The 53,621-nt window shown below is 42.2% G+C and overlaps 2 protein-coding genes across 2 annotated transcripts in view; both read left to right on the top strand.

Moving 5' to 3' along the window:
- LOC141148257 (serine protease 27-like) overlaps positions 1-3,717 on the top strand; it is a 65,858-nt gene extending 62,141 nt beyond the window's left edge. Inside the window, exon 5 of the mRNA XM_073635524.1 lies at positions 2,277-3,717. Within this exon, the coding sequence (XP_073491625.1) occupies positions 2,277-2,507 (231 nt within the window). The 3' untranslated portion in view covers positions 2,508-3,717. The remainder of the gene's footprint in view (positions 1-2,276) is intronic.
- A 20,200-nt stretch (positions 3,718-23,917) lies between these two features.
- On the top strand, positions 23,918-40,774 carry LOC141148250 (serine protease 27-like). Its single transcript, XM_073635516.1, has 5 exons — positions 23,918-24,065; positions 29,531-29,741; positions 34,618-34,889; positions 37,154-37,308; positions 38,482-40,774. The coding sequence occupies exons 1-5, from the start codon at positions 24,023-24,025 to the stop codon at positions 38,710-38,712; spliced, it is 912 nt and encodes a 303-aa protein (XP_073491617.1). The 5' UTR covers positions 23,918-24,022; the 3' UTR covers positions 38,713-40,774.
- The last annotated feature ends 12,847 nt before the right edge of the window (positions 40,775-53,621 follow it).

The raw sequence follows: 53,621 nt of genomic DNA, 5'->3' as shown, positions 1-53,621 counted from the left end.
TGGACTCCGCAAGATCCCAATTTTCTGGTACACCGACTTTTTCCAGCGTTGACTTCCTCTTTATTTTATTTTGACCATGAATAAATGGATCATTTTTTGAGTTTAGCAAAAGGACTTTTTATGTTTTTTCTTTGAAATCATTGATTTTACACACAATGTTAAATTAACAAGGGACAACAATCTCATTGAGTTAGAAAAAAAACACACCAAAAATACATTACTAATGTTAATAATGTTCAAGTGGTAAGTCTTGAAAATCCAAAAATTTACGTAACCAAAAACGGTGCTTTGGGTTAACTTTATCTAAAAACTAAAAAATAATCACTATAAAAAAAAAAAAAACAGAATAATGGGTTCTTTGTGGTAACTTTACAAACCTAAAAAAAAAAAAAAAAGGGGAAAAAGTATTATTAGTATGGAAACATTGTTTTTAAAATGCATACTATATCATTCATGAGATCAAAGAGAAAAAGAATCCAGAAATCAGTTTGGGAGAACTCTGATTATGAACAGCAAAACACCTTCGTTCTTTATAGAGCCTTCGTAAAGAAGAAATAAAATGCGCTGCATTCAACGATCACAGATTTTGCAGCGTGATGAATGTGCTACCTACAATACGAACACTAGTTTTACTAGACCGAGTGCTTCCGTTTAGTTTTTGCTTATGAGCATGCGTCGTTTTTTTGTCCGTCGGACTAGCATACAGACGAGCGGACTTCGGGGTCCGTCGTACTTACGACGTAAAGATTTGAAGCATGCTTCAAATCTAAAGTCCGTCGGATTTGAGGCTAAAAAAGTCCGTTGAAAGTCCGGAGAAGCCCACACACGATCGGATTACCAGCCAGCTTTAGTCCGTCAGCGTCCGTTGGACTTTTGTAGACGAAAAGTCCGACCGTGTGTACGCGGCATAAAGGTTTGTCTGACGGAATTCCTACTCAAGCTGTCTTGCACACACACGGTCACACCAAATTCCGTCCGCCAAGAATGCAGTGACGTACAACGCGTATGATGGCACTAGAAAAAGGAAGTTCAATTGCCAGTGCGCCACCCTTTGGGCTCCTTCTGCTAATCTCGTCAGAAAAGCATACAGACGAGCGTTTTTTTCCGATAGTAATTTGTTCCGTCGGTGCACCCACTGCACAAAATATTGTGTTTTTTTTCAAAATTGTCACTCTTTTTTTTGTTTATAGTGCAAAAAAAAAAAAAAAAACCTCAGAGGCGATCAAATGCCACCAAAAGAAAGCTCCATTTGTGGGAAAAAAAGGACGTCAATTTTGTTTGGGTACAGCGTCGTCCGCAATTGTCGACCATGCAATTGTCAGTTACCGCGATGCAGTGCCGAAACGCAAAAAATAGCCTGGTCATTCAGCAGCCAAATCTGAAGTAAAGTACACAAACTTTTCAAAGTACAGTCTTGTGAACATAGAATTACGTTTCTTACAGGTTCAGCATATCTTATGAATATATCACATTCAACCTCTCACCAACCCTTTCCACTCCGTTTCCTGCCATCAGTGCTTTTGCTATGGCTTCCCCCTCTCATGCCCCCCCCCCCATTCCACATTACTGTGCTGTTGCCTTTAACTGAGGAGTCTGTCTATTAAAAGGTCTACTGGGGCCAGGCCAGGTGTATTCAGCCAAGGGGGCCATACCAGATCAAATTTTCCCAGGTGTCCTCTGTGTTGGAAAATGTATTTTTCTAAACGTAGTGTTACCCCCATTTGGCTCACCCATTCTCTGTCGCCTTCCAGTGCCTGAGAATTAGTTTGCGGGCTTGGAATAGAGCCCTTGTAATAGACCTGTTTGGGGTTTTCTTCTGCGATGTGTTCATCCAATATGCCTGGAATGCATTGTTTGGGGTCTAAGGGGACCTTTACCTGAAATGCTCGGTTAATGGTCATTATAACGCCCTGATAGTAGAGGTGTAATTTTGGGCATCACCACAGTAGGTGGATCAAGTCCCCATGGTTCCCTGTGCAGCGAGGACAATCTGCGTTCTCCCATCGTCCCATTCTATACAGTCTAGCAGGTGTAAAATGCACTCGCATGACTATAAAGAGCTGGGATAAACGTTCCCCCGTGTTGAGAGAGCACAGCTGTATTGTGTTTAGTACCTCCTCCCATTAGTCCTCTCCAAACATGTTAATCAATAAATCTTGATGTTGAGTTGTCATTCAAGGAAAACCTAATACGAAGAAAACCCTCTCAATGGTCTAGCTCCAGTTGTGTTCATTTTAATATCAAACCAGCTGATGATTTTCATTTTTCTTTTGCAGGGAGACTCTGGAGGTCCTCTAGTCTGTCAAGTTGGTGGTCTCTGGTACCAAGCTGGAATCGTCAGCTGGGGAGAGGGATGTGCCACACCTAACCGGCCTGGAGTTTACACCTATGTCCCTCATTATTATGACTGGATCCAGACGAATGGAATCCCTCCTTCCGCTTCATCTATGTCTGTTTTGATTGCATCCCTGCTGCTGGTACTAACTTTATTTCTGATGCAAAGGTGAAGAACATTGGCTGTGTAATGGATGGTGAAAAAGCTGTGATTTTTTTTTTTTTTTTAATTATCACTGTTTGAATTAAAATTACAAACAAGCAGAAAAAAATGGGGAGATCCTAGATAGTCAACATCAACGTGGCACTCAACATCTATGTCCAAACGTTGGCTGTAGACATTTTTTGCTCTACCAGGGTGCATTGTGATAATCATTTTCAAGGAAATTAAGTCCAACACACCCAACCCACCGTAAGAGGCCCAACCTTCCCAACACATTTGGGCCATGGCCAGCTCAAGCACTAGTTGAACTTTGGATGGTGATAATGGTGTTTACAGAGTTTTATTATCTTTATTTTTTAAGATGCCAAATGTTGATGATTGGTTATATATTGAAAATGAAAAGGAATTAATTTAAATGAATGTTTAGTTATTCAAAATGCTTAAATATGCCCTGTTATTCTTTTGCATGTATACAAATATAGTTGCAGAGCTACCAATTTTATACACCAAAATATATTATCCTTATATGTTAAAAATTCCAAGTAGTCAATGATCAAAATACATATGAATATATGCAAAAACTGTCCAGTCTCAGAAGTGATATTGCTGATCAGCAAATATCTTAACAGCACACGTGATGATCCCAGATTAACAATAATTTTCCAGCACATGAGATAATAATTTTAAAAAAATAGTTTTGGTGTTATTAAGTGTTATCGTGGATCAATTATTATTTTCCAGCACATAGGATGAGTATTTAAAAACTTTGCATTGATATATATTTTTGGTTTACAGTAACTGGTGGTGGATTTGAAAGAAGCCCACAGAGACTGATGGACAATTTTGCATTTATCCATGTTTTTTTTAATTATTCACTACTAGGAATGTTTAACATATAAGGAAGATATGCTGTATGTTGGTGTATAGCTACTTGACCGCTGGAAGGTTTTACCCCTTCACGGCCAGGCCATTTTTTTTGCTATGTATCACTGCGTTACTTTAGCTGGCAATTGATCTGTCATGCAATGCTGTACATATATTTTATTTATATAATTTTTTTCACACACATAGAGGTTTCTTTTGGTGGTACTTGATCATCACTGGGTTTTTCTATTTTTTATTATATAAATGAAAAAAGAGCGAAAATTTAAAAAAATATATATAATTTTTACCGCTATAAAACATATATACAATAATAAAAAAAAATCTTCATAATATTACCTATGTGCAATGTGTGTATTATGTGCTGCTTTTTATTATTTTTTTATTTATTGTTTGTTCCCTCTCCCTGTACAGAGCCCTGTGTTATTTGTCAACACAGGGCTCTGGGGCTGTCATTGGTCAACAGGTCTCAGCAATGACTCATTGGCTGAAACTAGACATGTGCAATTCGTTTCGTTCCGAATAAATTTTTTTACGAATTTCGACAAATTCGTTTACCCAATTAACGAAAACCCATTTAACGAATTTTTCAGAATATTCATAAATTCGAATATTCGTAAATTCGTAAATTAGAAATTTGAAAATTTGAAAATCTGAAATAATAACTAACTTTAAAATTTGGCTGTTAGTGAACATAACGAATACAAATTTATCCAAAGTTACGAATGATCTGAAATAACGAATACCGTATCTAAATGAATGGAACATAATGAATTAATAATAATAAATAATAATAAAACCTTTTTATTACTATTTATTATTAATTTGTTACGTTCCATTTGTTTAGATGCGGCATTCGTTATTTCGGAAAAATCGTAACTTCGGATAAATTCGTATTCGTTACGTTCACTAACAGCCAAATTTTAAAAGGAAATTCCAATACCTAGAATTTAATAGTTAGTTATTGTTAGTTAGTTATTCTTTTAGAATTTTCGGATTTTCGTTCTTTCGAATTCTCAGATTTTCTTTCTTATTTTCGGATTTTTGAATTTACGAATTGCGATCATAACGAATGACCCAAAAAACGATTAAAAGCAAAAAAAAAAAAAAAAATGAATGAAACGAAAACAAATACGAACAAATTTTTCGGCACTGCACATGTCTAGCTGAAACCTGTTGACAAAATCCCGCTCTTTCCATTCACAGTGGGAATTGGCTGGGAAATCGGCCTTGGAAGACACTGCTGACTTACAGTAAGATGTGGGTGGGCGGTCAGCAAGTGGATAATAGTGGTAGACCTGCACTATTTGTATATATTTGAACTTGTTGGTGTGGGAACACATAGCAGTATGAGCTAGCTTAGCTAACATCCTTATCACAAGTGCACCACAACCTCCTACTGTGTCCCCATATCTTTTTTTTTTTTTAATATTAAATTTTTATTGACTAGTTTGCAAGGGTAACACCCAATGCACATAACCAGGGATTACATGCTCCCATATACCATTGTTTTCTTAGAACATAGATTATATCAATCATATAGAATAATTCATGTAACCTAAGGATGGAGTCAATATAAATGTGTAATTCTACCTGTTCTTTCATATCGTCTTATACTGTGCTATCAAGTATTACTCACGGGCAAAGAACTGCCCGAATAGTAAAAGAAAGAAAAAAAAAAAAAAAAAGAGAGAGAGACAACACACCACAACTCAGACATCTGGGGAGCCCCTTTCCGACCAAAGAAAGTCTCACCAAGCCACCAACCTTGATACACACCTCTCTCGAAAATATATTTTCTTAATGTATATGCAATAAAGTTATTGGTTTTATGAGTAACATCTGAAGTGGGTCTTGGTAATCCCCTATGATCCAGGTCTGATTAATTTAATTAAGAGTCAGCTTCTCTGTCACAAGTACCCCCCCCCCCCCCCCCTCCACCCGCTGTGCTGAAGGCCCTCTCTGACATGACACATGCAGTAGGATAGGCTAGTAGCTTGTACTGTATGCATATCAGGACACCTTCGGCTCGTGCTACATCTTTGCACCCAACAGTCCATCGAAATTTAGCATTTTAGTTACAATCTTTTTTTCTTTTCTTTTTTTTTTTTTTGGTAAACATTATTTACAGAATTACCGTATGTATCTGCGTATAAAACGCACAGGCGTATAACACGCACATTCATTTTAAGAGGGAAGTTTCAGGAAAAAAACTTACATTTTAAATAAGGAACTTTGAAGCAAAATAAGGGTCAGTGCCCATCTGCAGCCTCACCATTGCCATCAATGCAGCCTGATCAATGCCCATCCGCAGCCTCACAAGTGCCATCAATGCAGCCTCATTAGTCCACATCAATGCAGCAGCCTCACCATTTCCATCAATGCAGCAGCCTCACCATTGCCATCAATGCAGCAGCCTCACCATTGCCATCAATGCAGCAGCCTCACCATTGCCATCAATGCTGCAGCCGCACCATTGCCTTCAATCCAGCAGCCTCACTATTGCCATCAATGCAGCAGCCTCACCATTGCCATCAATGCAGCAGCCTCACCATTGCCTTCAATGCAGCAGCCTCACCATTGCCATCAATGCAGCAGTCTCACCATTACCATTAGTACAGCCTAAAAATGATGGCCATCTGCAGCCTAGAGGGGACAGGAAGGGGGGAGGGACAAGCGCCGACAGATTACATACAGTGAGAATCTCCTATGATAGACAGAACTGGTCAAATGGCGGCCCAGGAGACGGGACTTCCTATTACAGAGGCCACCAAGTAAACAGGAGATTCTCACTCTATGTAATCTGATGGCGCTCGTCCCCCCCCCCCCCTGTCCCCTCCAAGGCAGCTAAAATTGAAGTATTGGCATATAACACGCACACGCTATTTGCACCCGATTTTCAGGGTGAAAAGGTGCGTGTTATACGCCAATAAATACAGTAATTTTTTTCTTAATTTTTGTTCTTTTTTTTTTTGTATTTTCCCTTACAAAAAAAGGAAAACAATTCTTTTTGCATAGTTACAATGGTCCAGTTTAAAACCAATTCCTGTAGAAGATGGATATTACTGTGGCAGGCACCACTACTAGAGTAATCACCCCTAGCTTCTGATTTTGACCCCCCCCCAGCGTGGATCAGAAAAGCAAGTAAAAAATGATACTAACTAAAGTAATACTGCTTTTTATTTGGGCCAGCAAAGGAATACAATCACATTTACAGTTTAGAAGTGCATCACATCACTATACCAGGTGTAGCACCCTCCTAGTGTAGGGTAGATTTCTAGGCAAATTTTGTTAGCACCACTGTAATCAGAGGAGCGGTGGTTGATTATTTGGGGATGCTCAGTGTTTTACAGGTTTCTGCTCTGTTACTTCCCCCTGTATTCTACAGGATTCTAGAAGCATAGTGGGAGGAAGAACAGAGTGGGTAGCCTAATTATTTATGGGACTCCAACCAATCCCTGGGGAGGTGTGTCTAGTAAGGGGTGAAAGAGCCCATACATAGTCTGAGGCCTGAGCATCGGGGGAGTATTCCTGGGTCCAGTCCTGCAGGAGGAGACCCCTGTAGTCTGGAAGGAAGCCATTGACACTGAGGTCCCAGCTAAGCTTTGCTGTGGGCCTATTTGCAAGCTTAAGCCTGGGAATCAAGTTGGGTCTGGAGAAGCTCACTGGGGAGAGCTAGGAGGAAGTTGGTAGGAAAGAGTTCAGCTGTTCTATGGTGGTGTGAGTCTACATTTCCCTCAGTAGAAAGAGCTTGGTGGCAGAGGCGTAACAAGAACCTTCAGGGCCCCGGTGCAAGAAACCATCAAGGGCCCCCCTGGCCCCCAACCCAGGGCCTTTTACTCCCATTGTGGGACCCTTTATTATGGTCAAGCAGTGGTCCTCCTTTCTGCCGTCTTGGGTTCCCCCCCATGGTGGTGGAGAGCCAGATCCCAGTCGCAAGTGCGACCTTTTTCACCCTGGCAGTTCCGCCACTGGTGTCAGCAGTTTTTTATTTTTGTTGTTATATTTTATTTTATTTGTTTACAATTACATTTTTTATAATGTTTTACATATTTTTTAGGACCCCCATTGCGGGACTAAACAGACCCCTGATGTCTCACTTATGAGACATAGAAAAGGCCTGAAGACAGACTCATCAGTCCCTTTCTTTGCAGCCTTCATCTGCACAGAATGGATGAATAGGAATAGCTTTGTACAGAGCTTTCCATTCATTCATAAACTGAAGCATTGAAAAAAAAAGTTTACTATGCCCCAGCTAAAAAAAAAAAAAAAAAGATCATTGACTCTATTCATAAGACCCCTTTCACACCGAGGGCGTTTTGCAGACGCTATAGCGTTAAAAATAGCGCCTGCAATCCGCCCTCAAACAGCTGCTCCATTGTCTCCAGTGTGAAAGCCAGAGGGCTTTCACACTGGAGTCTTGCGCTGGCAGGACGTCAGGAAAAGTCCTGCCAGCAGCTTCTTTGGAGCGGTGAAGGAGCGGTGTGTTTACCGCTCCTCCACCGCTGCTCCCCATTGAAATCAATGGGGCAGCGCTGCAATACCACCGGCAAAACGCCACTCCGGCGGCATTTTGCGGCCAGATTTAACCCCTTTTCGGCCACTAACGGGGGTGTTTAAAACCGCCCCCCCGCTAGTGGTCGAATAGCGCCGCTAAAACGTCGGTAAGCGGCGCTAAAAAGCTAAGCTAAAAATAGCGCGGCTTTACCGCCGACGTCCCCCCGCGGCTCGGTGTGAAAGCTCTCTTAAAACAAGGAAGGGGCCAGCAAATGGCACATTTATAGGTTCCTTCCCCACTCTCCACCCTGACAGATCCCCCACAGCAGCTGGCAGGAGGTGGGAGGGGGAAACATGTCAGCACTGCGAGGGGGGGGGCAGGACACAGGAGCCCGGGACAGCAGGACAGCGATAGGGAGGTAGCAGATGTGGCATGTGGGGGAACCGATGCCCTCCGTTTCCCTCCTGCAGCCGCTGAATGTCTGTGGGAGGGAGAGAAGGAGAAGCGGGCATTCAGCAGCTACATGGAGGGATCAGTTGCTCTACATGGTGCCGCCCCCGCTGCCCTCCTTTCCAGGCGTACAGGGGGGGGGCTGCACGGGCCACGTTATGCCACCATTGCACATGGCTTCATCTGGAGGGGCTATATATTGTCACTTTTTAATTATCACTCTACCTTAGTATTGAGGCAACGTGATCACATCATATACTATTGATTTACTGAGGATGTGGGAACACATTTGGTGATTGCAGCAGCTGTGTATTTTCTATATATTGTTATCAGTAGATGGCAGCACTCTACTAGTTTTTTTACATTTATCTTCAGATGACATACACTCACCATGACATCTCATTCCTTACAACTTACAAAAACATGACAGAAATAGAAAAGAGACATAACTTCCCACATATACCTAACAAATGAACTTTACATTCTTCCATCAGCTCATCCCTCTTGTATTTTATTGTATTGTACTGTCTTCCTTTATATTGTAAAGCACTGTGCAAACTGTTGGTGCTATATAAATCCTGTATAATAATAATAATAATAGAACTATGATTTGTGCTGTCATATGAGTAAACCTCTTGTCAGGGGCGGACTGACCATTGAGCCACTTGGGCACTGCCCGAGGGCCCTGGGCTACTAGGGGGCCCCCTCAGGGTTGCCAGCCTCAGTAAAACCAGGGACAGTATGTATAAATCTGTGTTTTTTTTTTTTTTACATCTGTCTGTGTATACTGTGTGTACATGTATGTGTATACTGTGTAATTGTATACTATGTGTGTGTATACTGTGTGGCCCCATAATCTCTGATTGCCTGGGGGCCCCATAATCTCCTATTGCCCGGGGGCAATATGAGTTATCAGTCTGCCCCTGCCTCTTGTTGATAAACAGGTTTACTTAGCTTGGCGTTTATTGATGTCAGCCAGCAAAGGCTGCCTTTTCATCATCTGACAAGCTTTGTCTTAAAAGAGAAGTATGGGGATTTTTCTTTTTTTTAAATCATACTTACTTAGGTAGATGCTGCATCAGTCCCCCATCGCTCGGATCCCATGAGCTCCCCATCGCTCTCTGCTCTGCCCCCTCCCCCACACTCATTGGAGCGCCTGGCTGTGGAGGAGCGGCCAGCTCAGGCTCTCAGTGGCTCGCTGAGAGGCTGAGCCAGGTGCTGGTCCAGGCATGTGGGCGGATTCTGACCATATAGTCACATTCTTTCCCGAGCCTGTGACGTCAGCCAACAGTGGAATTCACCCCGCTGTCTGCGGAAAACGGGTCACAGGAGTGCAAAACCAACCGCACTCCCGTGATCCACAGGGGTAGTGCAGCCAAACAAACTTTGACTGTACTTCTCCTTTAAAGGCTGGTTCACACCAGATGTAGTAAATAAATGCATGCACGGTGTTTAACATGGATTCCAATAGCCCTAGATCACATCAGGGTGGTATGTTCCAGTGCAGTCAACAAATGTAGAACATGCTGCATTTTTTCTGTATGGAACACTTCTGGAACGTGGCGAAACGCATCAAAAATGCAATGGAATGCAAATGTGCTTAAAGTGATTGTAAAGGTTTTTTTTTTTGTTTTTATTTTAAATAACAAACATGTCATACTTACCTGCTCTGTGTAAGGGTTTTGCACAGAGTGGCCCCGATCCTCCTCTTCTGGCGTGCCCCAGCGGCGCTCCTGGCTCCTCCTCTTCGGCGAGTGCCCCCCACTGAGAGCCGATTTCCGCGGGGGCACTCATGCGAGGCGCGCTCCCGAGTCCTGCTGCTGCGTCCATTGACACAGACAGCGGGACTCGGTCCCGTCCACCTGGCTTCCGTGTCACTGGATTTGATTGACAGCAGCGGGAGTATAGACTCCAGAGAGAGAGATATCATTTTGCCCCCCTGTACAAATCATTAGTAAGACCTCATCTGGAATATGCAGTTCAGTTTTGGGCACCAGTTCTCAAAAAGCATATCGGGGAACTGGAGAAAGTGCAGAGAAGGGCAACCAAACTGATAAGAGGCATGGAGGAGCTCAGCTATGAGGAAAGATTAGAGGAAGGGGGGATATGATCACCATGTATAAATATATAAGGGGTCCATATAGTGAACTTGGTGTTGAGTTATTCACTTTACGGTCAACACAGAGGACACGGGGGGACTCTTTACGTCTAGAGGAAAAGAGATTTCATCTCCAAATACAGAAAGGTTTCTTCACAGTAAGAGCTGTGAAAATGTGGAATAGACTCCCACCAGAGGTCAGCTCAATAGATTGCTTTAAAAAATGGCTGGATTCTATCCTAAATGTACTTAATATAACTGGGTACTAACATTTATAGGTAAAGTTGATCCAGGGAAAATCAGATTGCCTCTTGGGGGATCAGGAAGGAATTTTTTTCCCCTGCTGTAGCATGGATCATGCTTTGCTGGGGTTTTTCGCCTTCCTCTGGATCAACTGCGGGGTATATGGGATTGTATGATATTTTTTATTTTATCTATTTTTATGGTTAAACTAGATGGACTTGTGTCTTTTTTCAACCTGACTAACTATGTAGCTATGTAACTTTACAACTCCTTTAAATGAGATGAAAAAAGAAAAGGAATGGAAAAAAATGCACTAGAACACATCAAAAATGCATTAAAAACACACCAGATTGCGTCAATATGCACAGGAGCACACATGTCTTTTATTGAGATGAAAAAAAAAAAAAAAGAATGGAAAAAATGCACCATCACGCAATAAAAACGCACATGCAGAAATGCATCCAGAACACAGAAATTGTGGTGTGAATCTGCCCTCAAAACTAGTAATTAGCTAATTTTATGCAGTGTTCCAATTTACTATACCTACAGATGAGGCAGTTAATTAGCAAGACACAAAGCTGTCCTGTTGTATCGTCGTGTCTCTACAACATCAACAGTGATGACTCAGGGTGGAATGATGGAGCATGTATCACGGCCGGGAGTTGTAACTTGTTCTAGGAATTTACATGGTAGTGTGCAAAAGACCCAATCAGGCATTGGGTGTACACTAGGAATCTTCTTCGCTGAAATACACTGGGAGGTACACTAGGAATCTTCTCCACTAGGAAACACTGGGGGACACCAGGAATGTTCTCAGGAAGCCAGGGACCCAAGGAGGCATTGGGTGTACACTAGGAATCTTCTTTGCTGGAATACACTGGGAGGTACACTAGGAATCTTCTTTGCTGGAATACACTGGGAGGTACACTAGGAATCTTCTCCACTAGGAAACACTGGGGGACACTAGGAATGTTCTCAGGAAGCCAGTGACACAAGGAAGCATTAGGGGGTACATTCGGGATCTTCTCCATTAAGAAACACTGGGTGTACACTAGGAATCTTCTTTGCTGGAATACACTGGGAGGTACACTAGGAATCTTCTCAGGAAACCAGGGACACAAGGAGGCATTAGGGGTACACTAGAAATCTTCTCCACTAGTAAACACCGGGGGGGGGGGGGGCACTAGGAATCTTTTCAGTAAGTCAGGAACACAAGGAAGCATTGTGGGTACACTAGGAATCTTCTTTGCTAGAAAAAAATGGCGGTACATTTGGAATCTTCTCCACTAGGAAACACTGGGGGACGCTAGAAATCTTCTCAGGAAGCCAGGTACACAAGGAGGCATTGAGTGTACACTAGGAATCTTCTTCGCTGGAATACACTGGGAGGTACACTAGGAATCTTCTCCACTAGGAAACACTGGGGGACACTGGGAATGTTCTCAGGAAGCCAGGGACACAAGGAGGCATTGGGGGTACACTAGGAAGCTTTTCCACTAAGAAACACTGGGGGACACTAGAAATACTCTCAGGAAACCAGGGACACAAGCAGGCATTAGGGGGTATGCTCAGGATCTTCTCCACTAAGAAACACTGGGGGTACACTCAGAATCTTCTCTATTAGGAATATTTTTAGGAAGCCAGGGACACAAGGAGGCATTGGGGGTGCACTAGGAATCTTCTCCACTAGTAAACACTGGGGGGCACTAGGAATCTTTTCAGGAAGTCAGGAATGCAAGGAAGCATTGGGGGTACACTAGGAAACTTTTTCAGTAGAAAAAATTAGTGGTACATTTGGAATCTTCTCCACTAGGAAACACTGGGGGGGACTAGAAATCTTCTCAGGAAGCCAGGGACACAAGGGGACATTGGGGGTACACTAGGAATCGTCTCCACTAAGAAACACTGGGGGGAACTAGGAATCCTTTCAGGAAGTCAGGGACACAAAATAAAAAGGCATTGAGGGTACACTAGGAATCTTCTTCAGTAGGAAACACTGAGGAATCTTTTTGAAAACATTAAATCATTAATGAAAATAAAAAAGGTGAAATAACTCCAAATATCCTGACCACCTCTCCACACCTCTTCACATGATGCCCTGTGCTGCCGATGTAGCAGTCCGTACACTGCAATACACAGCTGATGGAATACGCTGGGGATACACTAGGAATCTTCTCCACAAGGAAACACTGGGGACACTAGGATTGTTCTCAAGAAGCCAGGGACACAAGGAGGCATTGGGGGTACACTAGGAATCTTCTCCACTTAGAAACACTGGGGGACACTAGAAATATTCTTAGGAAGCCAGGGACACAAGGAGGCATTGGGGGTACACTAGGAATCATCACCACTAAGAAACACTGGTGGTACACCAGTAATCTTCTCTACTAGGAAACACTGGGGGAAAATAGAAATTTTCTCAGAAAGACAGGGACACATGGAGGCATTGGGGATACACTCGGAATCTTCTTTGCTAAAAAACACTGGGGGTACACTTAGAATCTTCTCCACTAGGAATCTTTTTAGGAAGCCAGGGACACAAGGAGGCATTGGGGTGCACTAGGAATCTTCTCCACTAAGAAACACTGCACTAGAAATCTTCTCAGGAAGCCAGAGACACAAGGAGGCATTGGTGGTACGCTCAGGATCTTCTCCACTAAGAAACACTGGGGTTACACTAATGCCGCGTACACACGGTCGGACTTTGCGTCTACAAAAGTCCGACAGCCTGTCCGACAGACTTCCGGCAGACTTGCGGCGGACTTGTGGCAGACTTTCTAATGAACGGACTTGCCTACACACGACCACACAAAAGTCCGACGGATTCGTACGTGATGACGTACACCGGACTAAAATAAGGAAGTTCATAGCCAGTAGCCAATAGCTGCCCTAGCGTGGGTTTTTGTCCGTCGGACTAGCACACAGACGAGCGGATTTCGGGGTCCGTCGTAGTTACGACGTAAAGATTTGAAGCATGTTTCAAATCTAAAGTCCGTCGGATTTGAGGCTAAAAAAGTCCGATGAAAGTCCGGAGAAGCCCACACACGATCGGATTACCAGCCAGCTTTAGTCCGTCAGCGTCCGTTGGACTTTTGTAGACGAAAAGTCCGACCGTGTGTACGCGGCATTAGAATCTTGTCTACTAGGAATCTTTTTAGGAAACCAGTGACATAAGGAGACATTTGGGTACACTAGGAATCTTCTTCAATAGGATACACTGGGGGGCAATAGGAATCTTTTCAGGAAGCCAGGGACACAAGGAGGCATTGGGGGGACACTAGGAATCTTCTCCACTAGGAAACACTGGGGGACACTAGAAATATTCTTAGGAAGACAGGGATAGAAGAGGGCATTGGGGGTACACTAGGAATCTTCTTCCCTAAGATACACTGGGAATACACTAGGAATCTTTTTAGGAAGCCATGGGCACAAGGGGGCATTTGGGGTACACTAGGAATCCTCTCCACTAGGAAACACTGGTGGGCACTAGGAATCTTTTCAGGAAGTCAGGGACACAAGGAGGCATTGAGGGTACACTAGGAATCTTCTTCAGCAGGAAACACTGAGGAATCTTCTTGGAAACACAGATCATTAATGAAAATTGGAAAGGTTATATAACTCCAAATATCCTGTCCACCTCTCCAGACCTCTCCGCACATGATGCCCTGTGCTGCCGATGTAGCAGGCTGTACACTGCTGGAAAGTGCTCAACGGTCAGCGTGACCAATGCGAATTGGTTCTTTCTTCTGGAACACCTTACCAAAAGAAGAAGCCTCAAATGCGTTTCTTTTTGGTCAGCGCGGTCATGTGAGTGCTTACCATTGCGAACATTTAGATAGACACTCATACCATAGACATCATAGCCACTATGGCCAGCAGGGTCTGAAGGTGTGTCCAGGAAATTTGGGGGTTCTTTCAGAAATGTTAAAGTTCTGACCACCCTCTGAAAAACTTTTGAAACACTTTTTAGAGGGTGGTAGAGCAGCAGTTAATACTGCCACCTCCTGACAGCTGCTTTTTTTTTTTACTTTAATTTTTAAATTACCAAATTGCCTAAGATGCGGGACCTTGCCACAATTGCTTTCCAGCCCTTCGACTGTTTGTTCTGGTGTGGCCCTATTTAACTCAATGGGCGAGTTATGCCGTATACACACGAGCGGACTTTCCGGCAGACTAGGTCCGACGGGATTAGTCCGGCGGACAATTCGATCGTGTGTGGGCTCCAGTGGACTTTTTTTTCCCCAAAAGTCAGACGGACCTAGAAATAAAACATGTTTCAAATCTGTCCGACGGACTCGAGTCCGGTCCAAAAGTCCGCTCGTCTGTATGCTAGTCCGACAGACTAAAACCGACGCTAGGGCAGCTATTGGCTACTGGCTATCAACTTCTTTATTTTAGTCCGGTTGTACGTTATCATGTACGAATCCATCGGACTTTGGTGTGATCGTGTGTAGGCAAGTCCGTTCATTTGAAAGTCCAGCGGACCTACGCTGCAAAGTCCGTCAGAAATACTGTCGGACCTAGTCCGCCGAAAAGTCCGCCCGTGTGTACGTGGCATTGGGGGCCCTTCTGCTAACTTCATGTTTGGTGAGCATTGATTCCGATCATGCGTGTTTGTACTTTCAACTTTTGTGTGACGAATTTGTGTACTGACTATACGAAAATCTGACAACGAACCGTTGTCTGCTGAAAATTTACTAGCATTCCATCCAACATTTGTTGGCCGAAAATTGGACAACGATTGTCAAAAGGAGCGTACTAACGGTAAGATTTTAGGACAACAGTCTGTCAACAGACAATCCCCTTCCAACAATCGTACCGTGTGTATGAAGCTTTAGAGTTAGCTAACCTTTTCATTTTTCCTGATAAGCGGACTTTACAGTTTAAGCAGGAAAGCTCATTGCCTGCAATGGAATACATAGCTCCCTCTACTGGAAAATTTACAAATATACATATTAACTACCGGTACTTAAACAAAAGGAAAAAAATAAATAAATAAATGCTCATTAAAAATACATTGTACCTTTAGACTCTTACATGAATCACAACGCAGCTAACCAGAAGAATGTAATACCTATCAATCATATAGTTTGCCATTTGCCCGAAGCCAGAGTCATATTTATTCTTGATAAGCCCTCTGATCTTTCAATAGCTGGAACAGAAGTCACAAAACAAGAACAGTTTTTCCTTTTGAAGCATATCACTGAACATAACAACCAGCATACACCTGATAAAGGTCATTCCGCACTGCATAAATCTGATGGAAAAAGAAAATGTGGATATTTCATCTGCAACCCCTTCCCACCTCGCCTCAGCATCCGTTAACTACATGTCTAACGGGGGTCATTTTTTAATTTTTTTGCACACACGTTAAAAATCTAATTTTTTTTCTAGAAATTACTTTAAAACACCACAAAAATTTTATGTTCACCTGGATCACTGAAAGCTCTTCACGGCTGCTAAAGTTGGTACTAAGATTACAGCTGCAGCAGCAGCCATGAGCTTAAAGGGGTTGTAAAGGTTCGTGTTTTTTCACCTTAATGCATCCTATGCATTAAGACGAAAAAACACCTGTCAGTGACCGGCCCCCAGCCCCCCCGTTTTACTTACCTGAACCAGTGAACCAGGGCCGCCTTTAAGGCCGGGCAAAAGGGGCAGCTACCCTGGGCCCTGTCATTGTTGTGGGGCCCAAAGCAGCTGCCTCATACTTTCCAACTATCCTGGTTTAAATTCCCTCATCCCTTAGGGTTTTAGTCCCGTGCTGTGTCCCAATAGCTCAGTGTGAAGTGCTGCTAGTAATGCATTGCTGCCCAGCTCTGCCCTATTGTTGTGTACAGATGACTCCCCTGCAGACCCTGTGTTTACATGTAAATTACCAGCATTGATATGTAAATAGTGGTGGCATTCATATGTAAATAGTGGCAGAACGGCGCCATTCATATGTAAGAAGCGGCTGCATTCATATATAAATAGCGGCGGCCGGCAGCATTGATGTGTATATCATGCCCCCCCGAGGTCATATCCACAGTAATCTCTAGCAACCAATCAACAAGCAGAAATCATGTGCTGTAACCTCTAGCAACTAATCAGTGAGCCGTAATGTGTGCTGTAACCTCTAGCAACCAGTCAGTGAGCGGTAATGATACACTGTAACCTCTGACAACCAATTGCAATAGCTGCCTGATCTCATTCAGTAAACTGATTTTGAGTCTTGCTGCTATTTATTGACTCGAGCAGGTTTGAGAGCGAAATTGCATGGTTTTGCCCAGGGTCCAATCAATATTAAAGACAGCCCTGACCTGAACCCTCGAACGTGTCCCACGGGGATGTGCCGTCTTTTCGCTAGGGGGTTCTCGGCTGTTGATTGGATAGATTGATAGCAGCGCAGCCTTTGGCTCCCGCTGCTGTCAATCAAATTCAATGACGTGGCCGCCGGGGGGGCGGGGCCGAGTCCTGCATTCGGCGTCTATGGACGCCAAATGCTGGACTCGGGAGCGCGCCCGCAAGGTAACCCCCCCGGGAGAGCCCTTCTCCTATGGGGTTATCTTATGCAGGGAGCAGGACCCACGAGCGCTGCCGAGGGACCCCAGAAGAGGATGATCGGGCCACTCTGTGCAAAACAAGCTGCACAGTGGAGGTAAGTATTACATGTTCGTTATTTTTTTTTTTAAATTTACCTTTAGTGCCACTTTAATTTACCACCTTGTCCACCATGCTGTTTATAAACCTACCTTGATAGACAAGTGGTTAAACTGGGTCATTACGCCCAGGGCAGATTTCCCAATCCAAGCATGAGACCACTGTGATCACTCAGTTCTCCATCTTCAGTGAGCAGAGAGCCGGTGAGTCTCAATCGATCCCGTAATTTGTAGACGCGATAACCTTTGTGCAAATTCAATCAATATACACCCGTTGCGATTTTTTGTACCAAAAATATGTAGACGAATATATATCAGCCTAAACAGATGAATACATTTTGTTTTTTATATATATTTTTTTTTGGATATGTTTTATAGCAGAAAGTTAAAAAAACTTTTTTTTTTTCAAAATTGTCGCTTTTTTTTTGTTTATAGCGCAAAAAATAAAAACCACAGAGGTGATCAAATACCACCAAAAGAAAGCTCTATGTGTGGGAAAAAAAAAACTATTTTGTTTGGGTACAACGTCACATGACCACGCATCGAGTAAAAGAAGCAGCCGGCAACTCCGTATCATCAAGCGTATTTATTTTCAAGCCTTCACAGTGAGTACAGTCAGCAGCTAAAAATAAATACGTTTGATGATATGGGGTTGCCGGCTGCTTCTTTAACTCGATGATCGTTTGTCTATTGGTGTGTGGGAGGACACCTCAGCTTGGACACCCTGACTGCAAACTTCCAAAGTAAGACTTTGTTTCCCACTGCTCTGAGCCATACAATCTTTGATCAAAACACGACCGCGCAATTGTCAACTAAAGTGCCATATCACAAAAAATGTGTGCCACCTTTACAGTGTCGGAGCACTAAAATATAGAAATACAGAAGCCGGACCAAAAATTGGATGAAAGAGTCTGAGATAATTTTAATAATTGGTAAAAAAAAGTCATATAAAAACAGCCAAAAAAAAAAAGAAAAAATAGCCAATGCATTTCAGGTACAATGCCACCCCCCCTCCACAACACTCAACAATAAAATCTTGGGCGGAAAACAGTGACCTCAGAAATCTTATTTAGAACCACTACTGAACTCCTACATGCAGTAACAACCTGATAGCAGTTATTGAGCAGTAATGGAGGTCCTGATGAAGAGGGGGTGGTGTTATTCCTAAAACGAATGGGCTCTTTTATTATTATTATTTTTTTTTTTTACCAACCATTAAAATGACTATTTTACCCAGTTTTGGTCTGGTGCTCCTTTCTGTATGTCTTGTGGTTAAGTTACTGTTGGGTGGCCATTGAGAAAGTCTTGCTGTGTGGGAGCTGCCTCACCAGAGCCATGGAGCTTGCTTGAAGCTTTACACATGCAAGTCTAATGCCGTGTACACATGAGCGGACTTTCGACGGACTGACTTTTTGACAGAATTTCAACGGAGTTCCGACGCAACGGACTTGCCTATACACGACCACACCAAAGACTGATTCGAACATGATGACGTACGACTAGAGTTGCCACCTCATCCCTTTAAACCCGAACACATATTAATTACACAGGTTCTGTGGCTGATTAAGGTGGTAATTAAACTCACTTGTTGCCTTATCTACATTTAATTAGCCTCAGAACCTGTGTAATTCATATGTGTTTGGGTTTAAAGGGATGAGGTGGCAACCCTACGTACAACCGGACTAGAATAAGGAAGTTCATAGCCAGTAGCCAATAGCTGCCCTTGCGTCGAGTCGAAAAGATTTGAAACATGTTCTATTTCTATTAAGTCCGTCTGATTTTTCGACAGCAAAGGTCCGATGAAGCCCAAACATGATCGAACTGTCCGGCGGATTCGTTCCGTCGGACCTTTGCTGTCGAAAAGTCCGGTCGTGTGTACACGGCATAAATGTTTCCAGTGCCTTTTTAACCACTTCCCATCCAGGCCAATTCTGACATTTCTCTCCTACATGTAAAATTCATAATTTTTTCCTAAAAAAAACAGATTCATGCTTTAAAAAAAAAAAAACATTAAAGTTAGCCCAATTTTTTTTGCATAATGTGTAAGATGAAGTTACGACGAGTAAATAGATACCTAACATGTCATGCTTAAAAATTGCACACGCTCGTGGAATGGCGCCAAACTTCGGTACTTAAAAATCTCCATAGGCGACGCTTTAAAAATTTTTACTGGTCACATGTTTTGAGTTACAGAGGAGGTCTAGGGCTAGAATTATTGCTCTCGCTGTAACATTCGCGGCGATACCTCCCATGTGTGGTTTGAAAACCATTTTCATATGTGGGCGGGACTTATGTAGGCGTTCGCTTCTGCGTGCGAGCTCACGGGGACAGGGGCACTTTAAATTTTTTTTTTTTGTTAATTTTACTTTTCTTTTTTTAGTCTGACACTTTAAAAAAAAATGTTTTTGATCACTTTTATTCTTATTGCAAGGAATGTAAACATTCCTTGTAATAGGAATATGGCATGATCGGTCCTCTTTACAGTGAGATATGAGGTCAATAAGACCCCACATCTCACCTCTAGGCTGGGAAGCCTGAAATTAAAAAAAAGAAATAAATGTTCTCGGCTTCCCAGCCGAGGCGGCGCCGTATGTTTGAATGCAGAGGTCAGGCGTGATGTCAGAAGATCGCGCCCGGCCTCCGAACGATCATAGAGACTACGGCGAGTCCTCCGGAAATCTCTATGGTCACCGTTCCGTATGGATCCATTCTCCGATTCACTGATGGAAGCGGTGAGTCAGTAGAAGCACCGGAGGGCGGCCGGAGGGGGGGGGCGTCTCTTCTCGCCACCCGTAAGAACGATTAAGCAGCGGAACAGCCGCTATGATCGTTCTTATGGTGTAGGGAATCGCCGGGTGAAAATCTGATATCTGAATGATGCCTGTAGCTGCACCCATCATTCAGATATCCCCGCACAAAGTCAAGGACTTCCTAAAATTTGACGGCCAATGTCCAGCTGTGGCACCTTTGCAATGCCGAAACACTGGGACAGACTGCAAACTCTGAGGAACAATCTACTCTGCAGTGAACATTAGAAAAATTTCAACATAGATTCAGCTTTAACCACTTCAGCTCCGGGAGGTTTTACCCACTTCCTGACCAGGCCATTTTTTACGATACAGCACTGCGTCGCTGTAACTGACAATTGCGTGGTCGTGCGACGTTGCACCCAAACAAAATTGACGTCCTTTTTTTCCCACAAATAGAGCTTTCTTTTGGTGGTATTTGATCACCTCTGCGGTTTTTATTTTTTTGCGCTATAAACAAAAAAAGAGCGACGATTTTGAATAAAAAAACAATTTTTTTTACATTCATCTATAAAACATTCCCAATAAAAAAAATGTAAAAAAAAAAAATCAAATTTCTTCATCAATTTAGGCCAATATGTATTCTGCTACATATTTTTGGTAAAAAAAAATTCCCAATAAGCGCACATTGATTGGTAGTTAAAGCGTCTACAAACTATGGGATATATTTTGGGACTTTTAATTTTTTTTAATTGTTTTTTACTAGCAACGGCGGCGATCAGCGATTTTTAGCGGGACCGTGACATTGCGGTGGACACAATTTGGACACTAAGTGACACTTTTTGGGGACCAGTGACACCAATACAGTGATCAGTGCTGAAAAAAATGCACTGTCACTGTGTAAATGACACTGGCAGGGAAGGGGTTAACACTAGGGTTGATCAGTATTATGATGGCAGTGCAAGTCAAAAACGTAAGCACATACCATGCAAGTCTAGCGCACTACCCCCCCGTAGGAGCTGCTAAAAGTTCATTCTTTTCTGTTAGTGTAGCTCCGCACGAATGACACAGCAGACAGTCCAGAACAGTTGAACATTAAACTATATTATTTTCCCTTACTGCATGGCAGAAAAGAATGTACGATATGTACAGTCTGTATCTTCAGGAAGTATGAGCTGCCTCTAATTCTTTGGTTCCTGTAATGGTAGTTCTATCCTTTTCCCTTAATGAACTGACAGGTGCTTCTCTGAAAAACACCCTGGGACTCAGATCTTAGAAGTGCCAGGCCTCACCTGCCTATCTTGACTCCTGCAATCCTCCCTGGTCGGCTCAGGAAAAGTCCGGGCCCATCCCGATCTACCGCATCTTTTTAGCAGCCTCTTCCTGCTCCGAATGTTCAGAAACATCTCAGCCGGTGATGTCTGATCCATTGCTCCTGGAGATTCCTTAAATGTCTTTGGTGAATGAACCATCCAGCGCTGAGGTCTCCGAACCCTCAGGCCTTGAGGTTCATGAACTGTTGCTATCCGGCGCAGAGAGCATTACACCCCCAGACCTTCAAGCCTGGACCTCTGAGGGTCACATTCTTGCTGCTTCTCTGGATCACATTCCCATCTCCAGCCACCTCCTCCTCCTGAAGCATGTGATCCCCAGTTTATATAGGCTTAATAACCCCTGCCCACTCAAATTAATGATTGGTTCAGGGTAGCCCATACAAACTAACTGCATCCTGTGTCCAAACCACCGTCCAGCACCTCTCACTGGAAGAACACGGCATCACTCATAACAGAATACAGGTGATCACACCCCCAGTTCTACTCTGTCACTTCTCCCAACCAAAACAAACCCAACCAGGCTTAAACCAACAGGGCAATGCACTGGCAGTTTTACCTAATACTAACCCAACTGACTAATTAGCACACACCTATGTAGGTGGGCGCTACACAAGCTCCGGCCAGCCTGGACACCCAATAGTCTTTGGGTTCCTTACTTCTAAGAATATCTGCATTAATCCTGGACCTGATATAGTTGAAATTATGTGGTTGAGGCACTGCCTCTAAATGTTTTCTGCTGCCGGGCCTCTCTGATGTGGTTTAAAAAAAAGTAATAAAAGCATTGTTGGAGCAGCCACCACCACTCCTCCTTTCAGCAGTCAGTGGATAGGATTCATGAGAGGGGATCCACCATCGGGAAATGCGGCCAAGAGATTCTTATCCTGCACTACCTCAAAGTGCTGCATTTTGAGCTCCTTCTGGGTTGGTGGGTGAAGATAGGCCATTTTCCCATTGTATCAGGTTTCCAATAGTAAGGCCACCCAATATTTGTCCCTCTCTTTCATGCCCCAGGTATTTGAACATTAGCCACAAATTACCTGCAGCTGAGATCACCAAGTCCTCTGTGTTGTTGAGGGCAACATTGTTCTCAACAATCTCACCGACCCACTTCCAGCTCCTGGGTTTTGGGAGGGGTGAAATTTCCTTCTTCTCTTCCTCTCTACCAGCATGCCAACCATCTTCCTCCTCATATTCCTCCAATATCTCCTGCTGCCTCTTCCTCACAGTGATGGACACAGTAGACAAAGGATCCTGCTGGCCTTGAAACAGCAGCAAGTCCTCCTCTCCCTCTTGAGGCTGTGCCTAAAATACCTGGTATATCAGGCCACATCGATTCTGCTCCAGGAGGAACACAAGAAGAATTGTGTCCTCACCTCGTCACAACTCACCATTCTGGTCAACTCTTCAAAAGCTGCCAAGATATTGCACCCTTCCTTAATGATGGGCCAATGACGCAGTGAAAAAATCCCGGTTCTCTAGAGCCTGCCATCATACTGAAACACCACAGGTAATAATGAATAACATATTGTTGTTGGTGCAGCCCTTGAAGCATGGTTAGCATTGATTGTCAGCTTGTAGGGGGGGGGGGATTGATCGGGCAGTTGGCAGACAGCTTGTGTTGGCTCTATGTTCTTGCCATGTGTATGTCTAAAGTGGTCAAAAACTCTTCTGGCTGACACAGTACCCAATAAAAGCCAGGGTGCTGAACCATGGAACACTGTACCACCAGGTTGATGACCCGTGCCAGGCAAGTGAGAACTTTGTCTGCCGCAGGGCAGTCATAAGGTTAGTGCCATTGTCACACACTGATCCTAACCTAACAGTAAATGAAAAAAATAATAAAACTGCAAGAGGGGTGCAAGCAATTACAAGTTGATGTTGACACTTACACAAAAAGGTAGTCCTAAAATGTCTGTGGGTCTCTGAACTGTGAACACAGGGGGTACACTCACCACACATCTTGTCTGTGTACAATGTTTGGGGTGAAAAGGGCAATCTATAGTGTATGTATTTAGAACATTGATAGTGTTGCTGTCCTTACAGCCCTGTGTCCCGGGACTGAGCTGTAGCGGGACAGTCACTGACTATTGACAAGCATGTATTGCCCAAGGGGTATGGTATGCCCACTCCAGGCACATCCTGCACATCCCGTGCGCATGTCTATGATAGTAATGTAGAACAATGAAGCACAGTATAGCACAGGAAAGCAACAACTAACTCTCCATACTCCCACACTGTCAGCTCTACCTAAACGACTCCAACACACACTGACTAATGGCTGCTAGGAACCCACATTTTTATAGTTGGGGGGGGGGGGCTGACACATAACAAAGCCCCAATGATTGTCCCTTCTAAGCAGGCTGGCTTAAGTTCAAAGTTTTAAGAGTATGCAGAAGAAAAAGGTTGAAGCAGAATTTTTTTCTGCTAGAACTGGTTTAAGTTTAAACGGTTTTCTAGTTAATGCCATCACCCACCATGACAAGACAATGCACAGGGACCATGATATTGCCCAATAATGGAAATTCTTGCTTATAGAACAGGTCTGCTCACATTTTTAAGTGCAGCTGAAGACGGGGCTTTAAGTGATGTCCCTGTTCAGTTACATGTGAGTAAGGGAGCACAGAAGAGGAAAATCATGGAGGGCATTAAATATCTCACCGGCTTTCTACTCCTGGCAGGTAAGTGATAATTCCTTTCTGCTACATATATAGGATTGTCTAAATAGTAGCATTTGCCTTCTTCAAACTTCCATTCCTACTAATCCTTGTACATTAAAAAAAAGATCATGTTGTGCCCCAGTCTCTATTTATCCACATGCTGATCTTTGGAAAAATGATTATTGATTCCAGAAAAACCTGTGGTATGACTTTGAGCCGATGAAAGCCAATGGTTCACTTAGATTCAATATTTAATTTTTCTGTGGAATTAAGAGTTAAATCCCCTAACAGTCTCCTCTATATCTCTGGACTCTGTTGGTGAGCTTGATGGTCTGTGCTCCTGTTATGCCCATTATGTTGGGTTTACACCATCCCTACAGTGAATTCTCTGGTCTGTATACCCGCCAAAGTTCCCACCATCCCTGTGCTGAGTTCCCGGGTCTGTACACCTGTTGTGCCCATTATGAAGGGTTCCCACCACCCCTGTGCTGAGTTCCCTGGTCTGCACACCTTATGTTCCCATTATGAGGAGTTCCCACCATCTTTGCACCGAGTTTCTTGGTCTGAACACCTGCTATGCCCATTATGAGTGGGTCCCACCATATCTGTGCTGAATTCCCAGGTCCACACATCTTTCTTCCTCATTATGAAGAGTTCCCAGCATCCCTGTACTGAGTTCTTGGGTCATCACGCTTATGCCATGTACACACGGTCGGATATTCCGACGGGAAGTGTTGGATGTGAGCTTTTTGTGTACGCTCCATTGAACATCTGCTCTCGGACTTGCCGCCAACAAGTGTTTGCTAGCAGGTTCTCAAATTTTCCGCCAACAAAACTTTGTTGTCGGAAAGTCCGATCGTGTGTACACAAGTCCTTCGCACAAAAGTTCACGCATGCTCGGAATCAAGCAGAAGGAGCCGCGCTGGCTATTGAGCTTCCTTTTCCTCGGCTCGTCGTACGTCTTGTACGTCACTGCGATCTCACGTTCGGAGTTGTTGGCCAACATTTGTGTGACCGTGTGTATGCAAGACAAGTTTGAGCCAACAAACCTTTGAACAAAAATCCGCGGTTTTGTTGGCGGAAAGTGCGATCGTGTGTACGGGGCATTAGTGTTTCCATTACGAGGTACTCCTACCATCCGTGAACTGCATTCCCAAGTCTACGTGCTGTGCCCATTATGAGGAGTTGCAAACATCTTTGCACTTCATTCTTGGCTGTGCCCATTGTGAAGGATACACACCATTTACTACCATCTCCATGCTTATTTCCCAGGACTGCATATTTGCTGTGCCCATTGTGAAGGATTCCCACCATTTCCTACAATCTCCATGCTTATTTCCCAGGTATGCATACCCGCTGTGCCCATTGAACATTTTTATAGCTCCAACCTACTTTGGAGTTCTGTACAGATTTCTGTAGTCTAAGCCGGCCATATGAGTTTCATCAATTTCTCTACCGTAAAACACAAACTTGCACACAGAAAGTGAAGAAAGAAAGCCAATTATCCTATCAGTATGATTCTGTATGGGGAAAAGAAACTAAAACAAGTTAGAGAAACCTTTCAAACTGCTTGCCTTTTAAAGGCGTACAATGGAAAATCTGAAACCACCCCCCTATCATATCTCCAGAAGATGATCATATCATAAATCCCATTCTAGACACTCGTCCGGAAATAGATGATTTCTTAAACCCTTGTATTAATATAAACTTGAAAAGGAAATCCAGGTTCTACTCAGTAGAAAACACTGTAGTAACCCAGTAAAAAACACAGCAGTAAACACTGACATAGTGGACAGAAGGGCAGATAGGTATGCACTATATTCGTAGGGTTTTTTTTTTTTCAATGGGATCAAAAACATTAAAAAAACGCTGGTGAACCGCATTTTTGAGTGTTTATCTGCGTTTTTAGCCATTTTTTTTATGTTAGAGCTTTTTTACAGCTGAAAAACTCCTCTCGGAACCCACTAGTTTTGGGGGTTTTTTTTTACAGCCAAAAAACGCCCCAGCCAAAAACACTTGATAACAGCCTATGTGTGCATGGACACATATAATCAGTTACAGCAAATAGTTTTTTTGCGATAAAGGTTTTAAATAAATGTTGGTCATTTTAACCCCCTGTCAGTGATATATTGTCCGCCTCCTTCCTGAAATTACAAGAGAGCTTTTCTGTTGAAAAGCAACATAGTTCTTGGCTGGATTACCAGATGAAAATAAAAGAAAGATAGTCAAAAAAGAGAAAACGAAAGCAGCCTTCACATCTAATGATTGGTAAGCTGCAATACAATAAATGTTTGCTGTTGGGTTTTTATACCACTTTAACTAACTTTCATTATCTCAGTTGTAGATTCCAATCCCAAAATATGAAAATAAATTTGAGAAAACTGCTTCGGCCTTTGAATCAATGTTTATTTACTTGTTCAACACAAACATAAAATAATATATTATTATTACTCATTAAAATGCAAAACAATCTCCAATTAAAAAAAAAAAAAAACCTCCTAATGGACATTTATTCTGCATAGTCATAATTTTCAAACCACCTTAACCACTTGCCGACCAGCCACCGTCATTATACTGCGGCAGGTCGGCACGATCCTGCGAACTGTCGTAGCTATACGGCGGCTCCTTTAAGCGGGATAGCAGGCGTGCGCACGCACCCGCTGCACTGCAGGGGTGCCGATGCTCGTGACCGGCGGTTGTGATGACTGCCGGCCACGAGCGATCGCGGGCACGAGAGGCAGAACAGGGACGAGTGTGTGTAAACACACAAATCCCTGTTCTGTGAGGAGAGGAGATGCAGATCGTGAGTTCCTAATAGCTGGGAACCACGATCTGTCATCTCCTATAGTCAGTCCCCTCCCCCTACAGTTAGAACACACAGTCAGGGCACACATTTAACCCCTTGATCGCCCCCTAGTGTTAACCCCTTCACTGATTTATACTTTAATCAGTGCATTTTCATAGCACTGATCGCTGTATAATTGTCCCAAAAATGTATCAAAAGTGTCCGATGTGTCCGCCATAATGTCACAGTCACGATAAAAATCGCAGATCGCCGCCATTACTAGTAAAAAAAAAAAATAATAATAAAAATGCCATAAATCTATCCCCTATTTTGTAGACGTTATAACTTTTGCGAAAACCAATCAATATACAGTTATTGCGATTTTTAATACCAAAAATATGTAGAAGAATACATATCGGCCTAAACTGAGAAAAAAAATTGCTTTTAAAAAAAAAAAAAAATTGTGGATATTTATTATAGCAAAAAGTACAAAATACTGTGGGTTTTTTTTTCAAAATTGTCGCTCTTTTTTTGTTTATAGCGCAAAAAAATAAAAACCGCAGAGGTGATCAAATACCACCAAAAGAAAGCTCTATTTGTGGGGGAAAAAGGACGTAAATTTTGTTTGGGTACAGCGTCGCACGATCATGCAATTGTCAGTTAAAGCGTGCAGTGCTGTATCGCAAAAAATGGCCTGATCATTAAGGGGGCAAATTTTCCGGGGGATGAAGTAGTTAAACTGGTGTAGATACCAGTTTATACACATTTAAATAGTTAAATAGCAAGAGTGCATATAAGACTAGCAATCTGTATACTAAATTCCGTTATTTTAGGTATATTGTTATTCATTGTACACCAATCGCTGGAGCATTAATATGCCCAAGCATTGGTGGGTTAAGATAAGTGACCCATCGCCAGTAAGTAAGTATTTAGTAAAATATAAAGTTTCAACAAGAAGTATTTCCAATCATGGCTTTATTTGGCAATTAATTAGCAAGGCAGTACAAGCTGTTACCATATTATATAATTATATTATATTATAATCCCAAAGAACTGATAATAGCAAACCATAGTCCAACCTTAATACATTAAGATTTCCAGCAGAGAAATGCAAGAGTCTATTTATGTAGGTGTTCAGCTCTTGTGTTGGATATTGTAAATGTATTAAATATATTTTTGTAAATTTTATTGTAAATGTATTTTTTATATAATTTGCCTTAACTCCATACATCTCTAATAGAAACCCCAGTGAGATCCATAATATCAGACATTAATTCCGTCACCACCATCCTATCAGAGTTTTTTTTGATTGTCATCTCAAAAGATACAATAAAAAAATATTCTTCTATCTATGGGACTCCAGACAAGGTCGAATTGCTCTTGATGTCACATTCCTCTTTATACCAACATAGGAATACAGCCAATCACACAAGTACAGCATAAAAGCAGCATAAAAGCTGTTTCTATTTACTTATACACAGACCCGCTCATGCCAGATAGACAGAAAGATATCTTACTGGAGGTTAAACAGCTCATTATGACGATTAACCTTTTTCTTTTCATTTGATTGCATCATAAAAAAAGGAACAGCGATGGGCATTAGATTCGCACCAAGTTACACTAATTTAATAATGAGTCATTTGGAATCTTATTCATCCTGCTACCTTATTTCTCCTCAACTTTGTCTTTATAGAAGATATATTGATGATTATTTTATTTATTCTAATATGGGATGAAGCCAAGTCTGACATACCCTTATTTGTAGATCATTTCAAAATAATGAGGGAGATTTCGCTTCACCCTAAAACTGAACTCCAGGATTGATCTTTATTGCATGCTTACATAGGTTCAGCTTGGCATGATCTAAGTATGCATATCTCAGTACCTGAGGGGCAGCTGAAAAGAGTGCAACAGACTATTTCTGTGTTTAGCTCTTAGTGTTGGATATTGTAAATATATTATAAATGTATTTTTGTAAATTGTATTGTAAATGTATTTTTTTCTGTAATTGCCTAAAATCCACGAATCTCTAATGCCGCGTACACGCGACCGGACTTTCCGGCAGAAAAGGTCCGACGGAATCATTCCATCGGATATTCCGATCGTGTGTGGGCTTCATCAGACTTTTTCTTTCGAAAATTCTGATGGACCTAGAAATAGAACATGTTTTAAATCTTTCTGACGGAATCAGTTCCTATCGGGAAAACCGTTTGTCTGTATGCTATTACGACGGACCAAAAATGACGCAAGGGCAGCTATTGGCTACTGGCTATTGAACGTCCCTTTTCTAGTCCCATTGTACGTCATCGCATTCTAAACAATCGGACTTTGGTGTGATCGTGTGTAGGCAAGTCCATTTTAGCGGAACTCCGTCGAAAAAACCATCAGAGTTTATTCTGACGGAAAAAACGGTTGTGTGTACATGGCATAACAGAAACCCCCGGAAGATCCATAACATCAGGCATTAATGCCTTCCCCACCATCCTGTCACAATTTTTTTTATTTTCATCTCCAAAGATACGTTGAAAAGCTACCCTTCTATCTATGGGGACTCCACACAGTTACTACAGGGCTGGATCATCTGAGTCACGATTGTCTGGATTTCCAATTTTCCTGACCTGGTTTAGTTATGACTAGTCAAAGATCTGATATCTGATTCTAATGGATCCATTTATCTCTAATTGGTTGTATTGTTTTTCAGTGTATCCCACATCGGCCCAGTCATACCTCACCACAGCGGCCCAGCCGGTCTGTGGCACGCCACTCATTAACAGCCGGATAGTTGGTGGTACAGACGCAGCTGACGGAGCTTGGCCATGGCAGATCAGTCTGCAATACCAGGGCTCCCATATTTGTGGGGGCTCCCTGATCTCCAACCAATGGGTATTGTGTGCTGCCCATTGCTTTATATTGTAAGTAGTTGTACATGTTTATATATGTATGGGGGTGTTCATACTCATCTAGCAAAATAACATAAAAGTTTGCTTCCTCCGATGATAAACACAAGAATTTTTTTGTAACAAATCACCTTCAAGCACAGTTTAAAGCGGAAATCTAAAATGTTAAACTCTATGCTGAGCTCACTGTAAAATTGAAAAATTTTAGAACACTAATGACCTATAAACACAATTTGCTTACCAAAAAAAGATATGACTGGGGTACACCAGTTTGTATAAAGGGTCACCTTATTCAGTAATGTACAGTAGTGTAATGAATTAAATATAAAACACAGATATCTAAGTTAAACCTTTAGTTTGAAGAATACAGACTCACATATATAATAGTGAATCAACGAATCCCTTTATAAAATGGCAAGCTTTCGGAAATCAATGTTTTCTTTATTTTATTTTTTAGCAAAGATGTGGATTGATAACGTTATGGGTGTGTCTACTCAACATTGCATTTGATTGCTGCTTTGGTGCAGGAAATTCAGCTCTTGTTAATAATATAAAGAAATAAACCTGTAAATCTATAAATTTGTTTTGTCCACAAATGTGTTAAGCGGAAACATGTGGTCTTTAGACTTCAATCACTTCAGGGGGTCTAATGCATCCAAACATGCACAAAATTATAATTTGTTAACGCTTGTTTAGTATATTGCTCTGATGCATATATAGTCAAAAAATGTAGTCTACCATTAAACAATATTGCATGGAAATTATGTGTTTGTCAGAAAAAAAAAAAAGTAGAAACCCCTGGAGTGGAGCATGAGTGTGGTGAACTAGGGGCAATCTTCACGAGTATACACTTTAAGATGCCACACAGGGATAAATATGGCCGTGCTGCCCTCTAACGACTGGAGAAGCCCAAATAGTACCTGTGCAAAAAAAAAAAAAAAAACAAGGGCTTGTCTAGCTTGTCTTTGAGGAAGAGGTAACAACAAAACCTGGGGAATGCCCAGGAAAAAACTCCAAGTCTACTTACCACCAGCTCGCAGACAACCAATTAACCTGTCTAATAGTACGCGTTAAAAACAGGGGTTTAGTCCGCACGCATTTGCAAACGCACGCGTAAGCCACAGAGCCACGTCACGGCACCCTGTAATCTGTTGTCCTAACACTAAAATTTGGGGGTCCCCACAGTGGAGGCACATGCATTCTGATGGATAAGTGAGGGCAGGTGGACTGAAGGGAGCCCACCCCTTCTTAAAGGTCCAGGAGCAAACCAAACACCCAGCATGTAGCACAATGGCTGCAAAGGTGCTGATGCGTCGCTGGATCAATACGCACCCCAACGTGATTACAAAAACTTGCCACCACCCTCACTTATAGCTGGCTATCGCAGTAAGAGGCATTGGAAGGCCACAAACAGATAACTACAAAACCTGGAGAATGTTTTTGTACCTTTAAGAAGGGGTGGGCCCTCACTTATCCATCAGAATGCATGTGCCTCCACTGTGGGGACCCCCAAATTTTAGTGTTAGGACCACAGATTACAGGGTGCCGTGACGTGGCTTTGAGGTAGAGGGCTTGCCCCCAAAACACGTAAAAACCTTTGGATCCCGTACGGCGTTGCTTTGGAGTTGGATCACTTTTTGTCTTACCACTGCATTACAACGTAGTGTCTTGATATGCTGCAAACCTTTATTGTTTGTGAGTATGTTTTTATCTGCTTCTATTAAATCACTGTTAGGATAATGCACTAGGCTGGTGCACCTTCTGTTGTTTTATTTTTTTTGCAAATTATCTGTGTACTGCCAAGTAGTGATAAGGCAAAGGCTCGGTGTAAGGCAGGTTTGAGGAACTTTACTGATGTTTGAATGCCAAATCTTAACCCAGCCGAAGCAAATAGAAGCTGAATCTTAAAGATCAGTAAGCCCTGATACACACAGGGGCAACTTGTCAGGCGACTTAGCCGCCTGACAAGTCGCATCCCGTTCTGTACTACGGAACCGTTCTAATAGGAGCGACTCAAGTCGCTCCGACTTAGAAAAAGGTTCCTGTACTACTTTTGGGGCGACTTCAGGCGACTTGCATTGACTATACAGAAGTCTATTAGAAATGATAGAAGGGTTTGGCGTTGTTCCTATTTAGTTTCCTACCTCCATATAGGTTACTAGATTAAAATAAATTCTTAGGTGCACCGTGCATATATCAAATATTAAATACAAATTAACAATATGAATTCCCAAGTATACCGTGCATGTGTCAATTAAATATTCTGTTGCAATATTGTGCAATCATAGGTGATACATAGACATAACTTAAATGCTTACATATGTAATATTGCTAGGGAGGGAAGAAAGGGGGGGGGGGGAGGAAAGGGGGGGGAGGGAGAAGGGAGTGAGATAGGGAGGTGGGGAGGGGTGTAGGAAATCTGTTCCTAAGGAAAATTACAATAACAAGATAAAGTGCAAATGTGCTGGTGCAATCCAAAAGGCAACAGTGACAAGATAAAAGTGCAAACGTGCTACAAAATTCTTTAGTAAGTCTCTTGTGTCATATTCTTGTGCGATCGCTGGCGGGCTCAGGATCGTGGTGTATCATATATAAAAAGAGAGGGAGTGCCCATAGCGTAAAATTGCTTTAAAAAAGTTTTATTACACAAAATGAAAGGGTACTCACACTTTTGCAGTAAAAATCAAGCGAAATGGTAAAAACGTCAAAACCGTCATTAATATCCTTCAGCGCTGGTACAGGAGGTGATGTTTGGGAAGCACAGATTAGGCCACGCCCTATGCGTTTCGTCGTTAGGACGTCTACGATCGCTGTACAGTGGCGATAAAACTGTAACTGCCTACTACCCCCGCAGGGGTGAAGTGATCTGGTGAGTGGCTGCACTTTCAGAGCAAAGAGATATTATAAGTGAAGGATTATCACCACAGCACAAGAATATGACACAAGAGACTTACTAAAGAATTTTGAAGCACGTTTGCACTTTTATCTTGTCACTGTTGCCTTTTGGATTGCACCAGCACATTTGCACTTTATCTTGTTATTGTAATTTTCCTTAGGAACAGATTTCCTACACCCCTCCCCACCTCCCTATCTCACTCCCTTCTCCCTTTCCCCCCCCCCCCCCTTTCTTCCTTCCCCCCCCCCTTTCTTCCCTCCCTAGCAATATTACATATGTAAGCATTTAAGTTATGTCTATGTATCACCTATGATTGCACAATATTGCAACAGAATATTTAATTGACACATGCACGGCATACTTGGGAATTCATATTGTTAATTTGTATTTAATATTTGATATATGCACGGTGCACCTAAGAATTTATTTTAATCTAGTAACCTATATGGAGGTAGGAAACTAAATAGGAACAGCGCCAAACCCTTCTATCATTTCTAATATATCTCAGCTGTCCCCATTTTAGGGTGACTGCCTGTTGGGAAGCAGCAGTTCCAAACTTTACCAATTAAGTCTTTATGTCCACTGCGCGGGTTCACTATCCCTTTACTATACAGAAGTCGTTTTGCAAGTCGCCGCTGAAGTCGTGTGCAGGTCGCCTCTGTGAGTCGGCCTGCAAGTCGTGTTGCCCCTGTGTGAACTGGCAGTAATGGCCATATTTTAGGCTACTAGGCCAGGGGTTTTAAAAAAAAACGGCATGGGGGGGGGGGGCTTGGCACTGCTCTGGGGGACATGCACCAAAGCTAAAAAGAAAAAAAAGAAAAAAATTCAGTTTGGCAGGGAGCAGCAACTTAATAATGCTCAAAGTAAAACGTTAAATATGTTAAATTCTTTACATAATATAAAATGTCTGGAGGATGCCGTTATCCTGCCTGTGAAGTGATGCATCTGTATGATGCATACCATCTACTGCAACAAAACTGACATTTACAAACAAATAAAATGCCAATTGCCTATAAATGATACCTTCGGCCACTTCTCTCTGTAAACAAAGCAGCCTTAGATTCCCTTGATCTGTACCAGCACCATGAGAGTCTGATATATATGGTAATTAGAGACCCCATAGAAAAAAAAAGGTGCAACGTTCCCCCTAAAAAACATACCAGACCATTATCCTTGATAAGTCTAGCATGGATGTCAAGGAGGACCGCAAACGAAAAAAAACAAAAAAAAAAAAAACAGTGTGGGGTCCCCCACCAAATTTTATACCAGTTCTTTTGGGTCTGGTATGGATTTAATGGAAAACCCCACAAAAAACAAACAGAAATCAAATGTATGGTCCCCCATAAAATCTATGTCAGACCCTTATCTGTGTTTTCAGCCAGGACAGGAAAGAGGAGGAATGGGCATGTACCCCCTTCTTCCTGAACCATACCAGGCCATATGCCCTCAACACGGGGAGGGTACCTGGCCATGGTGATTTATCAATATTTTGCCACCCAGGATCCCCTGTGAAGTCACTGACCAAATATGGTGCTGCTATGGTCACGGTCTACTTGCAAAGCCCCGGAGTTGTCATTCTTGGTGAGCAGTGAACGGACATGTGGGTTTTTTGCTCTTTTGGTGCATCAGGTGGATATTTTCAGCTGACTTGAAAGGGGCGGGTGGGAATACATGACTGGTTGTGAGGACGCTGGCAGTTTCTGGTTATTTAACAAGCCTAGGCAGGAAGCTGTTGCATATGCTGCTAAATATCTCACTTCATGCTGTGGCTGGAGGATCGGCTCAGCCGAGTACCCATTTATTTCATCCATTCGCCAAACCAAGGAACACGCAAAATTCAGTCTGAACCCAGAGCTCGTTCCTACTACCAAGCAATAAACCTTACATCAACTCCAAACTATGCAATACAAAGGTCACATTTTTATGCTTGTATTTAGTTTGCAGTAAGTATCTAACATATTTTAATCTTTGTGTTACATTCTCTGTGCTGTTTAGGTCTACCAACCCATCAGACTATACGGTCATGCTGGGCGCTTACCAGCTGCAGAACCCCAATTCTCACCAGATTACGTCCAATGTGCAGAGTATGTTCATAAACGCCCTGTGGAGTGGTGACATGACCCCTGGAGACATTGCATTGATCAAACTTTCCAGCTTCATCACTTACACTGAGTACATTCTTCCCGTGTGCCTGCCACCAGCATCCATGGACTTCCCAGAGGGCATGAACTGCTGGGTGACCGGATGGGGCCAAATCGGGTTTGGTGGTAAGGACAAAAATTGGAAAGTAATATACTATAAACTTAGAGTACTGCCAAATTTAGATTGTGATGCCAAACGTTTAAGGATAGCCATACCATCAATGTTCATTGAATATATTAACTCAACCACAATGCTAACATGCAGTCCATCCGCTGGGGAGATTTACCCTCTATATTTGTCCTGGCGGACTTTTCATTGAGAAAAATATGATGGGAAATCCAAAATGTTACAATTGTCGTGAGAACAGGAATAGAGGATATTGACACCAGTTCCATTAGCAATAAAAAGAGGATCTGTCTTAACTTTCAGAGATTTCCTCTCACTTTTGTTATGTTTCTTGGCAGAAAGTGAATTGAAATCTCTTCAAAAGGACCACGAAAATAAATAAATATATACTTTATCTTTAACTTCACCTGTGTCCAGACTATGACGTTACTATAAACATTTACATGTTATTAGCGAGCAGTAAAAGAGCTTTAACACACACCCATCGTTGACCTCTCTAGCTGCTTGTACTCTGAAATAATTCATCCTGGAAGATCACAACAAAGGTGTCCATTTATCAAGCACTGAACAGCAGTGATCCCGAGGATCGCCACTGATCACAGTCCATAAACGGTTTATGAAACAGAGATAATTGGGGGAGAACATGTTTGAACACGTTTCTCCTGCCGATTATCTCCGCGCACTGAGAATCCTCATTGACTGACACAGAAACGGCCAGTTTATGAAGCTGCGATCTCAGCACTTCCCCTGGGGATCTGAGTCAGAATTCACCCTCCCCAATTCACCAGCTCAGAGGTGGAGAATCGGGGATTGAAGAGAGAATCCTGGGGGATCTGAGGGGAAGAAGGAAGATGTTTAACTTCCTTATACCTCGATCAGACCCCCCAAGACAGTAACCATGCCCCCCATGTATACATATGTGTATACATATGTATACATATACCATATATATTTTTATATTATATATATATATATATAATGCATGTGTATGTGTATATATATATATATATATATATTTATATTATTATATTATTATTATTATATATTATGTATGTGTATATATATATATATATATATATATATATATATATATATATAATGTATATATATATATATATATATATATATATATATATATATATATATATATATATATATATATATATATATATATATATATATCTATATAATATATATATATATATATATATATATGTATATATATATATAATATATATATATATATATATATAGATATATATATATATATATATATATATATATATATATATATATATATATATATATATATAATGTGTGTGCATATATGTATATATTATGTAGGGGACTCTTTTTTTTATTATCATTAACCATCTGTCCGTGTATTGAGCGGTAATAATTTATCACTGCTTATTAAACTGATATCTCTGTGTTTCTGTGAATTAGAAGTAAAGTCTCACGAGATTCCAGGATCGGGGCCGTTCTCCACCATTCGAAGCCTTTGTAGATCTTTTCACTCCTCCAAAGGAGAAGCGATCTACACAGCTTCATAAACTGGCATCCAGAGGAGAACGACCTCCTCTGAGAATGCCGGGGGGGGAATGAAGCAGTGAAATGTTCGCACTGCTTCATAAGCGGACACTAAAGACTCTAAAGTCAGTTTCAGTCAATCTTTAACAGCTTAGAAACATCAGCTGTATGTTGACAGCCTGCCAAGATTCTGCTGCAATTGAAAGCAATAGGAAAAGAGATGAGATTTTAGAGCCTCCATTGTGAACTTTGAAGATTCATTTCTCCACAATACCTATAGTGACAGAGCCTGCCAAGATTCTGCCTGCAATTGAAAGTATTAGGAAAAGAGATGAGATTTTAGAGCCTCCGTTGTGAACTTTGAAGATTCATTTCTCCACAATACCTATAGTGACAGAGCATGCCAAGATTCTGCTGCAATTGAAAGTATTAGGACAAGAGATGAGATTTTAGTGCCTCTGTTGTGAATATTGGTGATTTCACAACCAAAATAAAGCATGGAGACATGGATGGTTGGGGAGTTCATTTTGAATATCATAAATAAATGAAATAATATTTTCAAGTTGTGGTGTTCAGATATACAGTAGTTTAGCTCCACTTAAAGACACATAGACACCTTAACCCTATGAAACTAGTAAGAAATAGTCACACATATACAGTATCTTGTTCTGTGGTTGGATGTTGTTGTTTGTTGACCTGAAAGCACAGCGTTATGGTGGTCTTGTTTTTGCAGAGTCCCTGCCGTACCCAGAAACCCTCCAGCAGGTGATGGTACCACTTATCAGCAACAGTAAATGTAACGCAATGTACCACATTGATACTAACATGAATGTCTCCAGTGACCAGATCTGTGCCGGGTATCAGGCTGGAAACAAAGATTCCTGCCAGGTGGGTTATGAATGCCCTGAAAATGAATATTATATATATTTATTGCACATACAGTACATTTAACTACAGTTTGCAAACTTCAAACTTAAAGCTGAATTCCAGGTATGGATTTTATTGCATAGATATATTGGTCCAGTTTGGACCAATTTAATCAGGCATATGCGGGATTTATGTGGAAGCTGCTCTTCAGCCAGCACTAAGATAATTTGTATTGGTGACCCAGGGAAGCAGTTACGTCCCTTCCTCCCTTTATATGCAAATGCCTAAGAAGATAATTGGACTATTAGGTGGATTTTTTTTTATAGTGCATCCTTTTCAAAGTTTTTTTTTTTACGTTTTTTTCCCCATATGTATTGTAGGATTAAACCCCAGGATGCGAAATGCGTCAGTTCTCAGAGCAGTGTGTTTCTTTCCCTACTGGACTAAGAACGTTTTCAAACAAATACGGAAAGCTGTGAGCAGCTTTATCTTCTTTATTCTTGAGCAAGCAAGAATTTTTGTAAGCAGGACTTATGGTGAAACTAATAAGAAAACCTTATCTGCTGGGTTTAAAAGGAGAAATCAAAATATGATGATGCCATTTACCTAACCACAAAAAAATTAGAATTTGTATTTCAAATATAAAATGAGAAACACATATATATTAATTTTTCAGTGAATGCAAATGGAAATGTACATTGAAGCAAGAAAGGTGTCAAAGTTGTAGGTGGTAGTAAGTTGGCTGAGGAGAACATGAATAGATGGGATACTTCTGTAGATTAAAAGAGCTTGGTGAAATGTAACTAATTCAGAACAGTGTTGAACTGTCAAGATGGTTAGGATTGGTATATTTGGACACCCTCTTGGAAAGGGCCTTTTGGTCAAAAATGGTCTCATGGTCAAAAGTGACCATGGTCTTATGGCCATGCCCTTCAGGCAGAGACTATAGCAGTGACTGAATTGCATTAGTTTCCTCTGTCCTCTCCTTTGTACATATTTTCCTCACAAATATTAATGAAAAATTTTCCTCACTGACCCAATCATATCTTTTCACGTTCATCACCATTAATTAATCATGTTGTAGAAATGCCATTCAAAATTAAAGTAACCTTGTGTTGCAGGAAACCTTCCCAGTGGTCCAGTTATATCCATTATAGTATGAAACCAGCTGATAATCAATATTTCCTCTTGCAGGGAGACTCTGGAGGTCCTCTCGTCTGTAAAGTTAATGGTTACTGGTACCAAGCTGGCGTTGTTAGCTGGGGATATGGATGCGCTGAACCTAACAGGCCCGGAGTTTACACCTACGTCCCTCACTATAATTACTGGATCTCTTCCATCGAAGCCACTCAGTCTGTCTCATCTGCGTCTGTGCTGACCGCGTCCCTGCTGCTAGTACTAACGTGCTTACTGCTGCACAAGTAAAGGACATTGGCTATGGAATGGGTGAATTAGTTGTCATTTTCAAAGGTGCAGGGTTCAAAAGAAAACTACAAACAAGCAGCGCATATTTGGGCCAACGTTGAAGAAGTATAGAAATGTCCTGTTTAGTGATATCATGAGGGTTCATTCTGCAGTCCAAATGATTGAGTTCAGATGTTTCCAGTGAAATAGATAGGATTTTTTTCTCCTGAACATCTGCTTTTCTTGAAGAATGTTGTGTCGTCGATAGATAGTCCTCTTAGGGAGTTGACAGAGGCCTTAAATTTAATATTATGTTCTTCTTTGTGAGTAAAACAAACACTCAACACATAAAATGCAACCCTTCAACAATGAAGAATCCTGTTATTGTGTCACTTACTACGAAAAATTCTAAATCCGGTCACATAGCTGAATTTTACATGATTTGGACGTGCCACCAGCCTGGACCCTAGAACACTTCTCAACCACTACAGCGCAGACCATTGGTGGCCTTAAGACAACACTCTGTTGATCCATCAACAGCCACCTGAGCACCAGTCATAATAATTTAGATTTAGAAATAGTCATGTTCTGTGTGTCGTTTACATTATATGGCTAAAAGCTCCTGGACAACTGACCATCACATCCTGGTGGACATCCCATTCTAAAACCATGGCCTACAAAACCAAATATTGTTAAATTGTAAGTTCACCTTTGCAGAAAATCTAGAAAATCTGTAAGGTGAATTTACGCTGTACCCCCCTCACCACCCCCACCCCACCCCCCCCCCGGTCCCACTGTACCTGAGGCCGGCGATCACCCGCTGGAAGACATCGGGTCGCCGCTTCACTGGTCCAGGGATTTGAAATCCAAGGGGCTTTCTCTCTTCTTCTCCCCCCCCGCTGACAGGATGGGCTAGACAGGTTCTGATTGGTCGACGCTGTCCATGTGATAGCGCCAACCAATTAGAATGCCTCCTATACGTACGTTTACGAGGTACGTTTAGGAGATTAAGCAGCGGGGATTTCGAATCCCTGGACCGGTGAAGCCGTGACCCGATGTCTTCCAGTGGGTGATTGCCAGCCTCGGGCACAGCGGGACCGTGGGGGGTGGGGAGGGGTCCAGTGTAAGTTTACCTTACAGTTTTTCTGTAAAGGGGAACTTACCTTTTAATGGTACCAAAAATGCCTTAATACACGCTTTTTTTTTTTTTTTTTGTAATTTAATGTTTTATTCATGAATTATATAAAAAGCTTTGGTACACCCCCTTGCTCGTATCTTATTAAACACTACATTGAACTATAAGAAACCTCTTATGGACGTTATCGTACAATACTAATAGGAGAACATTCATCTCACCACAACAATAATGAGAGATTGCATGAGCGATATCTTTAGCCACCAAAAGTGCATCCTGTGGTACAGCCAGTAAATGGATGATATCTTTTATATTCAAGGGTAGACAAAACACATGAGGTCTCCAACATAAGTCTATCAATTTATTGGCATTCTTCCAGTGCTGGAAATAATGGACCTACTAGGAGCGTGTTTTGGGTTTTTGTCTGTTTTGGGTAATGCAAAATGTAGATAATCGTGGGAAGTCAACCTTTAAATGTTCCCATGTAGTTTTAGAGACAAAATATTATGATGAAGTGCTTCCCCAGAAATGTTATGTTTTTTTTAGTAAAAACCTGGTATAGTGCTACTGGTCCTTTTTATACCATTATCTATTTTTTGGACTGTCCAAACAAAATGCACTGGGTCCAAAAAAAGGGTCCACCCTAAAACATTTCAGGGTTAGGGCAGTGCAGGACAAGGATGGAGGGGGTCCTTATGAACCTGTTTTAAAGATTTGAATACCTTGTGTTGAGCTTCCAATATAGGTAAGTGCACTACAAGAGGCTTATTTTAGAAATAATCTATGGTCTCAAGGGTGTATAACTCAATGATGATTACAATGATATTGCATACAAGTACTTTTCTTTGATTGTACAGCTATATGGATCAGGGTATAGGGTATGCTTTTATATGCTCTACAACATACTACATACAACATACTGTTCAAATAAAAGATCCCTCTGGTTCACGATTTAGTGCATTTTTCCATAGCTAGTCATATGTTATATATAAAAGATGGTACTGTACATTTCTGACAGGTGTAATGACATATATTATATCTATTGACATCCTACATATCCCAATAGGACTGGTGTGCCTCTCCTTATATTCCCTCTTAGTCTTCTTCCTGCTGACTTGGGAACTATCATATATTTCGCATACGGAGTGTAACATGCATCCCCCTTATCTCTAATTTCTAATATAGAAAATCTCAATTTATATTAACTGCTCCACCATATGTCTATATAGCCTAACCAATCTCTATCTCATATCTTGCAATGCAGCTTACAAACAACATTTTTAGCACACAAAAACCTTTCGCTTAACATGTTTCGCCCCATAAATTATGGCTTCATCAGGAGTGTATGAAAAAAAAGTGCCCAATTCTAAGTGCTGGCTTGGGAAATATCTTATACAGTATTCTGCATACAAGGTGCAACATGCGTCCCCCTTATCTCTCTTTTCTATAATAGGGAATCTCAACCTCAACATAGGGAATCTCAACCTACATTAACTGTTCTACAATACACTATATTGTCAAAAGTATTGTGACGTCTGGCTTTACATGCACATGAACTTTAATGGCATCCCAGTCTTAGTCCGTAGGGTTCAATATTGAGTTGGCCCACCCTTTGCAGCTATAACAGCTTCAACTCTTCTGGGAAGGCTGTCCACAAGGTTTAGGAGTGTGTCTATGGGAATGTTTGACCATTCTTCCAGAAGCTCATTTGTGAGTTCAGGCACTGATGTGGATGAGAAGGCCTGGCTCGCAGTCTCTGCTCTAATTCATCCCAAAGGTGTTCTATCGGGTTGAGGTCAGGACTCTATGCAGGCCAGTCAAGTTCCTCCACCTGAAACTTGCTCACCCGGGTTGAGGTCAGGACTCTGTGCAGGCCAGTCAAGTTCCTCTACCCGGAACTTGCTCACCCATGTCTTTAGGGACCTTGCTTTGTGCATTGGTGCGCTGTCATGTTGGAACAGGAAGGGGCCATCCCCAAACTGTTCTTACAAAGTTGGGAGCATGAAATTGTCCAAAATGTCTTGGTATGCAGACGCCTTAAGAGTTCCCTTCACTGGAACTAAGGGGCCAAGCCCAACCCCTGAAAAACAACCCCACACCATAGTTCCCCCTCTACCAAATGATTTGGAGGGGTGGCCCAATAATTTTTGGAATATAGTGTGGATGAGTGAGGTGTTCATTCCTGGTTCGCGGGCCATGGCCGCTTGATTGGCCGAACTGCAATGACATCATAGCTGCCTGTCTACCCTACTTTCTCTCTTCTGAAATCCCCACAATTATTCTCGGTGACTTCAACATCCCTGTTAACACTAACACTACTATTACTTCTAAACTTCTTAGTCTAACCTCATCTCTTGACCTGAAACAATGGATACAGGCTCCTACTCACTCCAACGGCAACAGCCTTGACCTTGTCTTCTCCTATCTGTGCACTTCGTGTAACCTCTCCAACAATCCTCTCCCACTCTCTGATCACCACCTTATTAGTTTTGCTCTCTCCCTGTCTTCCACCTCCTCTCCCTCCAACCGCCTAACAGTTACCCATAGAAACCTTCGCCACCTTAACCCTTCTCTACTCTTTTACTGATCACCTCTATGACAAAATCTCACCCCTGTCCTGACCCAACCTAGCCACTTTTGTCTGCAACAGATCACTGTCTACCTCCCAAGACAAGGTTGCCCCTCTCACTACATGCAGAATAAGGTCCCGACCGCTACAACCTTGGCAAACAGACAACACCAGAAGTCTCAGAAAACATAGCAGCGCTCTTGAGCATCTGTGGCATAAGACTAAGTTCCAGAAAGGCTTCAAACAATAAAAATCTGCCCTCCTCAAATACCGTACTATTTCTGCCTCCACAATGCCAAACAGACCTATTTTATCACACTCAATAACACCTTATCATCCAGTCCACACCAACTCTTCTCTACCTTTATCACTCTACTCTGTCCTGCACTGCCTCCATCCTCTAATTCACTGCCCAGGAAATCGCCAATCACTTCAAAAATAAGATTGATACAATTCATGAGGAAATCTCCAATGTGCAGGAACCTCCCCCACGCAACATCCTACATCCACAAGTACAATCATTACTTCCCTCATTCAACCCTGCTAGTATTAACGAGATTGCTAAACTTCCATCTAACACTCATCTAACCACCTGCCCCCTGCATCCTGCTCCCTCACAAATGCTATGCTCACCCTCTGACTCGATTCTACACTCTCTAACTCACATTTTCAACCTCTGCCTCTCTTGTGGCATCTTGCCAAACTCTCTAAAACATGCGCTAGTCACCAACATATTTAAAAATCCCTCATTAGACCCCACCAATCTTAACAACCTATGCCCCATCTCCCTACTCGCCTTCTCCTCCAAACTTCTTAAAAGACTGGTCTACAACCGACTGAGCAACTCTCTGACAATGAACAAACTTCTTGATCCCCTTCAGTCTGGATTTTGCCCTCAACACTCCACGGAAACTGCTCTCCTTAAACTCACAAATTACTTACTAATGGCTAAAACCAATGGACACTATTCTGTACTACTTCTCCTGGACCTGTTGCCTTTGAAACAGTGGACCACTCCCACCTCCTCAAAAAACTCAGCTCCTTTGGTCTCTGTAACTGTCCTCTTCGCTGGTTCTCATCCTACCTACCCCACTACTCCTTCAGTGTGACTTACTACTCTACTTCCTCCTTCCTCTTCCTTTCTCCGTCGGGGTCCCCCAAGGTTCTGTTCTTAGACCTCTCCTTTTCTCTATCTACACAACCTCCCTGGGTCAGTTGATTGCCTCCCATGGCTTTCAATATAATTTCTATGCTGATGACACCCAAATCTATCTCTCCACCCCCAAGCTCTCTCCATCTGTCTCCTCACACATCACCAACTTACTAGCAGACATATCAGCCTGGATGTCACATCACTTCCTCAAACTCAACATATCCAAAACCGAGCTCATGATATTTCCTCCCCCAGGTGCCACTTCCCCTGATTTCTCTGTCAATATCAACGGCTCAACTATCAACTTATCCCCCCATGCCAAGGTCCTAGGTGTAATCCTGGACTTTGAAATAACCTCTCTGCCCCACATCCTATCGTTTTCCAAAATTTGCCGCCTGAACCTACGCAACATCTCCAAGATATGCCCCTTCCTAACCAATGTCACCATAAAGCTTCTAATCCACTTCCTGGTCATCTCTCACCTCGACTACTGCAACTCGGCTTACCTCTAAATAGGCTATCCCCACTTCAATCCATCATGAACGCTGCTGCCAGGCTCATCCACCTCACAAACCGCTCAGCATCTGCTATACCCCTCTACCAATCCCTCCATTGGCTGCCACTCAACCAACTATTTAAATTCAGGATACTAACAATAACTTACAAAGCCAACCACAACCTAGCCCCCAGCTACATCACTTACCTAGTCTCAAAATACCAACCTAATTGTTCTTTTCGCTCCTCCCAAGACATCCTGCTCTATAACTCCCTTGTCACCTCTTCCCTTGCTCGACTTTAGGACTTCTCCAGAGCCTCTCCCATCCTTTGGAATGCTCTACCTCAATATGTCCAACTTTCTCCTGCTTTGTCCACTTTCAGACGATCCCTGAAAACTCATCTCTTCAGAGAAGCTTATCTGGCCCTCACCTAACAACTGTAGATTTATTTTCTCCATCAGCAAATCCCCCACAGTTATTACCTCTTGTATCTGTTGACCTTCCCTCTTAGATTGTAAGCTCTAAGGAGCAGGGCCCTCTGATTCCTAATGTATTAAAGTGTATTGTATTTGTGCTGTCTACCCTCAAGTTGTAAAGCGCTGCGTAAACTGTTGGCACTGTATAAATCCTGTATAATAATAATAATGCACATCGGAGTCTTGGCCACGGCACACAGCTCTGAAGGAACGGCATGGGTATTCCGTTCCTTCAGAGCGCAACCACCGGTGATGTCACTGCCTGCTGCTTGCTAAAATATCTCCTAAATGGTGCACGTTCAGGAGATATTAATTGTACATACAGTTAAGCTTTATTAAAAGCTCACCTGTAGGTAAAAATACAATATGAAAGTTTACTACTACTTTAATCCTTAGTTTACGCTAATCAGCCTTAAATAACTCCTGATTCTTCTTCTCCTTTTAATTCTTGTGTTCATTAATTGTTTTACACATTTAAAATATATTTACATGTTTCACATTTAAAAAAGGGAAGAATGAAAAAAAAACAAAACACTTTATTTTATATTATTAAGGAGAAAACAAAAAAATTCCAAAGAAATAGGTTGTTTCCAGCTTAAGCAGCGCTCAAATAAATCCCCACATAAATAAAGTTCAAAAAATAAAAATAAAAATTGTGCATAGGAGCAACTAGCACTCTAAAAATATAAAAATTGTGACAGTCCAGGTGTTGAGTAATTTCTCATGAGGCAGTTCATATCATTGCAGAAATGTTCCACCGTCACCACACCTTGTGATTCCACTCCCTATAGGAATTGCACTCACCGGACTCCTAATTATCAATCGCCTTAGTGAATCAATCCAGCTTTATCTCAGCAGCTAAAGGACATCAGCGTGTGATTTCAGTAACAATCAAATCGACATAGATATGGCGTCCTGATCCTGAACATTCCAGACTGAACACACCCGCAATCCTCTTATTCCACTCAAGCATATAGAAGGAAAAGGAATCCTCATAGTGTGAAACTGCAAACTTTTATTGTCCCAAAAACACCGACCCTTAAGTTATTGCACTTAATAGTTACATAGTTACATAGTAGTTGAGGTCGAAAAAAGACACAAGTCCAACCTATGTGTGTGATTATATGTGAGTATTACATTGTATATCCCTGTATGTTGTGGTTGTTCAGGTGCTTATCTAACAGTTTTTTGAAACTATCGATGCTCCCCGCTGAGATCACCGCTTGTGGAAGGGAATTTCACATCCTTGCCGCTCTTACAGTAAAGAACCCTCTTCGTAGTTTAAGGTTAAACCTCATTTCTTCTAATTTTAATGAGTAGCCATGAGTCTTGTTAAACTCCCTTCTCGAAAAAGTTTTATCCCTATTGTGGGGTCACCAGTACGGTATTTGTAAATTGAAATCATATCCCCTCTCAAGCATCTACTCTCCAGAGAGAATTAGTTCAGTGCTCGCAACCTTTCCTCATAACTAATATCCTCCAGACCCTTTATTAGCTTTGTTGTCCTTCTTTGTACTCGCTCCATTTCCAGTACATCCTTCCTGAGGACTGGTGCCCAGACTTGGACAGCAAACTCTAGGTGCGGCCGGACCAGAGTCTTGTTAATTGGGAGAATTATCCCTTTATCTCTGGAGTTGATCCCTTTTTTAATGCATGCCAATATTCTGTTTGCTTTGTTAGCAGCAGCTTGGCATTGCCTGCCATTGCTGAGCCTGTCATCTACTAGGACCCCCAGGTCCTTTTCCATCCTAGATTGCCCCAGAGGTCCCCCCCCCCCCAGTGTATAGATTGCATTCATATTTTTGCCACCCAAATGCATTATTTTACATTTTTCTACATTTGAACCTCATTTGCCATGTAGTTGCCCACCCCATTAATTTGTTCAGATCTTTTTGCAAGGTTTCTCTCCATTTATCACCACCCTCTGAACTCGCCCTTGTAGCCAGTTTTAAATCCATGTACTCACTCTATGGTCCATGCCAACGGACCTTATTTTGTACAGTAAACGTTTATGGGGAACTGTGTCAAATGCTTTAGCAAAATCCAGATACACCACGTCTAAGGGCCTTTCTTTATCTAGATGGCAACTCACCTCACCTCCTCATAGAAGGTTAATAGATTGGTTTGGCAAGAACGATTCTTCATGAATCCATGCTGATTGCTGCTAATGATATCGTTCTTTTTACTAAAATCTTGTATATAGTCCCTTATCACCCCCTCCAAGAGTTTACATACTATTGATGTTAGGCTAACTGGTCTGTAATTCCCAGGGATGTATTTTGGGCCCTTTTTAAATATTGGTGCTACATTGGCTTTTCTTCAATCAGCTGGTACCATTCCAGTCAGTAGACTGTCTGTAAAAATTAGGAATAATAGGAACAATGGTCTGGCAATCACTTGACTGAGTTCCCTAAGTACCCTCGAGTACAAGCCCGGTGGTCCCGGTGATTTATTAATGTTAAGTTTCCCAAGTCTAATTTTAATTCTGTCCTCTGTTAACCATGGAGGTACTTCCTGTGATGTGTCATGAGGATAAACACTGCAGTTTTGGTTACTGAAGCCCCCCGATTCACTCGTGAAGACTGAGGAGAAGAATAAATTCAATACCTTCGCCATCTCCCCATACTTTGTAACTAGATGTCCTTCCTCATTCTTTATGGGGCCAATATGGTCTGTCCTCCCTTTTTTTACTGTTTACATACTTAAAGAATTTCTTGGGATTTTTTTTGCTCTCCTCCGCTATGTGTCTTTCATTTTCTATCTTAGCCGTCCTTATTGAGCCCTTGCATTTCTTGTTGCTTTCTTTATAATGTCTGAATGCTGATGATGATCCCTCAATCTTGTATTTATTGAAAACCTTTTCCTTTGCTTTTATATGCATTTTTTACATTGGAGTTAAGCCATCCAGGACTTTTGTTCGCTCTTTTAAATTTATTAACCAATGGGATGCATTGGCTAATGCCATTATTTAATATGCTATTAAAGAAAACCCATTTCTCCTCTGTGTTCTTTGTTCCTAAAATTTTATCCCAATTCATGCCTTCTAGCAAGGTTCGTAGTTTAGAGAAGTTGGCTCTTTTGAAATTCAGTGTCTTTGTATTCCCTTTATCTTTCCTATTTGTGTGATTTATACTGAAGCCAATTGACCTGTGATTGCTGTTACCTAAATTGCCCCGTATTTCCACATCCGTGATCAGGTTTGTATTGTTTGTAATCAGTAGATCTGGTAACGCTTTATTTCTAGTTGGTGCGTCTACCATCTGACCCATTAAATTGTCCTGCAAGACATTAAGGAACTGGCGAGCCTTAGATAAATGCCGGTTCCCTCCGTCCAGTCTATGTCTGGATAATTAAATTCCCCCATTATGATAACTTCCCGTCCTTGCTGCTAATCCAAATTGTGATAGGAGATCTGTCTCCCCTAGGGATGAGCCCGATGTTCGAGTCGAACGTAAGTTCGACTCAAACATCGGGTGTTCGAGTCAAACGTAAGTTCGACTCGAACATCGGCGAACAACTTGGGGTGTTCGCAGCAAATTCGAAAGCCGCGGAACACCCTTTAAAAGTCTATGGGAGAAATCAAAAGTGCTAATTTTAAAGGCTTATATGCATGGTATTGTCATAAAAAGTGTTTGGGGACCTGGGTCCTGCCCCAGGGGACATGGATCAATGCAAAAAAAGTTGTAAAGATGTTTTTTCAGGAGCAGTGATTTTAATAATGCTTAAAGTGAAACAATAAAAGTGAAATATTCCTTTAAATTTCATACCTGGGGGGTGTCTATAGTATGCCTGTAAAGTCGTGCCTTTTTCCCGTGTTTAGAACAGTCTGTGCACAAAATGACATTTCTAAAGGAAAAAAAGTCATTTAAAACTACTCGCGGCTATAATGAATTGTCGGGTCTCGGCAATATAGATAAAAGTCATTGAAAAAAACGGCATGGGGGTCCCCAAAAATCCATACCAGGCCCTTTGTTTCTGGTATGAATATTATATGGAACCCCGAACCAAAATTTTAAAAAAATTGCGTGGGGGTCCCCTGAAATTCCATACCAGGCCCTTCAGATATGGTGTGGATATTAAGGCGAACCCTCCGCCAATTAAAAAAAAATGGCGTAGGGGTCTCGCTCAAAATCCATACCAGACCCTTCAGGTCTGGTATGGATATTAAGGGGAACCCCGTGCCAAAATTTAAAAAAAATGGCATGAGGGTCCCCCCAAAAATCCATACCAGACACTTATCTGAGCACGCAACCTGGCAGGCTGCAGGGAAAGAGGGGAGGACGAGAGAGCACCCCCCCTTCTGAACCATACAAGGCCACATGCCCTCAACATGGAGAGGGTGCTTTGGGGTAGCCCCCCAAAGCACCTTGTCCCCATGTTGATGGGGACAAGGGCCTCATCCCCACAACCCTTGCCCGGTGGTTGCAGTGGTCTGCGGGCGGGGGGCTTATCGGAATCTGGAAGCCCCCTTTAACAAGGGGACCCCCAGATCCCAGCCCTCCGTTTGAAATGGTAATGGGTAGGGGGGTGTGGCCGGCAGCTGAGGAGATGGCAGCCTAAGGAGAGAGCTCCGTGAGAAACCAGAGCAATCCAGCAACAAGGAGCAACATAGAAAGGCAGCGAGAGGTGATATAGATAGCCCAGGCACTCAGCTATCATCTGATATCAATATGTTCAAAAGAAAGCCCGAGCGGGGCCCCAGAAAGCTGACGGACTTTTTCAGCCTAGCCGAGGACCACGGACCTCAAGATGGCGGCGCGGCCTACACCTACAGCATCTGGCATCCTCCCCAGGAACAAGCAGCAGATCCTCGCCGAGCGGAACCCCTGTGCACAACCCAAAGAAGGCATCACAAAAAAGGTCAGTGGAGCATACATATCCAGGTGAGCTGGGGGGACATGACACTTCACAGGACAGAACAACAGAGTTCATAGAACAAATGCATGACTTCCCCACCCTGGATCAGCCACTAACAGATACCATGATGAAAGATATGCTGGTTTCATTAAGGGGCTCACTGCACAGGGACCTAATGGAATGCACAACTTAATTGAAAGCTGAAGTTGCTGCTATTGGGGACAGAGTCTCTCATGCAGAGGACAAAATGGGGGAATTTGCCACAGCCTATAATGAGCTGGTTGATGCCTATAATGAAGCGAAGGATGAAATACTAGAGATTAAAAACAAAATGGCGAACTTAGAAGATCGCTCGAGGAGGAATAATGTAAAGCTGAGAGGGGTGACTGAATCTATAGCACCAGCAGATCTCAGGAAATATGTTCAGCAATTTATCTCTACATTGCTGCCAGATACAACAGAGGGGGAGGTGATTGTAGATCGTGCATACCGCCTGCCTAAACCCAAGCATTTGCCCGACAAGGTACCACGAGACGTCATAGCACGTATTCATTTCTTTCATGTGAAAGAGGACCTGATGAGATACACTAGGAAGAACTCCCCCCTACCTGACCCCTACGCGGACATTTCTGTGTATACTGACATCTCACAACATTCTATGCTGGCTAGGAAGAACCTCGCCACGCTGACAAAGCTTTTGCAAAACCACAAAATACCCTATACATGGGGGTTTCTAACCAAAATCCTCATAACAAGGGAAAACAAAAACCTACGCCATCACCAATCTGGAAAACGGCCTAAAACTAGCCAAGCAGTGGCAGCTCATTCCAGAAGAAGGAGAAGCCCCCTCTACTTTACCTACTCATAAAATCTCCACTGGGTGGCAAAAGGTTATACCTGGGTGAAAACAACGAGGACCGGCGCTTGCAATTTGCAACACACCTTTCTGTAACTTATCCTGAATAAAATTCTGGATCTCAGGGAGCAAAGACCCCCACCGCATTGAAGCGAATGTTTTCGTACATTGTGAACGGTCTCACCTTTTTTTATATGTTTTTCTGTCCTTTTTTCGTTATTTCTTCTGTTTTACATGTACCTACAAACTACGATGAACCTCTGCATTGGAATTCACAAGTGACTTCAGATCAACCAGAATTACATAGAGGTTTCAACTTCCAGCAATTCATTTCTTATTCTCTGATGCCATCTACAGGTAATAGTAGAAATCTGCACTATACCATTAATTGTATGGATCAACACACAATAATAACTCCACAAAATAAATATTATTATTATTATACAGGATTTATATAGCACCAACATTTTGCGCAGCGCTTTACAACATGAGGGCAGACAATACAATTACAATACAAATCAATACAGGAGGGATCAGAGGGCCCGGCTCATTAGAGCTTACAATCTAGAAGGGAGGGTCAAGTGGAAACAAAAAGGTAATAACTGTGGGGGATGAGCTGATGGAAAAAAATCAAAATACAGTTGTTAGGTGTGCGTAGAGTAGGCTTCTCTGAAGAGAAGGGTTTTCAGGGATCGTCTAAAAGCTAATAAAGTAGGAGATAAGCAGACAGGTTGGGGTAGGGCATTCCATAGGATTGGAGAGGCTCTGGAAAAGTCCTGGAGGCGAGCATGGGAGGAGGTGACCATTAAAGTGTATTTGCTTAATGCGCATGGCCTGAACAGCCCATTTAAAAGAAAGACCGCATGGCAAGAGGCAAAAAAACTTAAAGGGGACATTCTTTGCATACAGGAGACTCATTTCTCCCGGGACAAACAATCAAAAGGCACGGATAAATCTTTTCCTCATATGTTTCAAGCTTGTGCTCCAACTAAAAAATGTGGCGCAATGATTGCAATCAACAAATCGGTAGCTTTCAAACTTCACACAGCTGTAACGGACACAAAAGGCAGGTATATCATCTTGGCGTGTGAACTAAACAATCTGCTATACACGATAGTCAACTTGTATGCACCAAATACTGGGCAAGCATCCTTCTTAAAAGCTCTCCACCATAAAATTAATAAACACAAACAAGGGGCTTTACTTATCTGTGGGGACTTCAACTGTGTGGTGGACACATCTTCGGACTGCTCATCCCACCAGAGCGCCCACAGATCTTTATGATACCTGGAGATGCATCAACTCTACAGAACGGGACTATACATACTTTTCTGCCCCTCATAATTCCTACTCAAGGATTGACTTGATGTTATCTGACCTCAATATTCTACAAAAAATTATAGATGTAAAAATTCATGCAATTACATGGTCAGATCACGCCTCAATGACCATTACAATACGAGAACAGAACTCAATCCCACCTACCTTTGGAGAAATAATGTTTCGATACTTTCGACCCCGCTCCATCAGGAGCAACTTTCTAAATCACTTAAAGAATGCTTCCAACATAATGATAATACAGAGGTGAAGGTGATGTTATTGTGGTGTGCTCACAAGGCTTACAGTAGAGGCTTGCTGATCCAAGCTGCGACTAGGGAAAAGAGGCAGAAGACTAAAATTCTCACCAACCTACTAGCAAATCTAAACACATTGGAGACACGTAATAAACAAAGTCCATCCCCTATCACCCAATCAGCACTTGAATGTAGACAAAAGCTTAGGCTAGCCCTATTAGCAGATCATACAACTTCTCTGAAACGCTTTAAAGCTACCTACTGCTCACACAGCAACAAAGCAGGCGAACTCCTAGCTAACTATATACGGAAAAAACTCCAAACTAAGCTCTATCACTGACCCTCATACAGGCCAAACAGTTTATCGCCCAACTAAAATTGCCAATGCATTCCAGAAATACTGTAGTGATCTATACAATTTGAAATCTGACCTAAAAACCCCACAACCAAATGATCTCAATATAAACACCTTCCTTAAGTCAGTAACCCTGCCCAAACTAAGTGAGGAAGCCTTAGGCCGTGTACACATAGGTGGAATTTTCGACCGGACTTTCCAACGGACTTTTGACGGACTTCCAATGGACTTTTGAACAAACGGACTTGCCTACACACGATCACACCAAAGTCTGACGGATTTGTACGTGATGATGTACGACCGGACTAAAATAAGGAAGTTGATAGCCGGTAGCCAATAGCTGCCCTAGCGTGGGTTTTCGTCCGTCGGAGTAGCATACAGACGAGCGGATTTTTCAACCGGACTCGAGTCCGTCGGAAAGATTTGAAGCATGTTTCAAATCTAAAGTCCGTCAGATTTTCGACTGGAAAAGTCTGCTGAAGGTCCGATGAAGCCCACACACAATCGGATTGTCCGCTGGGCTCAGTCCGTCATACCAGTCCGTTCGAAAAGTCTGCTCGTGTGTACGCGGCATTAGACTCTCTTAATACACCGATATCAGAAAAAGAAATCTTAGACACAATTAAATCGCTCCCAGCACATGAATCCCCTGGCAGTGATGGGTTCTCTGCAGAATACTACCAGACATTTGCAACAATTCTTTCTCCACATTTACAAAAATTATTTAACTACGCTGCCTCAACTGCCTCTTTTCCCGAAGAGATGCTGGAAGCCACCATTGTAGCCTTGCCCAAACCAGGGAAGAAGCTGGACTGTCCTCAAAACTTTAGACCAATTTTGTTGCCTAATACTGATTTAAAAATATATGCAAAAATTATAGCTAACCGCCTAGCAATAGTGACCCCACAACTAGTCAAAGCAGACCAGGTAGGCTTTGTGAAGGGGCATCAGGCTCCAGATGGTACATGTAGACTATACAATTTGATACACATAACAGAAACTCGTGGGAACCCCACTGTAGTTCTGGCGCTAGATGCCGAAAAGGCATTTGACAGGGTACATTGGGGGTACCTGAGTGCGACCTTGAAAAAATTTGGCATAACTGGTCTCATGTACTCTGCAATTATGGCTTTGTACACAAAGCCCTCAGCTAAAGTCTTTACCTCTAATGTTTTATCAGACAAATTTCACATTACCAATGGTACTCGGCAGGGATGTCCTCCATCGCCCTTGATTTTCTCAATAATGATGGAGCCCCTGGCGGAGACCATCAGAGCTTGCGACACAATCTCTGGGGTTAAGATAGGGGGATATTCCCATAAAATCGGGCTATTCGCCGATGACGTTGTTTTAACACTAACTAGCCCGGCTTCCTCACTAGAAAAAGTACAATTGATTTTACATAAATTTGGGTTAGTATCTTACTATAAGCTCAATTCAAATAAATCTACTATTCTA

This window comes from Aquarana catesbeiana, linkage group LG06 (assembly GCF_042186555.1).
Source record: "Aquarana catesbeiana isolate 2022-GZ linkage group LG06, ASM4218655v1, whole genome shotgun sequence".
In the NCBI taxonomy this organism is placed as follows: domain Eukaryota; kingdom Metazoa; phylum Chordata; class Amphibia; order Anura; family Ranidae; genus Aquarana; species Aquarana catesbeiana.
The sequence above is the reverse complement of the archived record's forward strand: the minus strand, read 5'-3'. Positions and strand labels throughout refer to the sequence as shown.

Excerpts from the sequence above, each read along its gene's own strand:
- LOC141148250 (XM_073635516.1), top strand. The coding sequence starts at position 24,023 with ATGGAGGGCATTAAATATCTCACCGGCTTTCTACTCCTGGCAG. Across the intron at positions 34,890-37,153 it reads GGGCCAAATCGGGTTTGGTG|AGTCCCTGCCGTACCCAGAA; the intron begins GTAAGGACAAAA and ends TTGTTTTTGCAG. Across the intron at positions 37,309-38,481 it reads GAAACAAAGATTCCTGCCAG|GGAGACTCTGGAGGTCCTCT; the intron begins GTGGGTTATGAA and ends TTCCTCTTGCAG.